This window comes from Jaculus jaculus, chromosome 10, assembly GCF_020740685.1.
Source record: "Jaculus jaculus isolate mJacJac1 chromosome 10, mJacJac1.mat.Y.cur, whole genome shotgun sequence".
Classification (NCBI taxonomy): domain Eukaryota; kingdom Metazoa; phylum Chordata; class Mammalia; order Rodentia; family Dipodidae; genus Jaculus; species Jaculus jaculus.
Window position 1 is genome coordinate 42,247,389 of NC_059111.1, and position 72,089 is coordinate 42,319,477.

At 40.1% G+C, this 72,089-nt stretch overlaps 1 protein-coding gene and 1 pseudogene across 2 annotated transcripts; one reads left to right on the plus strand and one right to left on the minus strand.

Moving 5' to 3' along the window:
- Positions 1-1,048: 1,048 nt before the first annotated feature.
- Positions 1,049-14,462, plus strand: LOC101611010 (annotated as a pseudogene).
- Positions 14,463-54,398: 39,936 nt separating this feature from the next.
- Klhl31 (kelch like family member 31) lies at positions 54,399-67,796 on the minus strand. 2 transcript variants are annotated; one of them, XM_045160600.1, is made up of 4 exons: positions 67,529-67,796; positions 61,101-62,299; positions 56,665-57,403; positions 54,399-54,546 (listed from the first exon to the last, which is right to left on the minus strand). In XM_045160600.1, the coding sequence occupies exons 2-3, from the start codon at positions 62,270-62,272 to the stop codon at positions 56,671-56,673; spliced, it is 1,905 nt and encodes a 634-aa protein (XP_045016535.1). In that variant the 5' UTR covers positions 62,273-62,299; positions 67,529-67,796; the 3' UTR covers positions 54,399-54,546; positions 56,665-56,670. The 2 variants fall into 2 exon arrangements, with proteins under 2 accessions (XP_045016535.1, XP_004660559.2); XM_004660502.2 differs by lacking the exon at positions 54,399-54,546 and having other exon boundaries at positions 55,305-57,403.
- Between the last annotated feature and the right edge of the window lie 4,293 nt (positions 67,797-72,089).

Sequence of the window (72,089 nt, forward strand, 5' to 3'; positions counted from 1 at the left end):
TCTGCAATTTCTTCCTTGAGTGTTTTAAAGTTCTCATTGTAGAGATTCTTCACTTCCTTGGTTAAGTTTATTCCAAGGTACTTTATTTATTTTGGGGCAGTTGTGAATGGGAGAGATGTCCTGATTGCATCCTCTGCATGTTTGTTGTTAAGTGTATAGGAAAGCTACTGATTTCTGTGTATTTATTTTGTATCCTGATACATTGCTAAAAGTGTTTATCGGCTCTAACAGTTTGCTGGTAGAGTTTTTAGGGTCTTTTATGTATAGAATCATATCATCTGCAAATAGTGATAATTTGATCTCTTCCTTTCCAATTTGCATCCCTGTTATGAGTGTCTCTTGCCTTATTGCTATATCTAACACTTCAATACTATATTAAATAAAAGTGGGAATAGTTGGACACCCTTGTGTTGTACCTGATTTAATGGAAAAGCTTCAAGTTTTTCACCATTTAGTACTATGTTGACTGTAGGTTTGTCATAAATAGCTCTTATTATGTTGAGATATGTTCCTTCTATTCCCAGTTTCTGTAATACTTTTATCATGAAAGGATGTTGGACTTTGTCGAATACCTTTTCTGCATCTCTTGAGATGATCGTGTGATTCTTGTCCTTCAGACCATTTATATGATGTGTAAAGGGGTATTTCTAATAATGGTAGGCAATATCCATTGAGTTTTTTTAGAAATTGTGTTTTATAAAAATATTTAATTTATTTATTTGAGAGAGATTAAAGGGGAGTGGAGAGAGAACTGGCACATCAAGGCCTCCAGCCACTGCAGACGAACTCCAGATGCATGTACAACCTTGCACATCTGGCTGAGGTAGGTACTGAGGAACTGAGCCTCAAACCAGGGTCTTGGGCTTTGCAGGCAACTGCTAAGCTATCTCTCCAACCCAAAATTGTATGTTTCATTTTTGGGATATTAATTGTGTATTGTCTATTAATTGCAAGAATCTTATTTGTCAATCCTCATTTAACTGTCAGTTTTCACATATTTGCTTATTAGTAGTACTATTATTTTAAAGGTTTTTTTTTCTAATGGAAGCCAGATTATGGCAGTGCCACTTCTGAATATGGAAAAGCAGTTGTTGCTTTAAAAAATGCCAAGCAGGGCTAGAGAGATCAATTATCAGTTAAGCACTTGCCTGTGAAGCCTAAGGACCCTGGTTCAAGGCTCTATTCCCCAGGACCCACATTAGGCAGATGCACAAGGGGTCACACATGTCTGGAGCTCATTTTCAGTGGCTGGAGGCCCTGGTGTGCCCACTCTCTCTCTCAAGTAAATAAAAATAAAAATATATTTAAAAAGATATTTGCCCATGAAAATAATAGTGCTTTTTCATGCTGCCAAAACTTATGAGCAAGCCAGCATGATATTGAAGAAATTACAGAAACTGCCCAAGGCTGTTCATCTGATTGAAAAAGCCAGCATAATGTACCTGGAGAATGGCACCCCTGATACAGATGCCATGGCCTTGGAGTGAGCCGGGAAGCTTATAGAAAATGTAAATCTAGAAAAGACAGTTGTATCAACAGACAGCTAGTGTGTTTGCCAATGAAGAACATGCAGCAGACAGTTGACCTGCTAGGGAAAGTCTCAAAATTGCAGGTGTGTGGATGCGGGTTTGATGAGGCTTTAGTTTCTATTCAGAAAGAAAAAAATTTTCAATTTCCGGTCAAGATGGTGTCCACCTAACTATGCTGCACCTCTGAGGGAAGCAAAGGCAAGATGTTGAGGGTTCATTAGGACTTCTAGGGGTGAGAAGACTCTAATAAACCTCCAGTGGGAGGGTGCAGAGGAGCAAAAGACAGGGAATCCACTCTCGGGTAGTCCACCAGTCACCCAATCCCCTCAGGTAGCCACCCTAACCACAGTCCAGGCCACAGGTTCCTCCTGCATTAACCCCATGCAAGGGGACCCAGGCCTGCATGTCCACTCTCGTGAACACCATCCCAGTCACCTCCACCTCTCACCCCCATGCATGGGCCCAGGCCAGCAGGCTAGCATTCCCCCAGGGTACTTCTGGGTGCAAATGCATTCCCATTGGTCACTGCCCCCATCCCCATGCATGGACCCAGATCAGCAGGCTAGCTTTCCCCAGGGGACCTCCACATGTGAACACAGTCCCACTTGCTGCCATCCCACACCTCCCTATGTGGACCCAGGTCAGCAGGCTATTGTTCCCCCCTTCCTCCCCCCCCACCACTAGGGACCTCCACACACCACTGCCCCTCCTTGCATGGATCCAGGCCAGAAGGCTGGGGTTCCCCCTTCCCTAGGCTTTCACATTACAAGGGACCTCCAATCCCACAGGGTAGATTACAAGTTCCTAAATTAAATGAGACTCCTATACTGTGATGGGCAGGTGTAAAAGACATAACATGAAAAATCAAATGCAAGGAAATCCAACAAGATTGCCCAATCCCATAATGGATGTCTCTAATCAAAACATAGAAGAGACATTAGGATCAGAACCCCAAAATAAAGACACAAGATATGCAACCCTAACCAAGCAAATATCAGAACTTGCAGAAAAGTAACAAAGGGCTGATTCATATTAATGCAGTCCTTGGTAGATTAGACCTAATAGATAAGAACCAGAAAGGGATACAAAGATGATCTGAAGGAGAGCTGAGGGTGGAGGGGGGAAGGACTTCAATAATCAGCTAGCTAAGCTCAATGAAGATATAAAGAAATGCAAGGAAGAATTCCAAGAAGCATTAAGAAAATCAGAAAATGACGTGAAAAAAGAACGCGATAGAGGAATGGAAACTATACATAAAAAAGTACTAGAAAATACAAACCAACTTGAACAAGCCCAGAACTCTACAGAAGCTCTCAAGTAGAGAGAGAGCCATGTGAAGGATAGAAACTCAGACCTGGAAGACAAAACAGAATACTTTGTGAGTCCAAACCTCTCAATACATTCAAAATTTTTGTGAATAGAACATGAGAGTACTGTGGTATACCCTTAAATGATCCAACATTCTGACCATGGGAATACAAGAAGGGGAAAAAATTCAGACCAAAGGCATGGAGAACTTACTCAACAAAATTATTGAAGAAAACTTTCCCACTCCCTCAAAAGAAAGTCCCATCAGGTTACAAGAAGCTAGAAGAACTACAAACAGACTGAATCAAAGGAGAAATTCTCTAAGACATATCATCATTAAGACTCTAAACATTGAAAACAAAGAGATAGTCCTAAAAGCAGCTAAGGAAAAATAACACATTACATATAACGGAAACCCCATCAGAATTACTTCAGACTTCTCAATGGAAACCCTGAAAGCCAGAAGGGCCTGGAAAGGGACATTGCAAAGTCTAAGAGCCTATGGCTTCCAACCCAAACTACTCTACCCAGAAAAAATATCCCTCATAATAGATGGTGAGAGAAAAACTTTCCATGATAAAACTCAGCTTTACAACTATGTGAATACAAAGACAAATCTGCAGACAGTACTTCAGGGAATTCTCCACACAGAAGAATTAAATAATCAACTTCAAGTGCCTACAAGAAGCAGATCACAATAACCAAATTCAGAGAAGATGCAAAAAAGCTACAAAGTCCAAGAAAACACCAAACCACATAAACCACAATGATATCACAGGGATTAAATCAAACCTTACAGCCATTACCCTAAATATCTTATTACAACTTATTACACCCAACAAGAGACATAAGCTAACAGGGTGGATCAGAAAATTAGACCCCTTGGTCTGCTGTCTTCAAGAAACCCACCTAACCACTAAAGACAAACATTCCTAAGGGTTAAAGAGTGGAAAATGATATTCCAAACAAATGGGAATAAGAAACAAGCAGACATAGCTATACTCATATCAGATAAAATAGAGTTCAAACCAAAAATAATCAAAAAAAACCCAAAGAAGGCCACTTTCTACTTATCAAGGGAATGATCCAACAAGAGGATATCACAATCATCAATCTTTATGCATCAAACACAGATGCACCACAATTCATGAAACAAAACCTACTTGACAACAAAACAAAAATAACCACCAACAGCATCATACTTGGGGACTTCAACACTCCATTATCAACAATACATAGATCATCCAAAGAGAAAATTAACAGGGAAGTGAGAGAGCTCAACAAAACCATAGATCAATTAGACCTAATGGACATCTACAGAACATTCTACCCCAAATCCACAGACTACATTTTCTTCTCAGCAGCCCATGGAACCTTCTCTAAAATAGATCATATACTGGGTCATAAGGCCTGCCTCCATATATTTAGGAAGATTGACATAATTTCCTGCATGATATCTGATCACAATGATGTATTGCTAGATATTAACAACAAAAGATGTGCCAGGAATCCCATCAGCTAATGGAAACTGAGCAACATACTTTTAAACAATAAATGGGCAGTAGATGAAATAAAAAATGAAATTGTGAAATTTCTAGAAATGAATGGATACAATGAAGGCAGTCTTGAGGGGAAAACTCATAGCACTAAATGCCTTCATAACAAACATAGAGATCCTAAATCAATAACCTAACCATTCACCTAAAGGAATTGGAAAAGCAAGAAGAATCCAAACAAAAAGCTCCAGACAGAAAGAAATAATTAACGTCAGAGCAGAAATTAATGAATTGGAAACTAAGAAAACAATTAAAAAATTGATGAAACAAAGAGCTGTTTTTTTGAAAAAATAAACAAGATTGATAAACTCCTTACCAATTTGATCAAGCACAAAAAAAGAGACATTTCTAATTAACAAAAGTAGAAATGAAAAAGGAGAGATCAAAACAGATACAAGTGAAATTGGGAGAACCATAAGGGCTTATTTCAAAACTTTGATTCATATGGTCTACCAAAATTAAATTAAGATGAGATAAACCATTTAAATAGACCTATAACAAGTACAGAGATCCAACTAAAAAAAAAGTTCAGGCCCAGATGGATTCATTGGTGAACTGTACCACACCTTGTAAGAACTAACACCACTGCTTCTCAAACTTTTCCATAAAATAGAAAAGGAAGGAATTCTACTAAATTCCTTCTATAAAGCCACCATCACCCTCATACCAAAACCAGACAAAGACAGAAAAGAAAATTACAGACAAATTTCTCTTGAACATAGATGCGAAAATTCTGAACAAAATATTGGCAATCAGAATACAAGTATATATCAAAAGGATTATTCACCCCAACCAAGTTGGCTTTATCCCAGAGATGCAGGGGTAGTTCAATACATGCAAATCGATAAATGTAATGCATCATATAAATGGCCAAAAGGACAAAAATCACATGATCATCTCATTAGATGCAGAAAAGGCATTTGAGAAAATCCAACATCCTTTCATGGTAAAAGTATTACAGAAACTGGGAATAGAAGGAACATATTTCAACATAATAGAAGCTATTTATGACAAATCTAAAGCCAACATAATACTAAATGGAAAAAAAAAAAAAACTTTAAGCTTTTCCAGTAAATTCAGGAACAAAACAATGGTATCCACTGTCCCCACTTTTATTTAATATAGTACTGAAAGTCTTAGATGTAGCAATAAGGCAAGAGACATTCCTAAAGGGGATACAAATTAGGAAGAGATCAAATTATCACTATTTGTAGATGATATGATTCTATACATAAAAGACTCTAAAACCTCTACCAGCAAACTGTTAGAGCTGATAAATACTTTCAGCAAGATAGCAGGATACAAAATAAATACACAGAAATCAGTAGCTTCCTATGTACTAACAACAAACATGCAGAGGATGAAGTCAGGGAATATTTCAAATTCACAATTGCCTCAGGAAAAAAAAATAATAAAGTATCTTGGAATAAAATTGACCAAGGAAGTGAAGGATCTCTACAAGGAGAACTTTAAAATACTCAAGCGAGAAATTGCAGAAGACATAAGGAAATGGAATGACATCCCATGTTCTTGGATTGGAATAATGAATAGTGTGAAAATGTCAATCTTACCAAAAGCAATCTATAAATTTAATTCAATCTCCATTAAAATTCCAATGGCATTCTTCACAGAAATAGAAAAGGCAATACTAAAATTCATTTGGAACCACAAAACACCTCAAATAGCCAAAATGATTTTGAGCAACAAAAATAAGGCTGGTGCTATCACCATACCCAATTTTAAGCTATATTACAAATCCATAGTAACAAAAACAGCATGGTATTGGCATAAAGACAGAAATGTAGATCAACAGAACAGAATAAAGGACCCAGTTGTAAGTATGGGTAGCTATAGCCACCTGGTATTTGACAAAATGCCAAAAATATTCACTGCAGAAAGGACAGCCTCTTTAACAAATGGTTCTGGGAAACCTCGTCATGTGTCTATAGAAGGATGAAAAGAGATGCTTCTCTCTCTCCATGCACAAGAATTAAGTCCAAATGGATTAAAGACCTTAATATCAGACCTGAAACTCTGAAATCATTAGAGTTTCCTCTAGGTAGGTAGGGAAAACCCTTCAACATATTGGCATAGGTGACTTTCTGAATATTACCTCAATTGCTCAGAAAATAAAATGCCTAATCAACCACTGGGATCTCATGAAATTACAAAGCTTTTGTACAGCAAAGGACACTGTGAATAGAGCAAAGAGACAACCTAAAGAATGAGAGAAAGTATTTGCCAGCTTCACATCTGACAGGAGATTAATATCCAGAATATACAAAGAACTCAAAAAACAGAACAATAAGAAATCAAGCAACCCAAATAAAAAATGGGCTATGGAACTACATAGAGAATTCCCACTAGAAGAAATACAGATGGCATATAAATATCTAAAAAAGTGTTCTACATCCTTAGTCATCAGGGAAATGCAAATATAAACGACCTCGAGATTCCATCTCTTTCCTGTCAGAATGGCTACCATTAAGAAAACAAATGACAATAAATGTTGCTGAGAATGCAGTCAAAGGGGAACACTTCTACAGTGTTGGTGTTAATGCAATCTGGTCCAGCCATTGTGGAAATCAGTGTGGAAGTTCCTGAGACAGCTAAAGATAGATTTGCCATATGATCCAGCTATAGCACTTCTAGGCATATATCTTAAGAACTCATCTCACTACCTTAGAGATACTTGCACAACCATGTTTATTGCCATTCTATTTACAATAGTTGGGAAATGGGACCAGCCTAGATGTCCCTCATCTGATGAATGAATAAAGAAGATGTGGTACATTTACACAAAGGAGTTCTACTCGGTGGTAAAGAAACATGAAGTTATGAAATTTGCAGAAAAATGGATGGATTTGGAAAGGATTATACTAACCCAGGCACCGAAAGCAAAACATGGCATGTTCTCTCTCATATGTGGATCCTAGCTACAAATGTATAGATTTGTGTATGATCTGAAACCAAAAATCAGTAGCAGAGGCCCATAATCTGGAAAAATCGCTATAAGGGAGGGAGAAGAGAGAAGGTCTTAAGGGGATGGTATTGTATATGTGTAAGTAGAAGAACAGATTGCAGGGAAGGAAAAGGCCTAAGTGAGGTCAGGGGAAGAGATCTCATAAAAGAAGTGGGTGGAGGGTCAATCCTAATTCAAGATATTCTGAATAAGCCATATGAAAATCTACTTTCTCAAATAATGGTACATTCAGAAGCTATAGATTGTTACTAGAAAATTTTCAGTGCCAGGGATGGTATACCTTCCAGTGAGTTATAAGCCAGGGAGTTCCCTGTTGCTTCCAAAACATTATAGACTATTGCCAAGGCCCTTGGTTTCCTGTGAGAAAGAGATGGTAAGACCCTATTGCTGAAGACTTCACATGCCAGAGTGGCAAAGTCACTGAGAAATCAAGCTGGTGCTGAACAGAAAACCTTCTCCCTATAGCCTTGTCAACTAAAAGTTGAAGTGTATGCAGCCTTATGGGAGACAGAAGTCATCAGCAGTGAAGACAGTGGACACTCGGCACCTCAAGTTTGGCCTGACAGATCAAATAACTGAATGAGTGCAATAGTGGCATGTCTGATCTTGGGGAAGTCAATTGCTCTTTCATTGGACTGAAGACCCTCTGTATGGGAAGGAATACCTGCCTGGTACTGAAAAACTACTCAAAAGCCTATGGGGAGGTCATGAGCCTTTGGGATATAAAGCCTCCTCTCGTCTGGATAAATGCACTTATTACTCTCACCAAATTGCCCTGAAAGCACTACACTTAGTGTTCATATTCATATATTGATGCTATTCTCACTTCCGATTAGAGAAGCTTCTCTTTCAGGTGTTGATGACCCAAAAGGCAACATACTGTTGAGAAGAAAGGACAGAGGAGCAGCACTGAAATATCTCGTACCCTCCAAGGCTCAGGGTCCGTTGTGGAAGAGATGGCATGGACAAAAATTGGCCTCAACATCCAAGATCTTGCAGTGCCTAGCAATACCTATACAAGACCCTCATAATAGAAGAAAAAGATGATGAAATCAAATTAAAAGAGAGAATATTGGAGAGACAGAGTGGATATGATGGAGAGCAGAGTTATGAAGGGAAAAGTGGGGAAATATCATGGTTTGTTGTCTGTATGTATAGAAGTTGCCAATAAAAAATATATATTTCTTGGGCTGGAGAGATGGCTTAGCAGTTAAGTGCTTGCCTGTGAAGACTAAGGACACCTGTTCAAGACTTGGTTCCCCAGGACCCATGTTAGCCAAATGCACAAGGGACTGCACGTGTCTGGAGTTTGTTTGCAGTGGCTGGAGGCCCTGGAGCACCCATTCTCTCTCTCTCTCTGCCTCTTTCTCTGTCTGTTGCTCTCAAATAAATAATAATAAACAAAAAACATTTTAAAAAATTTGAAGGGAAATATATATTTCTTTTAAAAACCCTCTTCTCTACAAAACTGTATAATATGGAAGAAATGGATGAATTCCTGGACACATACCACCTACCAAAGCTAAACGGAGAGCAGATTAATCTCCTAAAGAAACATACAACACCCATGAAGATTGAAAATGCAATCAAAAACCTCCCCAAAAAGAAGAGTCCAGGACCAGATGGTTTCTCAGCTGAATTCTATCAAACCTTCATGGAAGAACTGAAACCAATTTTTCTCAAACTGTGCCACACAATCATAAAACAAGGAAAGACTCTCCCCCCCCCCCAACTCCTTCTATGAAGCTTGTGCCATCCTAATACCAAAACCAGGCAGACATGCCACAAGAAAATAAAACTATAGGCCTATTTCCCTGATAAACTTAGACACACAGATCCTGAACAAAATCCTTGCAAACTGAATTCAACAACACATCAAAAGCATTATCTACCTTGAACATGTAATTTCATCCCAGGAATGCAGGGGTAGTTCATCATATGGAAATATGTCAATGTAATACAACACATAAACAAGGCTAAACACAAAAACCACATGATCATTTTGATAGATGCAGAAAAGGCCTTTGACAAAATACAACATCACTTCAAGATCAAAAACTTGGAGAGAGCTGGGTGTGGTGGTGCATGCCTTTAATTCTAGTGCTTGGGTAGCAGAGGGTGGAAGATCACCATGAGATCGAGGCCACCCTGAGACTACATAGTGAAATCCAGGTCAGCCTGGACTAGAATGAAACCCTACCTTGAAAAACCAAAATAATAATAATAAATAAATTGGAGAGTATAGGTATGGACAGTTTATATCTCAACATAATAAAGGCTATGTCTAAAGTGCCTAAAGCACAAATAATACTTACTGGGAAGAAACTGAAGGAATTCCCATTGAGATCAGGAACAAGACAGGGGTGTACACTCTCACCTCTTCTCTTCAACAAAGTTCTAGAAGTCCTAGCTCTAGCAATAAGACAGGTGATAGAAATAAAAGGGATACAAATTGGAAAGGAAGAAATTAAGTTAGCCCTATTTGCAGATAACATGATTCTATACATAAGAGACTCAAGATTCTCCATTTCAAAACTCTTGGAGGTGATAACCTCCTTCAGCAAAGTAGCAGGATACAAAATCAATGTACAAAAATAAGTACCCTTTCTATATTCAAAAGATAAAGATACAGAGAAAGAAATAAGTAACATTGTAAAACATAGCAATAAAATAAAATAACTTGGAATAACATTAACCAAGGATGTGAAAGACCTATACAATGAAAGCATAAACAGACTCAAAAAGAAATTGAGGACTAGAGAAAATGGAAAGAACTCCCATGCTCCTGGGTAGGCAGCATTAACACCGTGAAAATGGCAATCTTACCAAAAGCAATAAACAGATTTAATGAAATACCAGTAAAAATCCCAACATTGCTCTTCACAAAGATAGAAGAAAAATGACCTCAAAATTCATATGGAATGGCAGAAGGCCTTGGATATCCAAGCATATCCTCAGGAAAAAAAAAAAAAAACACTTCTGGAGGCATCACCATAACTGATCTAAAGCTATATTACAAAACCATAATAATAAAAACAGCACGTTACAGGCATAAAAACAGGATTATAGACCAACAGAACAGAATTGAGGACCCAAACTTTGGGTCAAAACACTAGAGCTAATTGATATTTGACATAGGCCCTAACAATGTAGGCTGGATAAAAGTCACCATTTTCAACAAATGGTGCTGGACAAACTGGATAACCATATGCAGGAAAATGAAACTCGATCCACACATTTTGCCATGCACAAAAATCAAGTCCAAATGGATCAAAGACCACAATATAACACCAGAAACTTGCTACTACTGAAAGAAAACATAGGAGGAAATTTCCATGATATAGAAATGGGAAAATCTTCCTGAATAAAACCCCAATAGCTCAGGAACTTAAACAATCACTCAACTATTGGGATCTCATGAAGCTGAAAGTTTCTTTACAAACATACAATAAGCAAAGCCAATAGATTACCCACAGAACGGGAGAAAATCTTTTCTGGATATATAACTGACAGAAGCTAATTTCTAACAGTCTACCAAATCTCAAAAATGTAAACAATAATAGACCAAACAACCCACTCACAAAATGGGGCAAAGAACTGTACAGGCAGTTTTCAGAGGAAGAAATACAAATGGCAAACACACACTTAAGTAAATGTTCATCATCCCTAATCATTAGTGAAATGCAAATTAAAACAACTATGAGATTCCACCTTATCCCACTAATGATAGCAAACATTAAAAAATCAAATGAAAAAAAATGCTGATGAAGCTGTGGAGTAATAGGAACCCTCATTCACTGTTGGTGGGAATGTGAGATGGTACAACCACTATGGAAAACAATATGGAGACTCCTAAAAAGGTTAACTATAGAGTTACCAGCAGACCTAGTTATTCCCTTACTGGGCATTTACCCTAAAAGCTCCATGCCTCAGCTCAGACAGATTTGCTCAACCATGTTCATAGCTTCTAAATTCATAATAGCTAAGAGGTGGTATCAACCCAGATGTCCATCATTAGACAAATGAACAACCAAGATGTGGTATATCTACATGGTGGAATTCTACACAGCAGTAAGGAAAAATGACACAATGAAAATTAAAAAACAAATGATTGAACCTGGAACATCATTCTCAGTGAACTCACCCAATCACAGAAAGATGATTGTCGCATGGTCTCACTCATCTGTGGCTCTTACCCTGAATCAGCCCAAGATGCTGACATGCCTTAATAAGCATATCAAGGGCTGGATAACAGGGAGGGTGAAGTGGGAGAGGAGGGCAAGGGTGGAAGTAGGGAGACATAAAACTGGACCCAAATGGCAATGGTACCATAAAATTCTACATCCTAAAAGGCAGACTAAATGGTTGAACCTTCATTAGGTCCTTAGAGGGAACACCTGAATCACAGGGGCCTGGAGAGGGTAAGATAAAGACTAACATTAATTTTCTCCTGTTCTTCTCCCTCTCCCCCCCTCCCTCTCTCTCTCTTTTTCCTCTCCCTTCTCTTCTCTTTATCTCCTTTATATTACCTGTCTTTTTATTCCCTCTTTTCTTTGGTGCTGGCCTCTAGCTCAGCATGTATAACAGCATGTGTTTAACATCCACAATGAGCTGTTGATCATAGAGACCTACAAGGTTTCCCAAAAGTAGACAGATTTCTGTCAGAGTCCTTGATGACCCACCAAAGGTTAGTGGTAAGACCATACTGCTGAAGACATCATATGTCTTTGGTACAGAACATGGAGTAACCTGGCTGAAATCTGGAAGAGAGTCAGTCCTCAGGCAGTTAGCTCATCTAGTGCCAGAAGGTGCTACATGAATGACTTGGGGAAACTGACCAACATCTGTCCAATCAACTCATGGTCTAAGCTACTCAGCAGTAAACAACCTGATGTGATGCTCACACAAGTGCAATAGTGGCACACAGCCAAGTTGGATAACCAACTGCTCTTTATTTGGCTAACTGATCCACTCAGTGGAACAGAACCCATAGCTGGAGCTGGGGAACAAGTCAGAACCATATCCAAAAAAACAAACCCACTCTCTATTATCAAGCTCCCACCAATCGTGGGCTACAAGAGGGCCTACACCTATTAAAGTCTCTCTAAAAGAACCATGGTTATCCTGTCTATCTGGTGCTTCTCTTTTTCAGATGGATACAGATCCTGACAAGAGAATAAGCCCATCACACTTCAGCAGAGCCCCAGCTGAAACCAAGAGTAATTGGGGAAATGAGCAAGAGTGCTGCTTTCTCATTGAAATAAGTACAAGGGTGAAAGAGATAGACACAGAGAACACTCAAGTTCTAGTAAACCAGATATCCAGAGACACAGAGGCCTCCATAATCTCATCACTGATGTGAACCCAACATGGCCCAGAGAATTTGCAGAAGAGGGGGCAGGAAGATTGTTAGAGCCACAAATTGGGTCATTATGCACAGAGACACTGCTTCTTACCCATAACTGATGGCTAACTCCACAATAGATGACCCACATTCCCTAACAAGGAGGGTCCCTGTGGAGGGGGGAGGACAGGAAGGAGGCTAACAATGGTACCAACATGACTATATACACACTGTGTACATAACTAATAAAAAAGATTTGCATGAAAAGGTTGGTGGCTGACTGTGTGAAGAAAGTGAAAGAAGAAAGACCTCTCTTTCCCAGATATTGTCTTCCATTGAGCTGCTCCAACATTCTGTGCTGAAAATCAACCGGAGCGCCTCTGAGCCATCCCTGCATCAGGCAGCACACACTGAAGACATCAATGCTTGCACACTGACCACATCCCCTAGGCTGCCGGTCTTCTAGCTGATGTGATTCCTGTGCTCAGACCACTGGCAGAGGAAAGCATCAGCAGGCACCACTTTTCTGTTCTCTTTGGGGTTAGAATGTATGTTTTCAGAGAGCTGCTGCTAAGGACCTTCTAGACTACTCACGGGGCCTTAACTTCATGTTGCCTTCTTTTCTACCCCTTCTGGTCCTGGAGAAAGAAGCCATCCACTAATGCTAGCCTGGTCTGCTCCAGAGCCTAGCCTACTCCAGATGCTTATAAGTTGGGCCCCAGTTGAGTATTTTTAGGGCAAGAAAAAGGCCTTGGAGGGAAGTAAAGATAGCTGGCCATCCAGCCCTGATATAAGGACCCATGGAAGTGAGCTTCTCTGAGGTGTACTGATTGCAGGAGGGACTGCTCCTCAGAGATGGTGGTGCTGTGCCAGTTTTGCACACAATGCACCAAACAGCCCAGGACTGCCGAGATCCCAGTCACCTGGAGGAGCCTGCTTTGGTACTATGGAACTTGACTTTGGGGGCACTGCCTCTGAAGTGTCCAGTGTGGTATGGTTTTCCAAGTGAGGTGTTTCACCCTCCTGGAATACCCCCCCCCCCCCAAATGCTGAATTTGTCTTCCGGGAGCTGCCCCTATGGGGCGAGCCACAGGGACAGCCCTGTCTTTAGTCACATCATTGTGTCTATAAGAAAGCCAGAAATACAGGTTTTCTTAATGATTTTGGGTTTTAATTTTGTTTTTATTGCGTCTAACAAGATACAGTTATCTGATGGTTCCTCAATTATGTTTTTTAATAAAATAAATTAAATTAAAAAAAAAGATTTGCATGCAAAAACACTGGAATAAAGAATAAGGATTTCATATTTGATCCTTTTACTGAATAAACAACTTAAAACTTGAAAAAAAAGAAAAAGAAAAATATTCATAAGGAAATTGAGAATTACCCAACATTTTCTAAGAAAACAACTGCTCAAGTCCTATTTCATCTGCACAGAAATGACTACTTGGCTGCAGAGAGATGTGTCAGAGAGAGTTAAGCATACAGCATAAAGGGTTTAATGGCAATGAAGACTGCACTGCAGTAGAGCAGCTCCTCAAGACCAAGACCAGGTGTTGGAGGTCTGCAACTCGCCCCTCATCAAGTACATGGACAATGATTATGTTAAGCTGGGCCTTAGCTTGGTGGTCCCAGGAAGGGGGTTCAAGAAGAAATCACTGGCAACACCCCAGGCTAAGTCCAATGGCACCACCCCCACAACAGTGGCTGAGGAGGAGAAAGATTAGTACTCAGGAGGCTAGTGCTTTGCTTACAGAAGACGTGAGAAGAATCCTGACACACTGTCTTACAGAATTGAAGGTTGTTTTTGGATATCTCTGCTTCATTGAGATTATGTGTTGAATGTTAATAAAGACTGAATTTTAGTTGCCATTTCCCCCTAATCAGCCATCATAGTACTACATGTAAAGGAGTTTTTTCTTCCCATCTTAAGAGAAGAAATTATTGGAAAATCTTTAATAGACGATTTCAAAATTGGTAAGCCAAAATCCAGAAAAATTATATTCCAAACAAAAGGCAATGTTATGGTTTTTGTCTATCTTGAGTTCTTGTAATTTATTATTAGTTTTCTTTGTATTTTATTCAACATTACCACTACATGTGACATTGATAAAAGTACTAGTTTTAAAAATTTTCTTAGCATTGAAAATATTAGACGGGGACTTCTGGTTAAGATGGCGGCGTAGGTACCATGCTAAAGCAGTCTGGGGGGAAAAAGACCAAAAAACCTCAGCAAAATACACACTTTTACTAAAAAGTGAGGTGTATAGGAAACTGAAGTGGCAGCAGAGAAGTAGGAGAGATCCAGAGCATACACAGCCCGCACAGGCCGGCAAAAGCAGCCCCGGCAGCTCTGCCAAACGCTGTGGCAGCGGAGTGCACCAGAAAGCCACCAGACTTGGCTCCAGCTGCAGGAAAAGCCAGGTGCGGGAGCTTCCCCTCACACCACGCTCTCCGCAACTCAGGAAGCTTGAAGGGAGAGGGGCAGTGAGCAGTGGAGGAGCAGACCGCGAGGTAGAAGAACACGTGGAGCAGCAAGAGAACCAGAGCAGCTGCGGCTCCCTCCCCTCCCCCACCGCCTGAGCCCAGCTCCAGCGAACAGAGCAGCGTCCCAGGACCCGGACACGCCAACTTGAGCCGACAGCGGAACGCAAGCAGGAGCAGAGTTCGGCAGCAACATCGGCAGCTCTGGAACTGGTACCAGCAGCCCCAGCATCAGCAGCAGACCCAAGAGCGTCAGCAGCGGCGGACCCAGGAGCAGCAACAACAGCAGACCCAGAAGCAGCAGCAGTTCCAGCAGCGGGGGTGCTGATCTGCAGGGCCACAGTTGCCAGGCTTGGTTTGCCCCACAGGAAAACCCAGTGCCCAGCTCCAGAAATCAGAACAGCAGCCCGACGACCTAGGCAGCAATTTGACTGAGACCAAAATCATCCAAGGTAATTGGGTTTGCACCAGGGAAGGGTCTCACTTGGTCACAAGCTGACTGGGATCCCTCAACAGACCAGAAATCTTAACCTCTTTGTTGATAGAGGATCTGGTTGCTATAATAACTACTCTGGCATACATACTTGGGGCTGTTTTTGACTGAATGGGTACAGTGTTTAGTTAACTTTTAGAATCTACCGGTATTTTATTCCACTCAGCCTACTTGAATACTCCCATAGCAGGGAAACTCAACCCCTAGGAGCACCTTAGTAGATACTCTCAGAGACTTAAGAGCCACATTTGACACCTTAAGCTCCTACCCTGAAAATATATAAATCAAATCAATTGATACAGCTAAGAATACCCAGCTAGCTAGAAAATCCAAGCATTAACTTAATCCAAGATGCAAAAATATATACATTATAACACAAGAAACACTAAAAAGCAAGAAGATATAAATCCACCTAAAAATATTAATGCATCAGAAATGACCTCCAGTGAGAATGAGTTAGAGGAAATGCCTGAAAAAGATTTCAAAAGAATGATTGTAAATATGTTCAAAGAAGTCAGAGAACAAATCAAAGGAGTCAAAGAGGAACTTAAAGAGGAAATCAAAGGAATCAAAGAAGATGCAGGACACCAATTTCATGAAATAAAGAAGGCAATACAAGACATAAATAAAGAAATAGAAATAATAGAGAAAAAGCAGTCAGAATTCCTAGCAATGAAGAACACAGTTAATGAAATAAAAAACTGTAGAAAATCTCACCAGTAGAATGGATGAAGGAGAGGACAGAATATCTAAGCTAGAAGACCAGGTGGCAGATCTACTACAGGCCAACAAAGAGAAAGACAAACTTATAGAAAAGTATGGGTGGGAATTTCAAGATATTCGGGACACTATGAAAAGATCAAATATTAGAATTCAGGGCATAGTAGAAGGAGAAGAATTCCAATCCAAAAGCATAGTAGGCGTCTTCAACAAAATCATAGAAGAAAATTTTCCCCAAATTGGGAAAGAGGTGCCAATACAGATAGAGGAAGACTTTAGGACCCCAGCCAGACAAAACCTGGAAAGAACTTCTCCTCGCCATATTATAATCAAACTTCCAAACACACACATCAAAGAAAAAATATTGAAAGCAGTTAGAGAGAAAAATCAAGTTACCTACAAAAGTAAGCCCATCAGGATTACAGCAGATTATTCAACACAAACTTTTAAAGCCAGAAGGGCTTGGGGTGATATATTCCAAGTTCTGAAAGATAACAACTGTCAACCAAGGTCACTTTATCCTGCAAAGTTATCCATTCAAATAGACGGAGAAATAAGGATATTCCATGACAAAAGCAGGTTAAAGGAGTATTTGAAGACAAAACCTGCTCTACAGAAAATACTTGATAGAATCCTCCATGCTGAAGAAAAGGAAAAGCACTCATATAAGGAACCTAGAAAAAACAAGCAATACTGAAATACTAATTAACAGAAGAAAGCACAGGTAGAACCAGAACCACAAAAAAAAAAAAAAAAAAAAAAGGCAAACATAAATACACACCTTTCAATAACATCTCTTAATATCAATGGCCGCAATGCCCCAACGAAAAGACATAGATTCGCAGACTGGGTTAAAAAGCAGGATCCTACAATTTGTTGTCTCTAAGAAACTCACCTTTCTACAAAGGATAGACATTACCTTAGGGTGAAAGGCTGGAAGATGGTGTTTCAAGCAAATGGGCCTAGAAAACAAGCAGGGGTTGCTATCCTAATATTGGACAGGGTAGACTTTACTCCAACATTAGTCAAGAAAGATAAGGAAGGTCACTTTATATTGATTAAGGGCACACTCCAACAGGAGGACATTACAATCCTAAACATATATGCACCTAACATGGGGGCTCCCAAATTCGTCAAACAAACACTATTAGAACTAGAGGTCACAGATAACACCAAACACAGGGGTGGTCGGTGACTTTAACACCCCACTCTCATCAATTGACAGTTCATCCAGGGAAAGAATAAACAGAGAGGCATCTGGACTAAATGAGGTCATAGAAGGAATGGACTTAACAGATATATGCAGGACATTTCATCCAAAGGCTGCAGAATATACATTCTTTTCAGCAGCATATGGAACATCCTCTAAAATAGACCATATATTAGGACACAAAGCAAATCTTAACAAATTCAAGAAAATTGAAATAATTCCTTGCATTCTATCTGACCACAATGGAATGAAACTACAAATCAGTAGCAAGAAAGGCTTTAGAGCATACACAAAATCATGGAAACTAAACAATACACTACTAAATGATGAATGGGTCAATGAAGAAATCAAAAAGGAAATAAAAAACTTTATAGAGTCAAATGATAATGAGAACACAACATACCAAAATCTCTGGGACACAATGAAGGCAGTTCTAAGAGGTAAATTTATAGCCTTAAGTGCCTATATTAAGAAATTAGAAGGGTTGCAAGTAAATGACCTAATGCTTCACCTTAAAGCCTTGGAAAAAGAAGAACAAGGCAAACCAAAAAGTAGTAGACGGGAAGAAATAATAAAGATTAGGGCAGAAATTAATGAAATAGAAACAAAAAGAACAATCCAAAGAATTAATGAAACAAAGAGTTGGTTCTTTGAAAGGATAAACAAGATTGATAAACCCTTAGCAAATCTGACCAAAAGAAAGAGAGAAGAGACACAAATTAATAAAATCAGAGATGAACAAGGTAACATCACAACAGATTCCAGAGAAATTCAAAAAATCTTAGGGACATACTATAAAAGCATATAGTCCACAAAGTATGAAAATCTGAAAGAAATGGATGATTTCCTTGATCTATATGACCTACCTAAATTAAATCAAAATGAAATTAATCACTTAAATAGACCTATAACAAACATGGAGATCCGAACAGTTATCAGTAATCTCCCAACTAAAAAATCTCAGGGCCAGATGGATTCACTGCTGAATTTTACCAGACTTTTAAGGAAGAGCTAACCATTGCTTCTTAAGCTTTTCCAGGAAATAGAAAAAGAAGGAATTCTACCAAACTCCTTCTATGAGGCCAGGATCACCCTGATACCAAAACCAGGCAAAGATAGAACAAAAAAACAAAGAAAAGAAAATTACAGATCAATCTCCCTCATGAACATAGATGCAAAAATTCTCAACAAAATATTGGCAAACAGAATACAAGAATATATCAAAAATATCATTCACCCTGACCAAGTAGGCTTTATCCCAGAGATGCAGGGATGGTTCAACATACGCAAATCCATAAATGTAATACATAACATAAATGGGTTGAAGGACAAAAATCACATGATCATCTCATTAGATGCAGAGAAAGCATTTGACAAAATCCAACATCCCTTCATGATAAAAGCCCTACAGAGACTGGGAATAGAAGGAACATATCTCAATATAATAAAGGCTATTTATGACAAGCCTACAGCCAACATATTACTAAATGGGGAAAAACTGGAAGCTTTTCCACTAAAATCAGGAACAAGACAAGGGTGTCCACTGTCCCCACTACTATTTAATATAGTTTTGGAAGTCTTAGCCATAGCAATAAGGTAAGAGACACACATAAAAGGGATACAAATTGGAAAGGAAGAGATCAAGTTATCATTATTTGCAGATGACATGATTCTATACATAAAGAACCCTAAAGACACTACTAGCAAACTGTTACAGCTGAACAAAACGTACAGCAATGTAGCATGATACAAAATAAATACACAGAAATCAGTAGCCTTCATATATGCTAACAACAAAAACACAGAGGATGAAATCAGAGAATCACTCCCGTTCATATTTGCATCAAGAAAAATAAAGTACCTTGGAATAAACCTAACCAAGGAAGTAAAGAATCTCTACAATGAGAACTTTAAAACACTCAAGCGAGAAATTGCAGAAGACACTAGAATGTGGAGAAACATCCCTTGTTCCTTGATTGGAAGAATCAATATTGTGAAAATGGCAATCTTACCTAAAGCAATCTACACATTTAATGCAATCCCTATCAAAATTCCAAAGGCTTTCTGCATGGAAATAGAAAAAACAATCCAAAAATTCATTTGGAATCACAAAAAATCTCGAATATCTAAAATAATACTGAGCAACAAAAATGAGGCTGGTGGTATCACCATATCTGATTTTAACCTATACTACAGAGCCATAGTAACAAAAACAGCATGGTACTGGCACAAAAACAGACATGTAGATCAGTGGAACAGAATAGAGGACCCAGATGTAAGCCCAAGTAGCTATAGCCACCTGATATTCAATAAAAATGCCAAAAATACTCAGTGGAGAAGAGACAACCTCTTCAGCAAATGGTGTTTTGAAAACTGGATATATATCTGGAGAAGGATGAAAATAGATTCTTCTCTCTCGCCATGCACAAGATTTAAGTCCAAATGGATTAAAGACCTTAACATCAGACCTGAAACTCTGAAACTGCTAGAGGAAAACGTAGGGGAAACCCTTCAACATATTTGTCTTGGCAAAGACTTTCTGAATACAACCCCAATTGCTCAGGCAATAAAACCACAGATTAATCACTGGGACCTCATGAAATTACAAAGATTTTGCACTGCAAAGGACACACTGTTAAAAAGCAAAGAGCCAACCTACAGAATGGGACAAAATCTTCGCCAGCTACATATCTGATAGAGGATTAATATCTAGGATATACAAAGAACTCAAAAAGTTAAATAATAAGGAATCAAACAAGCCAATCAAAAAATGGGCTATGGAGCTAAATAGAGAGTTCTCAAAGGAAGAAATACGAATGGCATATAAGCATCTAAAAAAATGTTGTATGTCACTAGTCATCAGGGAAATGCAGATTAAAACTACATTGAGATTCCATCTCACTCCTGTGAGATTGGCCACCATCATGAAAACAAATGATCATAAATGTTGGCGGGGATGTGGAAAAAAAGGAACCCTTTTACACTGCTGGTGGGAATGCAATCTGGTCCAGCCATTGTGGAAAACAGTGTGAAGGTTCCTAAAACAGCTAAACATTGATCTACCATATGACCCAGCTATAGCACTCCTAGGCATATATCCAAAGGACTCATCTCATTTCCTTAGAAGTACATGCTCAACCATGTTTATTGCTGCTCAATTTATAATAGCTGGGAAATGGAACCAGCCTACATGTCCCTCAACAGATGAGTGGATAATGAAGATGTGGCACATTTATACAATGTTCTACTCAGCGGTAAAGAAAAATGAAGTTATGAAATTTGCAGAAAAATGGATGGACCTGGAAAGTATTATACTAAGTGAGGTAACCCAGGCCCAGAAAGCCAAGTGCCACATGTTCTCTCTCAAACGTGGATTCTAGCTACAGATGATTGGGCTTCTGTGTGAGAATGAAAATACTTAGTAGCAGAGGCCAGTAAGGTAAAAAGGAGACATAAAGGGAAGAGAAAGGAAGGGAGGAGGATACTTAATAGGTTGATATTGTATATATGTAATTACAATGATTGTAATGGGTAGGTAATATGATGGAGAATGGAATTTCAAATGGGAAAGTGTGGGGGTGGGGAGGGAGGGAATTACCATGGGATATATTTTATAATCATGGAAAATGTTAATAAAAATTTTTTAAAAAAAGAAAATATTAGACACATTTAAATTACTAAATCTTCTCAGAGACAAGATAAGCTGTTTTGACCTTTAATGCTTGATTTAGCCAACAAAATGCTTTTGTTTAAGCCTTTATATGTGACTACACAGAGTGTGGAGGAGCATATTAAAATGACTCTGTAAATGTCTTCTCTATACTGTTGGTATTCCATCTTAAAAAGCAAAAATAAAACAGTATGACTGTCTCCAAAACTGCTTGAGTCTTAACCAGATGGGAGCTAGTTCACCTGCATTTGAGAAACAAGATAGTGCTTCCATCCATCTAGTCATATGCATTTCTTACCTCCAAAGTAATTCGAGTCATTTAGAGTTGCAACCACCTGCTTATAACTTCACATGAGAAGGACCTTATAGCACAAAAAAACTGAGAGGAAGAGTTGGTTTTTGAAGACATGCATTTAAAACACTGGGTTCCTACTCTTTCAGTACTTCACAGCTACTTCCTAAAATGTTAGTTTGGAACATTCCTTTTTCTTCTGTGAAGGAGAACCTGCGAAGCAGCAGCCATGTGTGCCCCACAGGTGGTGCTGGCCAGAGTGTTTTCCTGGCATTGTGCCCTGCTGGGATTTATGTCCATGCCTCATGTGAATATATCTGTTTAGTATTGCCAGATTTCCTGAAAACACCAGGGTAAGCATGGTTGTGATACTGCTCCCAGTTTTAAGGGAGAGCTTACACAGAGTAGCACCCTTTGCCTGGAGTGCTCAAGCAGATGGGTATCATCATACAGCCTTTATAATAGATCTGATGCAAAACACTAATACATGTTCTGTTTGCCCTTAAGTGACCATCATAGTTGTGTAGGTTCTTTAGGTAGCCAGCTCGTTTTCTTTTATTATATTGAGACCAAGAATAATCTGAATCAAGCTCTATTTAGGCATTTTTATTTAACGAGAAATTATGTAACAAACATTCTATCATTGTTGTATAAACCCTTTAGACACAGCCAGAAACTTCTGGGGTCTTGTATTAGTGCCTATTTGAGCTAATTAGAAATCTGAAACAGATTTGGCAACTCAAAAACTTTGTTAGATTGTTTATAGACCTTGTCACTCATAGCCTTGGCTGAGGTGAAGGTAGTTTTACAGACTGTACCACAAAGAAGTAACGGTACATTCTGAGAGCAGAGCAGCTCAGGTTTAACTGACATGCAGGGCTGTAGACAACTGCAAACCCCATCCCCAGCACATTTTAAGAGCAAATGTGCAGGACTCATGACAAGTTCTCTGATGTCAGGGTTGTATGTGCATCTAGTAAGGAACATTTATTCTACACATATACTTTTTATTTTTGTCTGTTTCTTCTTCTGCTTTTGTCCAGATGTAGAAAACTTTTGTGTTTACAGGAAGAAAACTTGTTTTTCAGAACTCTTGCATCCTCACTACCAAAGTGAAAGTGTGCATGGATAAACTTTAGTTATCTAGTACTAGTTTGTATCGAGTAAATGAAGTCATTCTACAAAACATGTAATAGAGTGAATGTATTTGTACATATTCAGATTTGTGTATGGAATGTGCTTTATCCTACTTTTTCAGCTGTCTGATAACTATAACCTTAAATATGTTATTATGGAAAGGTAGATGGTTGTTTCTAAAGGAAGATAATTATGAAAGTAAAGGAAACTATATGAATGTAAAAAAATCATTTAATGTATTTAAAGAATCTTTTTAAATTTGAACCTTCTAAGAATAATTTAGGCTTTTTAATATACTTCCTAAATATTTATATGGAGGCATATTTTGTACCTTTTCTGGTATATAACTAAACCATGTAAGTTAAGTTTTTGTTCTAATTATATAATTGTTTTAGTTTGTTCATATCTGGATGAGAAAATAAGATGTCATCCATATAATGTATTAAAATAGCTTTTGGATACTTATCCCTAATACTTTGTAAAGGCTAATTGACATGATACTGGCAGAGTGTAACACTATTTAACATATCTTGAGGCAGAACTTTTCATTGATATCTTTTTGTGGGTTGTTGATTATTAAGAGGAGGTATAGTAAAGGCAAACTATTCATAGTCTTTAGGTTGTAATGGAATGGTGAATAAACATTGAGATCTATCTATCAAGGCCCATTCATTAGGTATCATATTAGGCTGAGGTAACCCTAATTGTAATGACCCCATGAGTTGGATCACTTTATTGACCTTTAGTTGGAGAATCTGCTTCTCTTTTCCAGATGGGAGTTGTAGCTGAGGAGATAAATGACCCAGTGCACTCCACCCCAGCCCCAGCTGAAACCACAGAGGAATTGGAAAAATGAGCAAGAGTGCTGCTTTCTTAGTGAATCTGATATCAGCACAAGGGTAAAGAAGATAGACACTGAGGACATTCAACACCTACCAAACCAGAGCTCCAGAAGTTCCTAAGTGCCCATCACTGAAGTAGAATTAAAATGTTCCCAGCATGGCTTGGGGAATTTTGCAGAAGAGGGGGTGGAAAGATTGTTAGAGCCACAAGTTGGGACATTTTGCACAGAGATCGACTCTCCCCCCCCACCAACATAATACATAACCCACAATCCCCATGGGATTGACCTGCATGCCCAATGAGGAAGGCCTCTGCAGAAAAAGGTCAATGAGAAGCAGGGCGTCGTGGCACATGCCTTTAATCCCAGCACTCAGGAGGCAGAGGACCTCTGTGAGTTCGAGGCTACCCTGAGAATACAGAGTGATTACAGGTCAGCCTAGACTAGAGTGAAACCCTACCTGGGAAAACCAAAAGGAAAAAAAGAAAAAAAGAAAAAAGAAAAGGGGCAAGGAGGAGGGAAAGGATGGTACCAACATGTGTTGTTTACATACTGGATATGTCCATATCTAATAAAAAACAAAGGCCTCTAAAAAAGTTCCAAACTCGTTTTTAGTGGATAATATTTTCTCTGTCTCTAATTCATTTTCATGCCCATCTAGAGATTTTTTTTTGTCTCCCTAATTATCTTTATGCATCTTTTGAGAATTTTTAGTTCAGACTATCGAGGCTCTCATGCCATGGTTTTGGTCTAAACACCAAACCTTTAAAGGAATTGTATATCATCTCTGATGAGCATGCCAGAGAGCCTGCATACTTTCAAATTAAGATAAGCCCTTCATGATAGATGAAACCAATAACAATGTTTATGGATTAAAGTAAAAAGTTCATTAAAGTTAGATGTTTCACTTTCACTCTTGTGCTATGGCAGGGCTCCTGCATCTAGCCATACAAGATCAGGTGTTACACTCCTAGGGCTCATGACCTCCCCTGCCATAGGCTTTTGATTAAGTTTTCAGTACCAGGCATGTATTCCTTCCCATGGAGCATGCCTCTAGTCCAAGTAGACAGTGGTTGGTTTTACCCATAACGGACATGCCACTGTTGCACCTGGATGGCCAAACTTAAGGCTTGCAGTGTCCATTGTTTTCACCACTGATGACTTCCATCTCCCATAGGACTGCATTCACTGAAGCTTTTTCCAGCTTTCCATCAGCTGGTCTACAGGGGAGAGGTTTCCAACTCACCTCCAGTTTGATGTCTCAGTGACCTTGTAGCCCAGGCATGTGGAGTCTTCATCAATAGGGTATTACTACCTATGTTTGGTGGGAAACCAAAAGCCTTGGTATTGTAGGTGCTGAGCTTCTCTTAAACTTGTCAGGTTCAGAAATAGAGGACTGAGTAGGCAACTTTCTTAGACAAAGGAGGTTTTATGGTATGTCACTGGCAGAGTGGTATGGTTCAGGGTGACAAGGATAGGAACTCTGGATCCAGGAAACAATGGGGGGGGGAATGCTAGGCTTAACAGCAACAAGAATGTGGTGTGGTTCACATAGGATGAGAGGGGGATAAAAATGTACAACCAAAATGTAGTCAGAGCAAGGGGTAGAGTTAGAAGAAAACTCTAAAAACCCCAGCAAAGGACAGGAGTAGAGCAGAAGACAGAGGGAAAGAAAATAGAAGAGAAAAAAATAAACAGAAGAAGGTGTGAGCAAGAGATCTGAAGCCAGGAAAAGCAGAGAAGAGAATGAGCATATGAACCACAAGGCTTATAAATCTTTTTGGGCTGGGTGAAACTAGGGGACATGGGATATGAGAAGAAGCCTGAAGTCACTAGGCTGGCTAGACCTCTGACCTGACTTCCTGCTGAACTCTTTTGAGGAAGTAAGACTTTTGAAGTCTCAATTGCTATAGCAAGAATTAGTTTCTAAGCCTCAGGGCTAGTATGGCTAGGTGGGAGGGGAGACAGAGGAATGGGCAGGGACTTCTGAGACTCTAACAAAACTGTTCCTTCATACTACTCCAAATTCCTCCCATAAATCACTTCCAAAAACTTTACTCATCTGAGTATATAGTAATGGCTTCACAACTTGGTACAACTCTTCTGTATTTGTCACCTTTGCATTATTATGATAAGACCACCTAAGGCAACTGTGGTAGTTTGATTCAGGTGTCCCCCATAAACTTAGGTGTTCTGAATGTTAGGTTCCCAGCTGATGGAGATCTGGGGATTAATACCTCCTGGAGAAAGTGTATTATTGGAGGTTGGCTTATTGGTGTTATAGTTAGTTTCCCCATGCCAGTGTTTAGCACACTCTTCTGTTACTATTGTCCACCTTATGTTGGTCAGGGGCTGATGTCCACCCTCTGCTCATGCTGTCATTTCCCCTTCCCATTGTGGAGCTTCCCCTTGAGCCTGTAAGCCAAAATAAACCTCTTTTCCCCACAAGCTGCTCTTGGTCAGGTGATTTCTACCAGCAATGTGAACCTGACTGCAACAACAACTAACTTATAAAGAAATATATTTACTTTGGCTCATGATTTTTGAAGTTTCTGTCCAACATCATTATTTTGGACCTGTTGTAACTGTGGCACATCATAGTGGAAGTACATGGTAGAAGGCAAAAAAAAAAAACACAAAACACTTATGTTAAAAAAGCAGAAAGAGAGCAGAACACTTGTCAGAGACCATGACCTGGCTGCCCTGGGACAAAAAGAAAAGCAGCCCTTGTGCGGCTCCTCCCCTGAGAACAAACGACTGCTCTGAGAAATGTTACAAGATGTTACAATCCGAGAGAAGCCACAGGCTGTTCCAGAAGATTACGGCCAGGTGGCCTTATCTCCTCCTTTCCTTGTGCCCCCCCCCCTGCTTGATCCCCCTGCTTGCTGGTTGATTATAAAAGAGCTAAAAAATCCAACATTAAACGAGACCTTGACAAAACCTCTGCTTGGTCTCCTTCTTCTTTTCCGCCCGTTCTTTACAGGTTGCAGCCCTCCTCGACCACCCCGCATAATATTGGTCCCGCAGGTCGGGGGCAAGTGGCGCCCAATCGTGGGGCTCGAGGCATGGGTCTCCAACCGGACGACTAACAGCGCTGGAGATCTCCTCGGGACGCCGAGGGACAGTTTGGTGTGCCCGCCGTTTCGTCGCTCGCGATTCAGCCACGGCTCAGTGTAAGTCAGGATCCTTATTTTTCATTCTCATCCGATTTTCAGAATGGGCCAAAAACTTAGTAAAGAGGCTCTTTTTCTTAATGATTTAAAGAGCTCACTCAGGGAAAGAGGAATTAGAGTTAAGAAAAAGGACCTTGTTAATTTTTTTTGTTTTCATTGACAAAGTATGTCCCTGGTTCATTATTTCTGGTCCTGATATTCATCCTGAAAAATTGCAAAAGGTTGGTAAAGACCTAAATCACCATATTCTAGAGGAGGGACCTGATTCCATTCCCGCAACAATTTTCTCCTACTGGGGACTCATAAGAGACATAGTGGAAGAAGCGCATTCAGATTCAGATAAACAACAACTCCTTTCTGTGGCTGAATACTGCCTCTGCCCTCTCTCGCGCGGCGTTTTTTTAGTTTCACTTTCTTCTCCTCCTGAGAAATCCCCTTGCCCATCAGTCATTATCGATATAAATTCTAACTCCAATAACTCTGGTGCTCCCCGAACAATAAAAAAGTTATATCCGCCCTTACTCGAGCCTATTCCCCCTGAAACTGCTTCTCGGTGTACACCCCTCATTAACCCAGTTTTTCAAAGAACTGCGATCCCGAGCCACTTGATCCGGGTGATGCTGCTTCCCTTGAGGAGCAGGCTGCTAAGTACCACAATCCCGATTGGCCTCCCGCTGCATCGGCCCCTCCTTTCAGACCGCCCCCTTACCCCTCCCAGCTTCGTGCAACCACTCTGCTACCTCCAGGGCTCCACCCCTCTACCCTGACTGGCACCAAAGAACGTCTCACTAAACAGATAGCTGAGTTACGGGATGTGCTTAAGCTTCAAAAAGAGTTTGCTCAATTATCTACAGATTTAAGTTCTTTACAAGCTTCAATTAAGGAGACCATATTTAAATCCCCAAGTTTAACCGTGACAAAGACCACTAAAAAAACTCCCGCCCTGCAGTGTTCCCTGGCTTTTCTGGTGCTTATGCGCTCCACCACCACGCTCCAAAGCTCCACCGCCATGCCCCAAATTTCTTCTTCAGATGCCCCATTAGAAGACCATGATTCCCCTCCGGCCTCGGATAATGAGGATGAAACCTCAGAGGCAGAGGAAGGGCCCAAGGAACTCTTAGTGCCCTCTGTTAGAATTCCCGCCGCTGCTCCAGGTGCCCAACCCCCAGAGACTCACTATCGCCCCCTGCACTTTAAAAAGGTTAAAGAATTCCACTCTGCGGTACAGGCTTATGGCCCAACATCCCCCCTTTACTCTCTCCCTTCTCGAGGACCTCTGGGGGGAGGTCATTTAACCCCAGGAGAGTGGACCCGAGTTGTTCAGTCAGTTCTAACCCGAGGACAATTTTTGTCATGGAAGGCGGACTTTATGGATAGATGTCAATAAATTGCTTCAGTTAATCTAAGGGACCCCAACTCACCCACAGCAACTGGGACCCTTGATAAACTAACGGGTCAAGGCAGGTATGCCACTGAGGCTTGCCAACGGGGCTTTCCCCCTGGCCTCCTGGTGCAAACCGCTAATGCGGCTCTTGCTGCCTGGCGTATGATCCCTACACGGGGCTCGGTTACCTCCCCCTTGTCAAAAATCACCCAAGGTACCCAAGAAAATTATACTGATTTTGTGGCCAGACTCACTGAAGCAGCAGAACGTATTCTCGGCCCAGGAGGTGCCGAATCTAAATTCCTAAAACAATTAGCTTATGAAAATGCAAACTCAGCTTGCAGGTCAGTCCTGCATGGCAAAGTTAGAACAGCCTCTCTTGAGGACATGATTCAACTTTACAAAGATGTTGATACCTTCACCCACAAAATTTCCCAAGCTGTCAATCTTGCGATTGGGGCCACTATTCAGCAACCCTTTTCCAACAAAGCCTGCTTTAAATGCGGCCAAATTGGGCATTTTTCCAGACAATGCCCCAATAATTCTAACAAGACAGCCGTAACCCCCTTGCAGTCCGCAGGGCCACAAACACGCCCCCTCCAACCTGCTACTCCTTGCCCTCGTTGTAAAAAGGACAAACACTGGGCCAATACCTGCCATTCTAAGACAGATATCTCAGGAAACCCCCTACCTCCTCTCCAGGGAAATGGGCTGAGGGGCCAGCCCCAGGCCCCTCAACCCATCCGTTTCCTGCCGGCCTCGGGGAACAGTCAGCAGCCCACTCCCCTGTATTCGACTCCTCAGTCCCCTCACCCCTCTCAACTCCACCCACCTCCCACCTCTATCGAGCCACAGCAGGAAGCGCAGGATTGGACTTGTGTGCCTCCACCAATACAATATTAACAACCGAGGATGGAATCCAAGTCCTCCCTACAGGAGCCTTTGGACCCCCCGCCTCCTGATATGTTCTTTTTAATCTTAGGGAGGGCATCCTCCACTCTTAAGGGACTTACTATTCACCCTTCTGTCATGGACAATGATTATACAGGGAAAATAAAAATCCTGGCCAATGCCACCCTGGGACCTTTAGTTATATCCAGGGGCCAAAGAGTGGCACAAGCCCTCCCCCTACCCTTACAGACCAGTGGCCCTGCCCTTCATGGGCCTCGTGGAAACACCAACCCAGACTCCTCTGATATCTACTGGGTCCAGGCTATCACCCGTGACTGGCCCACCCTTCGCCTCCAACTAGGTAAAAAATGGTTTCTAGGCATCATTGATACAGGAGCTGATGCCACTGTAATTTCAAAAGATCATTGGCCCTCAGCTTGGCCTCTTCAGTCCTCTGTCACCCACTTACAAGGAATTGGTCAATCTCAAAACACTTTACAGAGCTCTAAATTTCTAACATGGGAAGATCACGAAGGAAACTCAGGGACAGTCAAACCGTTTGTGGTTGATGGCTTGCCTATAAATTTGTGGGGGCGTGATATACTAGACCAGATGAAGGTCATTATTTACAGCCCAAATAAGACAATCACTCATCAAATGCTATCTCAGGGCTTTATACCAGGGACAGGACTAGGAAAAAATAATCAAGGCATTACGCAGCCTATTATTCAGCAACAAAGACCTACTCACTCAGGCTTAGGGTATCACCATTTTTCTTAAGGGCCATTGCACCTCCTGCACAGCAGGCATATAAAATCACTTGGAAGAATGACTCTCCTGTTTGGGTAGATCAATGGCCCCCTCCTCAGTCAAGTTGGCTGCGGCTACACAGTTAGTGCAGGAACAGTTAGCCGCTGGTCATATCAAGCCATCTACTTCCCCATGGAATACTCCCATTTTGTTATACAAAAAAAAGACAGGAAAATGGAGACTACTCCAGGATCTCAGAGAAATTAATAAAACTATGGTCCCCATGGGGGCTCTACAGCCAGGCTTGCCCTCCCCTGTGGCTATTCCTAAAGGGTACCAAAAAATAGTCATTGATCTCAAGGATTGCTTTTTCTACATTCCCCTACACCCAGAAGACTGTAAATGCTTTGCCTTCAGCCTTCCTGTTACTAACTTTGTTGGACCTATGCCTAGATTTCAATGGAGGGTCCTACCTCAAGGCATGGCTAATAGCCCTACGCACTGTCAAAAATATGTTGCCCAAACCATTGATCCATTTCGCCTCTTTTGGCCTTCTCTCTAAATTATTCATTATATGGATGATATTTTACTAGCAGGACCTGATGCCTCCCAACTTCATGCTGTTTCACAACAGCTTATAAAAGCTTTACAACAGAGAGGCCTCCAAATTTCTCCCGATAAGGTTCAGATAAATTACCCCCATTTGTTTTTAGGCTTTGAATTATTTCCACATAAGATTGTCTCTCAAAAGATACAACTAAGAAGAGACTCCTTTCATATCTTAAATGACTTCCAGCGACTCCTAGGGGAGATCAACTGGCTACGCCCCTATTTACATCTAACCACTGGCAAATTAAGACCTCTGTTTGATCTCCTTAAAGGAGAAACTGATCCTTCCTCCCCTCGACATTTTACCCTAGAAGCCATTAATGCCTTGGGTCTGGTGGAGGAAGCTATCTCTGTCCAGTTCATTACCTATTTTTCCCCTGACAAGCCTTTACATTTCATAATCCTCCCTACCCCCTTTTCTCCTTCTGCACTCTTCTGGCAAGGCAACCCCCTTTTATGGGTTCATTTACCCGCCACCCCTCCCAAGGTCCTCCCTACCTATACATCCTTAGTAGCACAACTGATTTGCTTGGGGAGGGAACAATCTTGAAAACTATTTGGAAAGGATTCAGAAGTCATAACAACCCCATACAATACATCCCAAGTATCCTGGTTACTTCAGAATGATGATCAATGGGCAATAAGTTGTGTGTCCTTCCAGGGAAGGATGGATAATCATTACCCACCAGATAAATTAATCCAATTTCTACATAAAACACCTATTATTTTTCCAAATATTACCAAACATCTTCCAATTCTGGGTGCTGATCTGGTCTTTACTGATGGTTCTTCCAATGGCAGGGCCTCTTATTCTATTAATGGTAAAATAACTCCACTGATTACACCATATTCCTCAGCTCAATTAGTCGAGTTACAAGCCATTATTGAAGTTTTTAGGGTCTTACCACATTTGCCTTTTAATCTGTACACTGACAGCTCATATCTAGCTTACTCTGTTCCCCTCTTAGAAACAGCCCCCTATATTAAGCCTCAACCAACACCGCCCCCCTGTTTTCCACTCTTCAGTCTCTCATTCATAACCGTGTCCACCCCTTTTTTATAGGACACATAAGGGCCCACACTTGGTTGCCAGGACCCCTGACTCAAGGTAATAGACAGGTGGACCAAGCTACACAACTTATAGGTCTCATGCAGAATCCTGACCTTAAGTCACCGGACCCCCTACAACAAGCACAGGCCGCCCATAATTTACACCATCTCAATTCTCAGACACTTAGGCAAAAATTCCACATCACTAGGGAACAAGCCAGACAAATAGTCCGTCAATGCAAAGGATGTTTAACCTTCTTACCTGAGGCACATTTGGGTGTAAATCCCCACGGGCTTATTCCTGGGGAACTATGGCAAATGGATGTTACCCACATGCCAGCCTTTGGCAAACTAAAGTTTATCCATGTCACCATTGATACATATAGTGGATTTATCTTTGCTTCCCTCCAATCTGGAGAGGCCCCAAAAAATGTTATTAGGCTTCCGGTTAAGATGGCGGCGTAGGTACCACGCCAAAGCAGCTTAGGGGGGAAAAAGACCAAAAAAACTCAGCAAAATACACACTTTTACTAAAAAGTGAGGTGTATAGGAAATTGAGGCGGCAGCGGAGAAGTAGAAGAGTTATAGAGCATCCAGAGCCTGCACAGGCGGGAACAGCGGCTCCGGGGCAGCTTGGCCAACCGCCACAGCCGCGGCGCGGCAGAAAGCCGCCGGACTCTCGGCTCGAGCCGCAGGACAAGCAAGGTGCGGGATTTTCCCCTCACACCGCGCTCTCCGCAACTCGGGAAATGTGAGGGGAGAGCGGCAGCGAGCAACGGAGGGAGGAGCAGACCGCGAGGTAGAAGCACACGTGGAACAGCGAGACAACCAGAGCAGCTGCGGCTCCCTCCCCTCCCCCACCGCCTGAACCCAGCTCCAGCAAACACAGCAGCGGCCCGGGACCGGCCACGCCAACTTGGGCTGACAGCAGGACCCAAGCAGGAGCAGAGTTCGGCAAAAACTTCAGCGGCTCCAGCACCGATACCAGCGGCCCCAGCAGCAGCGGACCCAGGAGCGGCAGCGGCGGCAGATCCCGCAGCAGCGGCTTCGGGGGGAGCAGCGGCGGTGGACACGGCAGCGGCAGCTTTAGCAGCGGTGGTGGCTCCGGTGGTGGCAGCTACAACAGCAGCAGAGGCAGCAGCAACGGCTCAGTTGGCCCCGTAGGAAAAGCAAGTGCCCAGCTCCAGAAATCAGAACAGCAGACCGACGACCCAGGCAGCAACTTGACTGAGACCACAATCACCCAAGGTAACTGGGATTGCACCAGGGAAGGGACTCACTTGGTCACAAGCTGACTTGGATACCTCAACAGACCAGAAATCTAAACCTCTTTGTTGATAGAGGATCTGGTCATTATAATAACTACTCTTGCATACATACTCGGGGCTGTTTTTGATGGAATGTGTACAGTGTTTAGTTAAATTTTAGAATCTACCAGTATTTTATTCCACTCAGCCTGCTTGAATACTCCTATAGCAGGGAAACTCAACCCCTAAGAACATCTTTGTAGATACTCTGAGAGTCTTAAGAGCCACACCTAATACCTTAAGGTCCTACCCTGAAAATATATTACATCAAACCAATTGATACAGCTAAGAATACACAGCTAGCTAGAAAATCCAAGCATTAACTTAATCCAAGATGCAAAAATATATACATTTTAACACAAGAAACACTAAAAAGCAAGACGATATAAATCCACCTAAAAGTATTAATGCATCAGAAATGTCCTCCAGTGAGAAAGAGTTAGAGGAAATGCCTGAGAAAGAGTTCAAAAGAATAATTATAAATATGTTCAAAGAGGTCAAAGAACACATGAAAACAATCAAAGAAGAAATCAAAGAGGAAATCAAAGAGGAAATCAAAGGAATCAAAGAAGAGGCAGGACACCAATTTAATGAAATAAAGAAGGCAATACAAGACATAAATAGGAAAATAGAAATAATAAAGAAAAACCAGTCAGAATTACTAGCAATGAAGAACACAGTTAATGAAATAAAAAACTCTGTAGAAAATCTCACCAGTAGGATGGATGAGGGACAGGACAGAATATCTAAGCTAGAAGATCAGGTGGCAGACCTAATGCAGTCCAACAAAGAGAAAGACAAACTTATAGAAAAGTATGAGTGGGAATTTCAAGATATTTGGGACACTATGAAAAGATCCAATATAAGAATTCAGGGCATAGTAGAAGGAGAAGAACTCCACTCCAGAGGCATAGTAGGCATCTTCAACAAAATCATAGAGGAAAATTTACCCCAAATTGGGAAAGAGGTGCCAATACAGATACAGGAAGCCTTTAGAACCCCAGCCAGACAAAACCCAGAAAGAACCTCTCCTCGCCACATTATACTCAAACTTCCAAACACACAAACCAAAGAAAAAATATTGAAAGCAGTTAAAGAGAAAAATCAAGTTACCTACAAAAGCAAGCCCATCAGGATTACAGCAGATTATTCAACACAAACTTTTAAAGCCAGAAGGGCTTGGAGTGATATATTCCAAGTTCTGAAAGATAACAACTGTCAACCAAGGTTACTTTATCCTGCAAAGTTATCCATTCAAATAGATGGAGAAATAAAGACATTCCATGACAAAAGCAGGTTAAAGGAGTATTTGAAGACAAAACCAGCTCTACAGAAAATACTTGATAGAATCCTCCATGCTGAACAAAAGGAAAAGCACACATATAAGGAACCTAGAAAAAACCAGCTATACTCAAATACCAGTTAACAGAAGAGAGCACAGGTAGAACAAGTAACACACACACACACACACAAATGGCAAACATAAATACACACCTTTCAATAATATCTCTTAATATCAACGGTCTCAATGCCCCAACGAAAAGACATAGATTTGCAGACTGGGTTAAAAAGCAGGATCCTACAATTTCTTGTCTCCAAGAAACTCACCTTTCTACAAAGGATAGACATTATCTTAGGGTGAAAGGTTGGAAGACGGTGTTTCAAGCAAATGGGCCTAGAAAACAAGCAGGGGTTGCTATCCTAATATCGACAGGGTAGACTTTAGTCCCACGTTAGTCAAGAAAGATAAGGAAGGTCACTTTATATTGATTAAGGGCACACTCCAACAGGAGGACATTACAATCCTAAACATATATGCACCTAACATGGGGGCTCCCAAATTCGTCAAACAAACACTATTAGAACTAAGGTCACAGATAACACCAAACACAGTGGTGGTGGGTGACTTTAACACCCCACTCTCATCAATTGACAGTTCATCCAGGGAAAGAATAAACAGAGAGGCATCTGGACTAAATGAGGTCATAGAAGGAATGGACCTAATAGATATATACAGGACATTTCATCCAAAGGCTGCAGAATATACATTCTTTTCAGCAGCACATGGAACATTCTCTAAAATAGACCATATATTAGGACACAAAGCAAATCTTAACAAATTCAAGAAAATTGAAATAATTCCTTGCATTCTATCTGACCACAATGGAATTAAACTACAAATCAGTAGCAAGAAAGGCTTTAGAGCATACACAAAATCATGGAAACTAAACAATACACTACTAAATGATGAATGGGTCAATGAAGAAATCAAAAAGGAAATCAAAAAATTTATAGAGTCAAATGATAATGAGAACACAACATACCAAAATCTCTGGGACACAATGAAGGCAGTTCTAAGAGGTAAATTTATAGCCTTAAGTGCCTATATTAACAAATTAGAAAGGTCGCAAGTAAACGACCTAATGCTTTGCCTTAAAGCCTTGGAAAAAGAAGAACAAGGCAAACCAAAAAGTAGTAGACGGGAAGAAATAATAAAGATTAGGGCAGAAATTAATGAAATAGAAACAAAAAGAACAATCCAAAGAATTAATGAAACAAAGAGTTGGTTCTTTGAAAGGATAAACAAGATTGATAAACCCTTAGCAAATCTGACCAAAAGAAAGAGAGAAGAGACACAAATTAATAAAATCAGAGATGAACAAGGTAACATCACAACAGATTCCAGAGAAATTCAAAAAATTATAGGGACATACTATAAAAGCATATACTCCACAAAGTATGAAAATCTGAAAGAAATGGATGATTTCCTTGATCTATATGACCTACCTAAATTAAATCAAAATGAGATTAATCACTTAAATAGACCTATAACAAACATGGAGATCCGAGCAGTTATCAAGAATCTCCCAACTAAAAAAAGCCCAGGCCCGGATGGATTCACTGCTGAATTTTACCAGACTTTTAAGGAAGAGCTAACACCATTGCTTCTCAAGCTTTTCCAGGAAATAGAAAAAGAAGGAATTCTACCAAACTCCTTCTATGAGGCCAGCATCACCCTGATACGAAAACCAGGCAAAGATAGAACAAAAAAAGAAAATTACAGACCAATCTCTCTCATGAACATAGATGCAAAAATTCTCAACAAAATATTGGCAAACAGAATACAAGAGTATCTCAAAAAGATCATTCACCTGGACCAAGTAGGCTTTATCCCAGAGATGCAGGGATGGTTCAACATACGCAAATCTATAAATGTAATACATTACATAAATGGGTTGAAGGACAAAAATCACATGATCATCTCATTAGATGCAGAGAAAGCATTTGACAAAATCCAACATCCCTTCATGATAAAAGTCCTACAGAGACTGGGAATAGAAGGAACATATCTCAATATAATAAAGGCTATTTATGACAAGCCTACAGCCAACATATTACTAAATGGGGAAAAACTGGAAGCTTTTCCACTAAAATCAGGAATAAGACAAGGGTGTCCACTGTCTCCACTTCTATTTAATATAGTTTTGGAAGTCTTAGCCATAGCAATAAGGCAAGAGACACACATAAAAGGGATACAAATTGGAAAGGAAAAAATCAAGTTATCATTATTTGCAGATGACATGATTCTATACATAAAGGACCCTAAAGACTCTACTAGCAAGCTGTTAGAGCTGATCACAACCTACAGCAATGTAGCAGGATACAAAATAAATACACAGAAATCAGTAGCCTTCGTATATGCTAACAACAAACACACAGAGGATGAAATCAGAGAATCACTCCCATTCACAATTGCATCAAAAAAAAATAAAATACCTTGGAATAAACCTAACCAAGGAAGTAAAGAATCTCTACAATGAGAACTTTAAAACACTCAAGCGAGAAATTGCAGAAGACACTAGAAAGTGGAGAAACATCCCTTGTTCCTGGCTTGGAAGAATCAATATCGTGAAAATGGCAATCTTACCAAAAGCAATCTACACATTTAATGCAATCCCTATCAAAATTCCAAAGGCTTTCTTCATGGAAATACAAAAAACAATCCAAAAATTCATTTGGAATCACAAAAAACCTCGAATATCTAAAATAATACTGAGCAACAAAAAAGAGGCTGGTGGTATCACCATACCTGATTTTAACCTATACTACAGAGCCATAGTAACAAAAACAGCATGGTACTGGCACAAAAACAGACATGTAGATCAGTGGAACAGAATAGAGGACCCAGATGTAAGCCCAAGTAGCTATAGCCACCTGATATTCGATAAAAATGCCAAAAATACTCATTGGAGAAGAGACAGCCTCTTCAGCAAATGGTGTTTTGAAAACTGGATAAATATCTGCAGAAGGATGAAAATAGATTCTTCTCTCTCGCCATGCACAAGAATTAAGTCCAAATGGATTAAAGACCTTAACATCAGACCGGAAACTTTGAAACTGCTAGAGGAAAAAGTAGGGGAAACCCTTCAACATATTTGTCTTGGCAAAGACTTTCTGAATACAACCCCAATTGCTCAGGCAATAAAACCACAGATTAACCACTGGGACCTAATGAAATTACAAAGATTTTGCACCGCAAAGGACACAGTGAAAAAAGCAAAGAGGCAACCTACAGAATGGGAAAAAATCTTCGCCAGCTATATATCTGATAGAGGATTAATATCTAGGATATACAAAGAACTCAAAAAGTTAACTAATAAGGAATCAAACAAGCCAATCAAAAAATGGGCTAAGGAGCTAAATAGAGAGTTCTCAAAGGAAGAAATACGAATGGCATATAAGCACCTAAAAAAATGTTCTACGTCACTAGTCATCAGGGAAATGCAGATTAAAACTACATTGAGATTCCATCTCACTCCTGTCAGATTGGCCACCATCATGAAAACAAATGATCATAAATGTTGGCGGGGATGTGGAAAAAAAGGAACCCTTCTGCACTGCTGGTGGGAATGCAATGTGGTCCAGCCATTGTGGAAAACAGTGTGGAGGTTCCTAAAGCAGCTAGAGATTGATCTACCATATGACCCAGATATAGCACTCCTAGGCATATTTCCAAAGGACTCATCTCATTTCCTTAGAAGTACATGCTCAACCATGTTTATTGCTGCTCAATTTATAATAGCTGGGAAATGGAACCAGCCTAGATGTCCCTCAACAGATGAGTGGATAATGAAGATGTGGTACATTTATACAATGGAGTTCTACTCAGCGGTAAAGAAAAATGAAGTTATGAAATTTGCAGAAAAATGGATGAACCTGGAAAGTATTATACTAAGTCAGGTAACCCAGGCCCAGAAAGCCAAGTGCCACATGTTCTCTCTCATATGGGGATCCTAGCTACAGATGACTGGGCTTCTGCGTGAGAATGAAAATACTTAGTAGCAGAGGCCAGTAAGTTGAAAAGGAGACATAAAGGGTGGAGAAAGGAAGGGAGGAGGATACTTAATAGGTTGATATTGTATATATGTAATTATAATGTTTGTAATGGGGAGGTAATATGATTGAGAATGGAATTTCAAACGGGAAAGTGTGGGGGTGGGGAGGGAGGGAATTACCATGGGATATATTTTATAATCATGGAAAATGTTAATAAAAATTAAAAAAAAATGTTATTAATCATGTTCTCACTTGTCTAACGGTCCTCCCTCAACCTAAAACAATAAAGACAGATAATGGGCCCAGGTACACAAGTAACACATTTAAACAATTTTGCTCACAGCTCGGCATCAGACACATCACAGGTATTCCCTATAATCCACAAGGACAAGGAATTGTTGAAAGAGCTCATCAGACTCTCAAAAATACCATTACCAAACTACAGTCGAGTGGGGGAATACTATACCCACTTACAGGAAACTATAAAAATCTGCTTAATCATGCACTATTTGTAATAAATTTTCTTACAGTAGATCAAAAAGGAAGATCTGCTGCAGACCGTCTGTGGCACCCCTCCACTATTGATAACTATGCACAAGCCCTTTGGAAGGACCCCCTGACACTCAAATGGCAGGGACCCGACCCTGTGCTTATTTGGGGCAAAGGACATGCATGTGTCTATGACACACAACTAACAATGCCAGGTGGCTACCTCAAAGACTCATAAAGCTATATAACCCACCCAGGGAAAAACCCTGAGAAGTCCCTTAATTGTGCTCTGTTACAGGAAAGTCAAAACTATGGTGACTACTGAGGTACTGGTTCTGCTATTGATAACCTTACATCCATTGACTAATGCCACAAAGACAACATATCAGGTATTCAACTACACGTGGCAAATAATAAACCAAGCCAATGACACTGTTAACACCACCTCCCAGGTAAGTCACCAAATTCCCTGGCCCCCTCTCGAAGTAGACCTACGTGCTCTTGCCCTAGGAGCCAACCCACAGTGGGGCACCCCCGACCATTTTTGGCCACAAAGCAAGCCTATAAATACTGGAAATCAATACCTCCCCCAGTATGAGAGTGGCAACATGGTTGATAGAACCCTTCTCACCACGGCCCCAATTTATGTCTGCCCCGGACCCTCCCATAGGCCAAGAACATCAAATTATTGCGGTTATAATAAAGATTATTTTTATGCCTCCTGGGGATGTGAGACTACTGGAGACAGGTACTGGCATCCCTCCTCTTCATGGGACTATATTACAGTGAAAAGAAAAAGCCCAACAGAAGAAAAAGACTTACCCATGACCTCCCTTGGGGGATAGGGAGGACTTATAGTACTTCCCCAGGAAAAATGTAACAATTGGTGCAACCCCATCCTGATATCTTTTACAGAAAAAGGAAAAAAGGTACAATGGGAAAATAACAGAGGCTTTGAGTGGGGTCTTAGGTTATATGTCTCAGGGACAGACCTCGGCCTTACTTTTAAAATTAAACTTCTTAAAACACCCCCTCAGTTCCCTAAGGTTGCAATAGGACCAAATCCCATTCTTCATCAACCCCCTCCCAATCAAACAAAGAAAAAAATCCCTCCTTCTCCCCCAACCCCACAAGCTGTCATCAGCATCACCCTGATCCAACCTACCTTACCACTAGGGTCGCCTTCATTGGCAGACCTTATTCTGACCATGGTTAATGCCTCTATAGAGGCCATACATCAGACCAATGTATCTGAATTTCAGGAATGCTGGGTATGTTATTCACCCCGACCCCCTTTTTATGAAGGGATAGCCTTATATGCAGAACTAACTGTGACCAATGACACCATGGCTTTACGGTGGCAACGGCAAGATGGGGTTGGCCTCACGGTCGCCGAGGTATCTGGGTGCGGGATGTGCCTCCTGGGTCCGTCCATGCTTCCCCCTATAGAGCTTCAAACAACCTGCAATCTCACTCATGTTGTTAACTCTAACTTTCTCTATATTGTTGCCCCTGCTGGCACTTACTTTGCATGCTCTACTGGTCTCACTCCTTACGTTGTAATTTCCACCTTCTTAGCTCACAAAGATTATTGTGTCCTTGTACAACTCTTCCCCAAGCTAACAATACATTCCAAAGATGAGTTCCTCCATTTTGGGGAGGGAGGAACATCTCTGTCACGTGCCAAACGGGAGCCTATCACTGCCATCACTCTTGCTGTTATTCTGGGGATGGGTGCCGCCGGAGCAGGCACAGGCATCGCCTCATTAGTCACCTCCCAACAACAATTTAATCAACTCTCTTTGGCAGTAGATAAGGACTTACAGGAATTACAAAAGGGTCTTCAAGACTTAAAGGACTCTATGGTATCTTTGTCTGAAGTAGTCCTCCAAAACAGACGTAGGCTAGACCCAGTCCTTCTCCAAAAGGGGGGGGGGGACTCTGTGCTGCACTTAAGGAAGAATGTTGTTTTTATGCGGACAAAACTGGCCTAGTTCAAAATAGTATTGACAAGGTTCGTTCCTGTTTGGAGGAACAAAAGCGTAACCGAGAAAAGCAGGAGTCATGGTACCAAAACTGGTTCTCCACTTCTCCTCTGTTTTCCACATTACTCCCCTCTATTTTTGGTCCCTTCATAGGACTCCTCCTTCTTCTTTTCTTTGGACCTTGGGCATTTAAATGACTAACTTATTTTGTCAAAGAACAGGTTGATTCTGCCACCAGAAATTCAGTGTCTGTCCTTTACCACAGATTGCAGCTACAAGAAGAAGAGGGCCAAACAGATGAGACACCCCTCGGCTCTCCTTCAGCCTGACTTGATTTTTCTCCCTTGGCTAACAACAGGTCATGGTTTCAATTCCCTAAATGGCTGTGAGGCTCCCAATGACGGGATTATTATGGTACCAAGCCCAGGGGCACACCGCTAAGCTATAGCCACAGCCAGAGATGAGAATATTGTAGGCCCATTCCCTGGAGGCCATCCACATAGCCTAAGACAGGCGGATCACCTTCCATGAGCTGTGATCGCGGCCAAGGATGGGATTATTGTGGATCCTCTTAGCCAATCTGAAAGCTAATGATTAACACCAAGGCTGTGATAGTTTGGACTTGCTTGTGTGTGACTTTCATCCCAGTAAACTCCTTTGCAAATATACCAGTGTCTGAGTATCATTGACCTTCGCCGGCAGAATCCTCTCAACCAATCATCTTTGACAGTGCTTGCGACACTTAGTCCATTCTTATTAGCATACAATTTATTATTTATTAATATATGTTTTTAGTTTTGAGTAAGCCTCCTTTGTCTCTTATCTTCCCATCTCTCTGCTTCCTTTCCTGCTTTCACCTTCTGACCCTAGTATTTTCCCTTTGACTTTCATATTACTTAAGATTTGCTACCTTTCCTTCCTTCTTTCTTGAGGCCTCCCCGCAACCCCACCACATTGAGCTCCTTTTTAGTTTCCTAGCATCTATACATTGCCAGTCTTACAATAACACACACATGTAAAGGCTATAAGATAAGGTCCACATGAGAGAGAACATATGGTGTTTTTCTTTCTCTATCTGGGCTACCTCACATAATATAATACTTTACAATTTCATCTATTTTCCAGTAAATTTCATAATTTCAGTTTTCTTCATGGTCAGATAGAATTTTATTATATATTTGTACCACATTCTCATTATCCATGCCTCAAATGATGAGCATAGAGACTGATTCCCTTTCCTTGTTATTGTGAAAAACATGTAGCGTATTTCATTTCTTTTGTCCTCTGAAGTTCATCCAAAAGGCCAAGCATTAGAAGAACCTACTGTTTGGCTCTAACCAGAACACCTAAGTTGATTCAATTTCCTTGCTGTTGAGAAGCACACAAACACTGATGAACAAGAATCTGTAGTTGGGTGTATGCCCAGAAGCACAGATGGGTAATGGGGCAGTTCTCTATTTTTAGCTTCCTAAGAAACCTCCACACTGATTTCCCTATCAGCTGTACCAGTTTATACTCCCACCAAGCATTAATAAAGATTCCTTGTTTCCCACACCCTCACCATCATTTGTTGTTGTTTATTCTCTTGATGAAATCCATTTGGACAGGGGTGAAATAGAATCTCAAAGTAGTTTTAATTTGTATTTTCCTGATGGCAAATTTTTTGATTGGCTATTTGTTTTGCTGATATTTAGGTGTTTTGCCTGTTTGTTTCTCAAGGTAGGGTCTCACTCTGGCCCAGGCTGACCTGGGATTCACTATGTCATCTCAGGGTGGCCTCAAACTCACGATGATCCTCCTTACTCTGCCTCCTGAGTGCTGGAATTCAATGTGTGAGCCACCATGACCAGGAAAACAACTTTTTGACTAGCATAGCCTCCCCTTTTAGCCAAAGTATAGTGAGTGGAAGCTTCTTCCCTCTAGGATCTACGGCTTTCCAAGCCACTGGCTTCTGACTTGGTTCTTAGTATCCAGTATGAATTCATTCCTACTAAACTGGCCTCACATGCAGTCAAAAAGCAGTTGATTACCCTCAAATCCTGTGTGCCATTATTGCACAGATATGTACATCTTACCCAGTTGGTTGATTTGGTAGTTTGCAGAATCCACTGTGTATTCACATTGTTGGTGACCTTTAACCTCTAGTGAATACATCTGGGCCTGGATTTTTGTTGGGAGTCTTTTAATTACCCCTTTAATCTCAGTAGATTTTATAGCTCTATTCATGTTCTCTTCTGTATTCAGTTTTCATAGGTCATATGAATCAAGAAATTCACCTATTTCTTCCAGATTTTTCAATTTTGTGGGATATGTTCTAATGATTCTCCTAGTTTCATTGGTATCTGCTACAACATCTCTGTTTTCATCTCTAATATTGTTGATTTGAATTTTGTCTCTTTTTCTTTCATTTGATTTGGCTAGGGGTTTATTAATGTTGTTTAATTGTTCAACCAGAACTTTAATCATTTTAAAAATATTTTCTTCATTTCCAATTCATTGATTTTTGCCCCGATCTTCATTACTTCTATTTGGTATTTTGAGTTTGGATTGTTCTTGTTTTTTTCTAAAGCCTTCAAATGGATTATTATTTATTTGAGTTATTTCTATTTTTGTAACATAAGCATTTAGGGCTTTAGACATTTAGGGCTCTAAATTTTCCTCTTAGGTCTGCCTTCATTATGTCCCATAAGTTTTGGCATATTTTACTGCCACTGTCACTTAGTTCTAGGAATATTTTTATTTTATTCTTGATTTCTTCAATGACCTACTCATTGTTCAATAGTATGTTTTTCAATCTTTGGGAATTTGTGTATTTTGTTGTTTCTCTTATTGATTTCTAGCTTTATAACCTTGTGGTCAGATATGAGAAGATATATCATTTTTCCTGAATCTGTGGAGACTTACTTAATGTTCTACTGTGTAATCAATTTTATAGAAGGCTCCATGAACTGCTCAGAAAAATATGTATTTTGTTGAGTTTGGAGGGAATGTTCTATAGATGTCTGTTAAGTCCATTTGATCTATGGTGTTGTTTAACTCCATTGTTTTCTGCCTAGATAGTCTGTCTATTGATAACAGTGGGATATTAAAGTCACCACTATTTGTGTTGGGATTTATTTCCAATTTAGTGCCTAGTAGATTTCACTTTACAGGGCTGAAGGGATGGCTTAGCAGTTAAGACATTTTTCTGAAAAGCCAAAGGACCCAGGTTCGATTCCTCAGGACCCAAGTTAGCCAGATGCACAAGGGGGCGTATGCGTCTGGAGTTTGTTTGCAGTGGCTGGAGGCCCTGGTGTTCCCATTCTCCCACTCTCTCTTCCTCTTTCTCTGTCAAATAAATAAATAAAAATATTTTTTAATTATGAAATTTGGTGCACCTGTGTTGGTGCATATATGTTTATGATTATAGTATCTTCTTGTTGGGTTGATCTCAAGTATAACGTATCCTTCTTTAACTCTTTGATTACTTTTGGCTTAAACTCTTTTTTGTCAGATGGTTAGTATAGTTACACCTGCTTGTTTTCTATTTCAATTTGCTTAGAATATATTTTTCCATCCTTTCATCCTAAAAATAAAACCTATCTTTAATGGTAAGATGGTTTCTTGAAGACAGCAAATAGATAAATCCATTTTTTTTTAATCCAGCCTGTTGTCCTGTATATTTTGATTAGAGTTGAATCCACTGATGTTTGAAATTATAATTGAGAGGTGGGACTTAATACCTATCAAGTTAAGACCTTGTGGAGTTTAGTGCCATGATTTTCATTTGCTTTCATGTATTTTCTAATTCTATTAATTGTTTTTCCTTCCTGTAGCCTCTTAAGTATGTCTATTCTTCTCTTCAGTGCAAAATATTCCATTTAATGTTCTCTGTTGATCTGGCTTAGTGCTCATATTCTCATAAACATTCTGTTATTATGGAAAACTTTTCTTTATTCTTCTCTTATGAGAGATATTTTTGCTGGGTATAGTAGTTTGGGTTGGCAGCCCTGGTCTTTCAAAATTTGAAATACTCCATTCTAAGCCCTTCTGGCTTTTGGAGTTTCAATGGAAAAATTGGATGTAATTTTGATGGGTTTTCCTTTGTAAGTTACAAGCTGTTTTCTCTTCCAGTTGTTAGCACACTCTGTTTTCTGTGTTTAGTGTTTTTGTTTGTTTGCTTTGAGGCAAGCCCAACAAACTAGCTTTTTTATGTGAAAGTGAGATGGGGGGGGGGGTGGAGGGATAGAATTGGCATGCCAGGACCTCCAAGCCACTGCAATCTAACTTCAGACATGTGCGTCCCCTTGTGTACATGTGCAACATTGCACACTTGTGTCACTGTGCATCTGGCTTACATGAGACCTGGAGAGTCAAACATGAGTCCTTTAGTTTTGCAGGCAAGTGCCTTAACTGCTAAGACTTTTATCCAGCCCTGGTGTTCTAACTATAATGTGATGTAGAGAATTTCTTCTTTGGTCTTGTACCTGGATGCCTCTCTTTTACTTGTGCCTCTCTTTTGTAAGATTCAGAAAATTTTCTTCTATAATTGTATTGAAGACATTCTCCATACCCTTAGTCTAAAGTTCTTCCCTCTTCTCGTATGTCCATTATTTGAATGTTTGGCCTTTTTAAGGTATGCCACAAGTTCTATTGGTTAGTACTTAAAAAAAAGGTTATTGATTTTGGCCTCCTAAATCTATTTCCTCTGTCTCGTCCTTAAGCTCTGATAGTCTGTTCTCAACATGATATATTTTGTTGGTAAGGTTTTCTTGGAAGTCATTTAAATGAACTATTTTGTTCTTGTTTCCCATTAGGTTTTTCTTCATCATTTCAATCTCTTCATTGAATTCCATATTTATATCTTGGTTCATTCCTGCTTTTGATCATGTCCTTATTGATACATTTCATTGTCCATTGAATTCTTTATATTTTCTTTCATTTTCTTTTAATTTTGATTAATGTACATCCATTTCATTCAGCCATCTATTGGAGTTCTTTTTGATTCACATTTTTTTTTTTTTTTTACCATCTATTGAGTTCTTTTTGTTGATTTCACCCATTTCATTCAGTGGTCTATTGAGTTCTTCTTGATTCTTTTCTATTAATTTACCTGTTTATTCTTATGCCAACATCACACTGATTTCAACTCTGTGGCTCTATAACACAACTTGAAATCAGGCATGTATTATCTCCCACTGTATTTTGTTTTGCTCAGGCTTTAAAGTATTTGTACCTCCAAGTGAATTTTAAGATATGTTTTTCTACTTCTGTAAAGAATGTCATTAGAATTTCAATGGCAATTGCATTGAGTCTGTAAATTGCTTTTTGTAACAGCTTAATTCTTCTAATCAATGAGCACAAAAGACCTTAAAAGACCTTTCCATCTTCTACTGTCTTTTGCACATTTCTTGAGTTTCTCAAAGTTTTCATTATAGAGGTTCCTTATTTCCTTCATTAAGTTTATTCCTGTTTTTTATTTTATTTTTTTTTTTTTTTGAGGCAGTTGTGAATGAAGTTGCTTCCTTGACTTTTTCTTTGGCTTATTTGTTATTGGTACATATTTTTATATGTTGACTTTGTATGAATGTTGATATTTTTGTATGTTGATTTTGATTTTCTTCCATTATTAATCTATCGAGTTGCTTTTGTTTCTGTTCCAGTTTATTCAGCTACTTGTTCATGACATCATTAAGTTTAATATGTTTATTGGAATTGCAGTTTTGAAACTTTCCTCTTAATAGTTTACATTGAAGACTTCTGGTATGGGACTAGGAATTACTAGTGTGGATATTTGCCTTGTTTTCTTGTATTGCTTTGTGTTGGGGTTTGCCCATCTAGAGATAGTCCTTTTTGTCTTGTTGAGAATGAAGTATCAGCAGCTCTTGTGGAGCCTGTGTTGAGTGGCCTGGTCAGTCTTGTTCTAGGTGGCCATGGGCTGACAGTCTATCCTTAGGTCTGGGCTGTGCACACTTGAATCTGAGTAGGCTCCTCTTTGTATGTGCAATTTCCCTGTGAGTCTGGGCTGAGAATTGTGACCACTTTGGGTGACCCTACTCAGGGCAGCACAAGTGGGCAGTCTGTGGAGAGAGGACAGCAGCAAATTGGCCTGATCTCCAATTCAAGCAGGCATGGGCTGAGGTAGTACCTGCAAGAGTGAATGGATCTGAGCTAGATTTTAACTTTAAGAACTCAGGAATAATCAATAGCAATAGCTTAATATGATATAGATTTTTGGTAAAGCAAGCTTTTCCTGGTTCAAAACACACACTGCTGGATAGCGAGATTCAGTACCTATGATAATTATTTTTAAATTATTTTATTTATTAGTTATTTATTTGAGAGAAAGAGAGAAGCTGATAGAAAGAGGGAGAGAGAAGAAGAGAGAATGTACAGGCCAGGGTCTCTAGCCACTGCAAAGAAACATGGGTACTGGGGGACTGAACCTGGATCCTTTGGCCTTGCCAGCAAGTGCTTTAACTGCTAAGCCATCTGTCCAGCCCAACACTAACTCTTTACAGTTATAGCCCTGTCACCTTCAGCATGTGGCTCCCAAAGGCAAAAGTCCACCAAGTCTTCAGAAGAATCTTTAAAAAGCCTCTGAAAGTAAATTCTGGCCTTCCTGAAAAGGCTTCCCTTTTGTAAAACATGTTTGTTTTTATTTATGAGAGACAGTGTATGGAGGGGTGTATGGGTGTGCCAAGGTCTCTTGACACTGTAAATAAATTTCATGCAGCAGTTTGTACATCTGGGTTTACATAGATTCTGTGGGAACTGAACCCAGGATGGCAGGCTTTGCAGGCAAGCAGCTCTAAGTGCTGGGTTATCTCCTCAGCTCTATCTTTTATTTCTTTACAAAATATATCCCTCTCCTTCAGACTTCAGTTCAAAGCTTCACTGTCTATCACTCTTCCATGAATAACCTATCTAAAGTATCTTTACCCATGATGGAAAGGGCAGGGCCATCAATGGAGACAGGTTTATTGTTTTTAAGGCTGTCAGGGTTTGAGTGTAAGCATCTACTTCCAGGAGTTTCTGTTTCCTGTCCTTAAGGCAGAAATGGCCTCGAGGTTTTTATGGGTAGTCTGCATCCTCTTAGGCTCCTCCACATCCTGGGAACATGTCCATCTGTGAGAAATATTTAAAGCAATTACCTGTAAATTGGCTTAGCTTTCTTTTAGGGCAAAGTGATGGAATCAGAATAGATATTAGTCCCAGAATGCAAGTATGTTGTAACCTGATGCATTATGTCAAGTAATGTGTTGTGTGTGTGCCAATATATCGATATGTGTATGGCTATATATATGTGTGTCTATATTCATTAGATATATTATGTATAGATAGATAGATAAGATACACACACACAAGCATTGAGTAAACACACTAGTTAAACACTGAGACTAGTCCTAACATGGTTTTGAATATTTGACAATTACAGAGAGAAAGCACACAGTTAAAAGACCACTGAGAAAAGAGATATCAAGCTTGTGAGGTTTCTTAAAAAAGAAATAAATAGTAAAGGTTTGGTTGTACACTTCCAAGCAATTTAGTTTTATGCTTCTAGCCATCTTGGAAATTCCTGGTTATCATAGCTTATGTATTCTATTGTACTCACCTTCAGTGATTTCATGGCAAAGGGAAGTGCCTTGCATTCAGTAGATACCCAATAAATATTGCTAATCAAATAAAGGAATATTGGAATAGGAAGCAGCAAGCAGTTAGGCATGATGGCATATATCTCTTTCCAAATGAATGACCTTATTCTATACACCACACATTTTTCTGGACATTGCATATGTAGCAGCAAATCAGGTAAACCATGTATTTACTCGAAGGAGCATATTCTACAAGGGATGTCAGAACATAAGCAAACCAACAAGATAATATGCAGAGATGGTAAGCTACCATGTGGTAATGTGAACCTGGTGAGCTAGTACCAGGGAGGAGAGTTTCTCTGACAAGAGCTGGAGAAAGTTATACCAATGGCCAGAAACATAGTACTGATTGGTCTTGGAAGAAGTACAAAACACCCACATCTACCCTCTGTTTGTGCTTTCTATAGATGAATACAACATATAGACCAAAAGGCCTATGATGCAGACCCTGGATCAGAGCCAGTGTGATCATTAGTATGATGCTTGGAAGTAAAGAATGACCTACAGGGCTGAAGAGATGGCTTAGCAGTTAAGCGCTTGCTTGTGAAGCCTAAGGACCCCAGTTCAAGGCTCGATTCTCCAGGACCTACGTTAGCCAGATGCACAAGGGGCGCACACGTCTGGAGTTCGTTTGCAGTGGCTGGAAACCCTGGCGCACCCATTCTCACTCTCTCTCTCTCTGCCTCTTTCTCTCTCTGTCACTCTCAAATAAATAAATAAAAATGAACAAAAAGAATTAAAAAAAAAAAAGAATGACCTACAAATGTAGTCATCCATGAGAGCAAGTACTGAGGTGAATCTATTTGTCCACAGGACTTAGGAAAAACAGAACTTAGCAATAAGTTAAGTGCTTGGTAATTCAATTGCTCTTTGTAGAGTTGGCTCTGCTCATCTAATTGAATGAAAGAGCCCCCTCCTGAAGATTCTGGTTCCTAACTGCCCCTAAGGAAACTACCTGGCTCATGAAGGTATTCCAGGACCATGTTTGGTGTGTGGCTATGTCCAACGAATATCTGCTAAACAATAACAAAAGAAATTCTTTGTGCATACACAATTTCTTCTGCTACCCACATACAGAATGCAGTAAAACACCTCTCAATTTGAGCTGCACTAACTGAGAAGGTTAGGAGTAAATAAGATGACTTAGGGAGAGATTATAGCCATTTTAGTTTCCTTCTTGCTCCTTCAGAATCCTCTTAACAGTAACTAACAGTCAACTTATATGTATCCTCCTTTAGATTCTCTCTATGTATGTATTCTCTTCTCCTCCAAACCTTCAGGTATTGGGAACTTCCCCATATAACTGGATTTAGGGAAATTAAGTACCCAACAGCTGCTTATAGCTTGGGCCTCCCTTCCTAGTCAGCTGCTTGGGCACTTCCTTCTATGTCCTGCAGGGCTCCCTTTATGGCAGGAATTTTGCCACCAGCACCTTTGTACCAGCCCTCAACACTTCAGATCAACTCAGCATCTAAGGCTCCTTCCTTCCTCCTCCCCACTTCTTTCTCTTAAAACTACAGCACCACGCCATTCGGGCAGATTAATTAGGGCCTCTTTCAGAACCCCCAAACACCCCACATATCCTAGAAGACCTTAGATGTAATTAATATCACTAAATGTGTTGTGAACTGGAAAGATAAACTAATGTATGAATTGGAGAAAGAGTATAAGCCTGAAGGGAAAATTGGAGTTAAGCAAGCTCAGAGACCCTGGCTGGCATACTCAGAACCAGGAATTTGTCTCCAGCTGGCTTCTATTTGCAGATAGTCTAGTCCCCTAACATGGATTTGGGGCTCAAATATATATATTTAAAAGCATTACTGCTACTTAAAATTTTCTAGATGTGATAAAGATGGCCTCAACAAAATGGTATTATTTACATACTCAAATCAAAGGCTGAACATCTTATGTTCACTACATCTCATTTGCTCATTTGGAAAGGTGAGGTATGAGAGCGAGGCCACGGGAATTTTTCATATAAAGAGTAATTTCACTGCAAATGATGATGTTCTTGAGACTGGGCCTGCTTGGCTGCAATCAGGGCCTAAATGGGACTTGGAGTTACACTTGACCTATAACTTTGAAATAATCAAGGCTGAGACCAAAGTTAAGAGTTTTGTCTGAGTTTTACATCAACTCAGTCTTACTAGTCTTCGAGCATTGCAACATGCTTCATTTCCCATTTCTTTTTGCTGTTCTTGTTTGGTTTAAGTGAATAATAATGCCCACTATGTAGAGAAAAAGCAAACACCCAATCATCCAATTAACTGTTTCATTATTTATTAGGTTCTTGTTAAATGCATCTTTATTAACAGTAATGAGGTTACAAAATAACACTACATGTATTTTTGTTTGTTCTCCCTTATATAGTACCAGAATGTTTTAAGAAAACAAATTTTCTGCCAAAATTTGCCAGATAAATAATAAAAAAAAAAAACCAGGAGTATCCAAGATAAGTATTTTATATCAAATTTCCTGAAAGGGTATGGTAAATGGTGTGCTTTAGGGTAGATGGCTAATATTTTACAGTATTCAGTTCTAGTAATTATCTCTGGAGGATTGATATTTTTTGTGACATGAAGGGAAACACTGTAATTAATGCCTTTAATTGTTGTCTGTGCTAGAAAACTTTCATCAGGACAGGGATTGGTATCTAGCTCATTTGGAGATTACATAAATTCATTTGGTTATAACATGAGCTAACTTAGTAGCCTAATTGAGTTTTGAAGATACTTGGCCATGATAATGAGAAAAAAAGATCTAATGCATTGCTGCAGTCAGGTTCTCATTGCTGGCAGAAATCACCCGATCAAGAGCAGCATTTGGACAAAAGGGGGTTAATTTGGGCTTACAGACTTGAGGGGAAGCTTTATGATAGCAGAGGAAAATGATGGCATGAGCAGAGGGTGGACATCACCCCCAACATAAAGTGGACAATAGCAACAGGAGAGTATGCCAAAAACTGGCAAGGAGACACTGGCTATAACACCCATAAGCCCACCCCCAAAAAATACACTGCCTCCAGGAGGCATTAATTCTCAAATCTCCATCAGCTGGAAACCTAGCTAACATCGAAGCTTATGCCCCCACCTGAATCAAATCACCACATTCCGACCCTGGTCCCCATAAACTAATAACCATACATGATAGAAAATATAATGCATTCAATCCAACTTTCAAAGTCCTCACATTTTTTATCAATCCTACTGATGTTCAAACATCTCCATAATCCAAAATCTTTTAACTGAGCCATAATACCAAAAAGCCCCCCTAAAACCATAATGGCACAAAATAAACATTCCACACTGCAAAAGATGGCAATGGGTATAGCAAAGAAATATTCAGCTAATACAAGATTTAAAATAATCAGGGCAAACATCAAACTCTAGCTTCAAGTCCAAAAACTCTAGCCAGGGACAAATCTCCAAGTCCAATAATTCTAACCAGCAACAAGTCTCTGATGTTCCAATTCCACCCCTCCAGCTAGGCTACCTACAGTCCTGTAAACCTTCATCCAGAACCGGCAGCTTTCATCTTTTGATCCTGGCATCTCTACTGGGTCTCCACTGCAACATACTCATACTCATGGCTCCATCAGGTCTCCATGCAGGCATTCAGCAAACCTGCTTCACACCTCCCATGGCCATTTCCAAAACACAAGACCTCATTGCAAATTCAATGACCCTCTCTTTCCTGCACTGCTTATACTCCACAATACCAGGTAGGGTGCCAATTTGTTAATCCAGGGAGGAATAAAGCAGACTTTGAGGAACAGGCCACGCCCTGAGCATTCAGGCCCCTTCAAAAGACTGCATTCTTTGTGCTGTCTCAATGAAGTTCAGCTGGCCAAATTTCAATGGCTGTAATCTCTCATACAGTTGCAGCTGAACAGGCAGCAGTTTTAGCTCAAAGGTTTCTTTCTGTGCCATATCCCACTGCTCACACCAGTCCACTTCTACACACTGCAACCCTGCACAAGTTCTCAGGACACAGGTATAATAACAGCAAGCCTCTCATACAAACTGCTTCTAGCCCAGTCCAGGCAAAGCACTATCTCACACTTGTAAGCCAAACCTCATAGTCCATAATTCTTACTACATTCAGCTCTTTTAACTCTGACCAGAACAGTCCATTAGGCTGTACTTACACAGCACTGCAAGGTGTCTCTTATGCCAAGGTTTCAAATCCTTCCACATTCCTCTTGAAAATTAGCTCCAAAATGCCAAAGCCACACAGTCAGGTATCTAGCAGCAAAGCCACTCTTGGTACCAACATTACTGACCTGACCAAGAGCAGTGTGTAGGAAAAAAGGTTGGTTTTGGTTTATAGACTTGAGGGAAGCTCCATGATAGCAAGGGAAAATGATGGCATGAGCAGAGGGTGGACATCACCCCTCTGGCCAACACACGGTAGACAATAGCAACAGGAGAGTGTACCAAATACTGGCTATAATACCAATAAGCCCACCCCAAACAACACACTGCCTCCAGGAGGTGTTAATTCCCAAATCTCCATCAGGTGGGAACCTAGCATTTAAAACACCTAAACTTATGGGACATACCTGAATCAAACCACCACATGCATATTTTCAGGTAAGTTATAATTTGCATACATGCTTATAAAACTCATTTAGTATAATTGTTGGTTTATCTTGAATCCTAGATATATTCAGTATGCACTTCCTTATTACCTCAGCTCTACCTCCTCAATCATAACAGTCCACCACTATTCAATCACTCTAGAGAACTAATTATTAATCTGTACCACTGCTGATCTTCTATTTGTAGCCATTATTTCAACAGAGGAAGAGCCTAACTAAAACAGTAAAAGCTGCATTAAGGTCCTGGAGTCTTTCTTATCAGATCTCTGGCTAATGTAGACAAGAGGAGCATGAATTTTATTACTTTGGCTGCTGAGTAACTCTATAAAGTTGAACTGTCACATTTGCTTAATCACAAAATTCAGGCATTATTTAAAAAAATCTGTTTCTTCCAGAAAAATACAGGAAGTATAGCTGGATCCTAAGACTTGGGAGTATAATAGAACATACGAAAGCACAAATCACAGTGAAATGCAGTAATATTTTCACTTGGGACGTGTGGAGAAATGGCTGTTTTCCTAGGAACAGCTGCATGGAGCAATTAATGAATCTGACTCATAGAGATTACTTAGATTCTGCTACATTTGTCTTTCAGTTAATAATGTGGAATGTGTAGGGACCCAAAAACTTTCAGCAACTCTAATGTACCATACCCTCTATCAACTGCAGGCCCCCAGCCCCAGGAACCCTGATGAGCCCAGATATACTCTCAGTCTTTAGATAAGCAATATAGAAAATAAATTAAATGGTAATTTCAAACCAGTTCTAACTGGTCTCCAATTCTATCTCTAGAAAGTCATGGCTGAGTTTTTGTACATCCTGTCTTATCAAGCTCAGGCAGATGAACAATCCTCTAATTTCAATTATTGCTCCTCATTTTTCAATTATAAAACGTTCTAGTTTTGCTTTTACTACATTTGGAGATGTTGGTTCTCCACGTTACAAAATACCTCTAAGGTCTCAATAGGAGAAACATCTATTAGTGTGCATAAGGGAATTATATCTATTTGCTCATTTATAATCTGTAATCTACAATGAAGCACCTTTTTCTCTCAAAATAACAATCTAGCATAATCTTTTTATTTGTACAGGTGTGTTTTTATAAGAACATAAAGATGCCACAGTCACCCTCACATAAGCTTTGCAAATTTGGCCCAAAATGGTAGGTTAAAAATGAAGAGTTTATCTCACTGGTGGCACTGCAAGAGCAAAAGGCTACATATAAATTGTATCCTTGATAAATTACAAGCTCCACGATTTATCCTATTCCATACACTATTTTCTTACAGAGCTTTAGTTTTCAGCATGGGTAGACATGCAGTAAAAGTAGCAGGTGCATTTGGATTTTTTTTAACTTAAAATTATTTATTTATTTGCAAGCAGAGAGAGACAGGGAGATGGAAAGAATGGGTGTTCCAGGGCTTCTATTCAATGCAAATGAACTCCAGATGCATGCTCCACATTGTGCATTTGGTGTTACACAGCTACTGGGTATTTGGGAAGAGAACCAGGGTTGTTAGGCTTTGAAGGCTAGCACCTTAACCACTGAGCTTTCTCTCTAGCCCTCATTTAGATTCCTTTTTTTTTTTTTTTTTTTTTTTTGAGGTAGGGTCTCACTCTAGCCCAGGCTGACCTGGAATTCACTATGTAATCTCAGGGTGGCTTCAAACTCACAGCAATCCACCTACCTCTGCCTCCTGAGTGCTGGGATTAAAGGTGTGCGCCACCACGCCCCGCTTCCTCTTTGTTCTTGATGAACCTGCTTACTCTCTGTGGGACAAGCAATCTTAGTGCATTATACTAATAGTGTCTTATTCTTAATTTGCAGTGTTTATAGTTTGTACTTCAGTGGTACCATTAAGTATTCTAGAGTAGAACTTTTCACAAGGGGTAATGATGTAAAATTATTTCACAAAGTGTTAGTGTTTTATATCACTCTTCACAGTTGGGATGAAATATTGTTGTCTCAGTATCCTAGGGGACTAATATCAAGAAATACCCCATCTTCGAGCAGGATACCAGTATTTCTGGACGTACAAGTCCCATATATAAAATGGCATATAGCCCACTGAATCCTCCTGTAAAATTCAAATTACCTCTAGATTACATACAATACCTAATAGAACTGCTGTGTTGTTTGGTTTGGGGAATGACAAAGAAATAACAGTCTATATATACTGAGTTCATATGCAATATGTTTCAAATATTTTCAGTTTAAGGGTGGTTCAATCTAGAGATGTGAGACCCAAAGATAAAGAGGGATGACTCTATTTTATACAGAAGTATAATATTATATACAACAGCAATAATCTATCTACACAAGGTAGAAGAGGATGAGATTAATGAAAACAAGATGTACCATTCCATATACCTAATTTAACTTTAAATTGCTTCTTAAAAAAATCTACATTATCCATAATTGATGTCACTTTCTTTCCAAAACAACAAAACAAATACACTATCAAAGAATAAATTCTAAGAAAGGGAAAAATATATATCATTTACTACTATCATTCATTTTCTCCCAAATTTTGCAAAAATGTTACAAATGGTAACAAGTGCATGTAGTTAGATCTGCAGAACAATTTGGAGTCCAGGACAGTAGCAAAGTAAATCAGAATGGGCATATAGTAGTAGTTTAATATTTCTATGTGAAATAAATCTCTGCTAGGTCTTTAATTGGGAAATCAATAAAATGGGGAACAATGGCATACATCAACAGGAGGGACTATTCATTCATCCAATTACTGCCAAATCCAAAAACTCCAAATCTTTCCTTCATTCTCAAGATACAAAGAATGGGGCACATAAAATTATTGTTATCAGCTGTATAACCCTTGGGCCAAGTTAAAGTTAATAATTCTTAAGGACACGGTGTTATTTGGTGATATTCCTAGGGTTTACATTAGAGGTACTGCAGGTTTTGATCATGTCGGGATTAGGGTAAAGGCAAGGCTCTCAGAGCTGAGACTGGTGGGACTGGTCTGTGATCTCAGCTACTTCAACAGCAAGGCAGTACAATAGGAGGTTCAAGGTGAGCCAGGGCTACAGTGAGTTCAAGGGTTTCCATGGTGAAAGCCTGTCTCAAAATGAAAAATAATAAAACAATAAAAGGAAGGGTAGACATGTAGCTCCATGGTAGCATGCACAGGCCCTCTTATCCAACAACAATAAATAACAAGTAAAACTCCAGTTTTATCTTTAGGATAAAGCTTAGGAGAAATGACAAAATGATTTAAATGTGTACATTAGATGATCAATAGCAATTACCTCTGGTGGAGTAGGATTTCAGGAAAGATAATGTATTGGGGCCTGAGCAGTGAAGGTGAGGGGACTCAGCACTAACCCAGACTGTCAGTTTGTCAGCCCTTGGCAGGAATCTGTTTCTTTCTACTCAGCTCTCATCTCCCTGAAAGTTTTATGGTTTTGTCGTGAGAATTAAGATAGACTATTTCCGTTTAAAAATAAAACCAATGAATGTTTTCAACGTTCTAAACCAAACCAGAAAACAAACCTTTCGGCAGGTATTGCTTAATCACATAAGCTTCCTGTGCACTAACATGCAGAAGAAAACTCACAAATGCGGGTTCTGCACATTTTTAGCAGAGATGCCACGTAGGAAGAGTGCCTACAACAAATTCCGTTTGCCACCCAGTGGCCGCAGAAATAAATTGCTTCTTTTGTGGGCTACAGCCTTATTTAAAAGGGCGGGGGGAGCGGTAGATTATGCCCGTCCAAGAATGTAAAGCTTCCAAGATAGGTGCCTAGGTAAGTTTTAAAGCTCAATCATTATAGTAAACGTTACATATTTTCCTTGTAGCTGACTCAAAATTTAACCGCGTGGTTCTCTGAATAAAAGACACGCTCTCCCTGCGTCTCTGCCTCTACCTGGGTTCAGATGCTGACCGGAACGGAGGAGACGGAGCTGGCCCGGGACTCCCGAGTCACGCTGTTGGGCATGGCGAGGGTGCAGCAGGACACGCCCACGGTGGCCTCGGGCAGCTCGTCGTCCTCCGTCCACTCGTTGAGCTCTGGGCTGAAGCACTGGATGCACTTCTTGTATTTCTTCTCGCCCTCGTTCCAGCCGCCCACCAGGTAGGCGCGGCCGTGCAGCGCCGAGGCGCCCGCCGTGCTCACGCCCACCGGCAGCGGCGCCGCGTAGCTCCACTGGCGCGCGGCCGGGTTGTAGACCTCCACGGCCAGCACATCCACGCGCTCCCCGCGCGGCCCCAGCTGGCCACCCCCCATCACGTACACCCGGCCGCCCAGCGCCATGGCGCAGTGCCAGCCCCGGGGCGTGCTCAGGCCGGGCAGCTCCTGCCACGAGTCGCTGGCCGGGTCGTAGGCGCACACGGAGCGCGAGTAGGCGCCGCCCACGTAGCCGCCAGTCACCACCACGCGGCCGTCGGCCACCGCGCTGGCGTGGCAGCAGCGCGCCTGCGCGAGCGGCGCCTTGGGCTGCCAGAGGTTAGCTGCCGGTGCGTAGCACTCCTGCGAGGCCAGGCTGCCTTCCGCGTTGCGGCCGCCCACCGCGTACAGCAGCCCGTTGAACGCGCTCAGGCTGAAGTGCGTGCGCTTCTGGCTCATGCTGCCCAGGTGGATCCAGCTGTTGAAGCGCGGGTCGTATCTGCAAAGGACAGAAGAGTGTGACCACTTTGCCTTGCTCTGCAAACCAGCTTGTGGGAATCCTGGCTGATGGTTTGCTCTCAGCAAATACAAACGTGTGAGGTCAGGCATTGTGGCCCAACCCCCTCGTCCGTTTATAAGACCTTTCCTTTAGCTATTTGTAGAAGAGCACCTCATAGATAGAAGGATCGCTGTGAGTTCAAGACCAGCCTGGGACTAACAGAGTGAGTAGTTCCAGGTCAGCCTGGGCTAGAGGAAGACCTTACCTCAAAAACAAAACAAACAAACCAAAAACCTGTCTCAAAGAAGGTGGAACACACAGACCTCCTCACATGCACACATATAGACAAATAAATTTGGGGGAGGGAAGATCCCTTAAGTAGATGTGTTGTACGTAGGGGTGGAACATTCTGCCTGTCTTCAAACACCAACGACCTCCGGTTCCTTCTTGCTGCTTAATTAAGATGAGCTTGCCTGATTGACTTTCCCCATTTCTTAGAAAGCCCTCTTTGGCACGCTGGCACATTGCAGCAGGTAACCCATGCATCTAGGCTTCCCTCATCTGTTAGAGAAGTCCAATGGCTTGCTTTTGTTTGTACACCATTATTGGTGGGTAAAGGTTTTAGTTTATAAAGATTTGTTTTATTAATGCTATAGTATTTTCAGGAATGAAAGCAAAACTGAAAAAGCTGATGATCACAAGGAAAAGTAAGCAGTCCTAGTAACCTAGTAACTGGATCATTTCTTAGTAGTTCAGAAGTACCACAAATACAAAATTCACTGCTTAAGTTTCATGTTCATCTTTGTCCAATTCTACTTCCAAACAGAATCTTCTGTGTAGCTAGAACATTAGGAGCTGAAGATGTGACTCAGTGGTACGATGAGTGCTTTACATATATGAGGCAGTGGGTTCAATGCCCAGCACTGCAAAGGAAAACATTAAAAATCAATCATTTGGATACTTTTAAGTGATGTAGATACTCATATGATATAATAATTTTAAAAATTTTCATGAAATACTGTACAAATCTTTGATCTTGCATTAGTTACACTTGACTTTGAACTACTGTCATATAAACACAATTTTGTCAACATTTCATATCTATCTATCTATCTATCTATCTATATGCTTAATTTTTGTCATAAACATATGAAAGTAATATGGCCTTTTAAATTCAATTTTAGAAGGATTTGGTATGTTTTTATTCCTTCCATATGTGTCAAAATTATATTTTCTTTAAAAAAAATTTTTTGTTTGTTTATTTGAGAGCGACAGAGAGGAGGCAGAGAGAGAAAGAGAGAGAGAGAGAGAGAGAGAGAGAAAGAGAGAATGGAGGCACCAGAGCTTCCAGCCTCTGTAAACGAACTCCAGATGTGTGCGCCCCCTTGTGCATCTGGCTAACGTGGGTCCTGGGGAATTGAGCCTTGAACCAGAGTCCTTAGGCTTCACAGGCAAGCGCTTGACCACTAGGCCATCTCTCCAGCCCAAAATTATATTTTCTGCTATCCATTCTTCAAATATTTAGTTTGCTGCCACATTTTTAATGATCTCATTCTGTTTGCCAGTTATGAATCTCACAATTGCAAATAGTAGGAACTGGCAATAAATTTTGCATTATTTTATTGTTTCTTAAAACAGTGTTGAAAGCTAAATTTGTATCCAGTTTCTTTCAAAAGTCAGTGCATTGTGATTAGTAATCAGCAAGAATGCGGAAATGTGAGCTGCTGCCTATTGGAGAGATGACTTCTCTGGGTATCCAGTTTAGTTTATCATACATAAAATTAAAATAACCATGTCTATACTTACAGCCTTATTTGAAAAATATAGGGTGCATATAGCAAGTGAAGAGTGAAGAAGACAACCTATAGAATGGTGACAAAATCTTTGCTAAGTGTATGTCAGAGATCACTATCTAGAATATATAAATAACTGAAAAATATTAAACACAAAAACACCAATCAATAATTGGGTTAATGAACCAAATAGACAGTTCTCAAAAGAAGAAATACAAATAACCAATAAACATTTGAAGAAGTCAGTATCATTAGCCATCGGGGAAATGCAAATTAAAATTGCTTTGAGATTCCATCTCACCCAATTCAGAATGGCTATCATAAAGAAAAGAAATGACAGCAAATACTCGTATATGGGCAAAGAGGAACCCTGGTACACTTTTGGTGAGAGTGTAAAGTGGTATAGCAACTGTGGATATCAGTGTGGAAATTCCTCAAAAACTGAAAGTAGAACTACCATACTATCTAACTATTCCACTCATGGATATATACAAGAAGGATTATTTTTGTTGTTGTTGTTTTGAGATAAGGTCTCATTCTAGCCCAAGCTGACCTGGAACTCACTCTGTAGTCCCAGGCTGGCTTTGTACTCCCAGCAATCCTCCTACCTTTGCCTCCCAAGTGCTGAAATTAAAGGCATGTACCACCACACCTGACTTTCAGAAGGATTCTTATATCAGCATTCCACAAAAATACTTGCACACTCATGTTTATTATTCCACTGTTCACAATAGGTAGGAACTGGAATCAACTTAAGTACCCATCAACAGATAAATGGATAAAGAAAATGTGGTACATATCTCAATGGAATTTTGTCAGCCATTAAAAAAATGAACTCATTACACTTTCAGGGTTGTGGATAGAAGTGGAAATTATATTAAACAAAATAAGCCAAACTCTGGGCTGGGGAGACAGCTTTGAGGTTAAAGTGCTTGGCTGCAAAGACTTACAACCTGAGTTTGATTCCCCAGTATCCATGTAAAGCCAAATACACAAAGTGGTGCATATATCTGGAGTCTTTTTACAGTGTTTGCAGGTCCTGCTGTGCCCTTTCTTTCTCTCTCTCTCCCTCCTTACCAATAAATAAAAATATTTTTAAAAATAAGTCAGGGCTGGAGAGATGGCTTAGTGGCTAAGGCACTTGCCAGATCCCACTTAAGCCAAGCACACAGAGGTGAGGCAAGTGCAAGGTTGCACATACCCACTAGGAGGCACAAGCATCTGGAGTTCAATTGCAATGGCTGAGGCCCTGGTGTGCCAACTCTCTCTCTCTCCTCTCTCTCTCTCTCTCTCTCTCTCTCTCTCTCCTCTCTCTCTCTCTCTCTCTCTCTCTCTCTCTCTCTCTCTCTGTGTGTGTGTGTGTGTGTCTTGCTCACTCTAAACCATAAAAATAAAATAAAATGAATGTTTTCTTTCATATGGTTGGTGTGTGTGTGTGTGTGTGTGTGTGTGTGTGTGTGTGTGTAGTAGAAAAAGGAAACGAAAGAGGAGGAAAAGATCTTAAGGTAGTGAGGGGATAATGGAATTCCTGTGACATGAAAGCCAAGGAAGGACTGTTTCAGGACACCCAAGGGAACCACAAAGGGGGAGGAAGGGGAAGGGGAGGAAAGTAGAAGAAGGTAGTGAATAAGAACAAAGTATACTGACATGTATGTGTGAAACTGCAATTATAAAACCATTCACTATGCTAACTTAAAAAATTAAAAAGAAGAAAAAGAAAAATCAAGAATGAGTAACATACATATAGGCAGGCACTTTATATAAAATATGGTACATATCTAAAGTGGCACCATCATCATTATTACTGGTACAATGAACTAAGCTAATAGGCATGATTACTCTACTTTTACATCAAGTTTCCCATATTTTGAACCATTTCAGTTTAGCAATAAAATGTCAGGTACCTGCAGAAATTGCTGACTGCATGCTTGGCTTGATTTCTTGCATCATTCTGGTCTTCACCACCGGCTACATAAAGAAATCCATCCATCACAGCCACACACTGATTAAAACTCTTGGCTGGCATTTCTGTGAGCTTGCTCCATCCATTTTCAGGATCTCTATACAAAATGTCTCTACTAAGAGACTTCTCAGTCAGGCCTGGGCGTCCCCCAACAGTGATAAGAACTCGGCAGCCCCCTCGGATTCTTGTCCGCCTGGACTGTAGTGTGTTTTGATGATATGGCAGTAAGTGGTAGTTCATAGCATCCACAAGAAGTTTGTGACAACCAGCATCTTGCATCATTCTTGGTACAGATTGAACATAACTGACCAAGTCTTGTGCAGAGATGGTACCAAAACGAATATTGCTCAAAAGATCTGCAGCATATTTTACCCTCTTTGGGTCAAATTCTAGCCATTTCATTGCAATCTGGAATGCTACTATCTCAGAAGGCAATTGTAAGTCATCATCTATAAGAAATTCATTAATTTGCTCAAATGTAAGTTTCATAAATTGATCTGATTCTGCAAATTCAATGAAGTTATCCCGGATAAATTTCTGGGCTGTTGATTTTGCATTTTTCAAGGAGTATGTTTCAGCAATGTTAACAACATACATGCAGTTCTCAACACTAATCTCTTGAATGAGAAAATCACTGCATATCTTTACAAGAGTGTGGATCTGAAGATAAACAGCAGCAGAAATGATGCTTCCTATTGTGTATAAAGACAAGGTCAGCTTTCCTGTATAGGCATATGCAATCACTGTGGCTAGGCCTAAAGGTGCAATTTCATTAAGCTCCACCCTCTTAGTTAATGAATCTTTTTTTAAGATGTTGTAAAAATACTCACTGCATGAAGCCATCACTGACTTATGAACATCAAAGGACTTGGTTTTGGTACCAATGACTAAGTCACATAAAAAGTTCTCTTGTCGCATCTTACTTAAACCTTGTAAGAGATTGGGGCCATAAGAAACATCTGTTAGTTCAGAAGAAATGCAGCTGAGACCATCACCTCCCTCCAGGAGCCCATTCAAGGTATTCAGTTTGTTTAAGGGGCTATCTTCTACAATTAGGGTCATCTCGTTGATATCTACTTTGTTCTTTCTCACAGTCTTCTTTTTAGGTGCCATGTTGGCAAACACACAGTCAAGAGCTTGCTAAAAGAAAAAAGAAAGAAAGGCATGGTTTTATTTTAATTGTGCTTTGGATTTCAAGCTACTATACTGACAAACTGTTTTATAAGACAATATTTTATAATGGCATAAAGTAGATTGATCATCAAAACTACATTTAAAGACATGAAGCTATATGGATATCTTATTAACATTATTTCAAGCATCAAACACTGAAGATGATTGCAGAACATTTTATACTACTAAATTAAATATCTCATAAGGTGTATTGCCAAATGATTATTGTATAGCAGAAATGGTGTATGTGTCTGTGATCCCACCCTATGTCAGTGGGAAAATCCACAAGCTCACAGGCCAGCAAAAATAGCACACATGCAAGCGCAAAACAACAGAAGAGACTGACTCCAAAAGAAGGTGGAAGGAGAGAATGAACACCCCAAAGTTGTGCTCAGACTGCCATATGCATGGCATAGGCTGGCATGGGCATGCATACACATCATCAACTGCATCCATACAACCAAACTCAGACATAGGAACCTGTACATACATCATACGTGCGCATACAAACATGCATACACACATGTATGAACAGGTAACCCTCAGCTCCCTGAATAAAAAGAAGCTCCAGAAGAGGACAGCATAAGACCTAGTCCTTTTCATATTTGTATGGATTACTTGTTTCCTCTAAGTTCTACTGCATATAGTCCATTTCTCCAGGGCCACACAGTATCCAAGAAAATCAGGTAATGGGAAAATTTATTCTACCTCATAAATAGGCAGAATTTTATTCTGCTTTTATAAGGACAGGCTCATGTTGGCCTTAAACTCTTAATTCTCATTTCTCAGCTTTCTAAATGCTGAGACCACCATGTGGGACAGTAGTTAACTCCCAGATTGTTTTGCAAGTGTCTTCTTTAACTCAAAGACAGAGAATGGGCATGCTAAAGCCTCTTAGTCTTATAAATGAACTCAAGACACATGTGTCACTTTGTGTGTCTGGCTTTACCTGGGTACTGGGGAATCTAACTCAGGCCATCAGGCTTTGCAAGCAAGCATCTTTAATCAATGAGTCATCTCCCCACCCCTAGAGTAGGATTTTTAAGAGCCCACAAAGTCACACTACAGTAACCAATTTCTTTAGCTCTCTATAGAGAAGGTGGAGAAGAGAAACAGTCAAGTGACTATTTAAGAGACTATTGACATCAGCTGGCAGATAACTTCCTAGTGGTAGTATATTCTTGAATTTAAATTCAGTCTTATAGAGCTGCTCTATATTCTTTTTTTCTGTTTTTGGAGGTAAAGTCTCATTCTAGCTCAGACTGACCTGGAATTCAATATGTACTCTCAGGGTGGCCTCGAGCTCATGGCAGTCCTCCTACCTCTGCCTCCCAAGTGCTAGGGTTAAATGTGTGCGCCACCACACTTGGCTCGAGCTGCTCTATATTATGTTTCTGGGGCTATTCCTCACAGGTGAGGCCATCTGTCCACCTGACCATGTGTTCTCAATGCATATCCAGCAGAGCAGTCTGAGGATCAGACCCTGTGTTGTGATCAAGGCTGCAGTGGTGTTCACTGGCTTCTATATTTCAATGAATGCTCTTCTTGTGGCCGCACTTCTCTATTTCCACAAAGCCATTGCTTTCCTCAATTGTTCTTGGGATGAGGGGACTAAAGATTGAACCAGAGATATTTCACATGCTAGGCAAGTGCTCTCCCAACTAAGCTGCATCCTCAGCCCCTGCTTTTCTAAACTGGACTCTTACCCTATTGTAGAGAAGGCTACTTCTGGATCTATGGACCATCAGAGCCCAGAGGCTCTATTCAGAAGCCCTTCATCAAACTCTTCAGACACCTCACACTGGAAGCCTTTCAGGAGGTTCCAGATGCAAGGCATCTGACATTGGGGATATATACCCACTGACCCTCATCTTGCCACCTAAACCATAAGCATTTTTCCATAAACATCTTTATGAGCAAGTAGCCTTAAAGGAAAGTAGTTATAAGTGGGTAGAGTATACATAAAAGGAAAGTGGAACAATTTGATTCATTTTGACTTACTCATTTTTGATCATCAAGGAAGTGAAAACTGAGTTCTTGTACTTGTTCTACTCTATTTGACAGGCTTGAGGCAAAACATCCAACCTCAAGAATTTTAGTTTAACCATCTGTCAGTTGGGAAGATATGACCCTTTTGATTCTGAATTTTGTTTTGTTTTGTTTTTCAAGGTAAGGTGTCACTTTAGTTCAGGATGACCTGAATTCACTATGTAATGTCAGGGTGGCCTCAAATTCATAGCAATGCTCCTATATCAGCCTCCCCAAATGCTGGGACTAAAGGTGTATGCCACCACACCCAGGCTGATTCTGAATTTTATAGCGAAAAATACATAGCTGGCTTTTGCTGCCAAAACTTGCATGATATGGTCTTGCATTACTTGTTTCCCCTCAATATAGCCTTCCATAATCCTAGAATCAATTTTTGATAAGTCTTTCCTGACTGAGCCAAGCACTGTTAACTGCTGAACCATCTCTCCAGCTCTTGAAGGTGAAATTTAGTTGGACACCTGGCATTTTATCTGATAACCTTGTTCTTAGTTGCTATCAGGTGCACCCATGAGTCCTGAGTCCTGTGGAGTGTTCTGAAATACATTGTACATATATCTTTAGGTTATTTTTCTGTAGAGTGGCTCAGAGCTTTTTGCATGAGGTGCCCCCAAAACGTATATAGAAATAGCTTAGCCCTTAAGGCACTTGCATACAAAACCTAAGGACCCAGGTTTAATTCCTGAATACCCACGTAAGCCAGCTGCACAAAGTGGCACATGCATCTGAAGTTTGTTTGCAGTGGCTAGCAGACCTAGAGCACCCATTCTCTCCCCCGCCTTCAAATAAATAAATGTAAGTAAAGTAAAGATTGGAGATAATGACTTATCTGGAGTTTTTTTGCAGCGGCTAGAGGCCCTAGAGAACCCATTTTCTCACTCTCTCAAATAAATAAATATAAATAAAATGAAGTAGATTGGAGATAATGACTTATCAAATAAAATCCAAAAAAGTACCCCCACAATGCATGACCTACAGTCCCCATAGGGATAACTGGCATCCATAATGAGGAGGGTCCTTGCAGAGGGGGGAGGACAGGGATGGAACCAACATGTGCTCTTTATACACTGCGTATGTACGTAACTAATAAAGAAAAAATTGGTATAAAAAAGAAAATAGGGCTCCTTATATATATCACCAACCAAAATTATTGGATGGAGAGCATGTGAAATAATTCTAAAACATCTTATTGCACCCTAAAATAAGGTTCGCAAGTATTACTGTGTACATACTTAAGGACAAAAGGAACAGAATGCAGAGGCACTTACTCTGTAGATTTGGGAAACATTTTGACATTAAAACCAACAACACACTGAGGAAAATATAGGTCTATAACTCATGTTGATGTAAACAAATACACTAATATGTTATAGTTTTGGTTAAAAGCAAGATGCTTATACAGACTGAGGCTGCATACTTATTAATGGTAAAAGTATTTTTATAGTAGAGAGCTTCAGACTTTAATTTGGTCAAAGAAGCAAAACTAATATCATCATAATGGCATAAACTTAAATTATGTAACTCCAACCATGGTTTGGAGGAGAATAGGAAAGTTTCCAGGAGAGAAAGGAAGAAGGGGAAGAGGAGGAGAAGTATGGAAGTAAACATTACTTTAGTGCTATTATAGCCAAGGATGTATACTACAAATATGATTTTTATAAAATTGAAATCTCTGCTTTTCAAAAGTGTTATTGATTTACAAGCTAAGGAAAAACTAAAAATCTGTCCTACTTTAAAGAGACTGTTTACTAATACAACATGAAATGGTAATTGTATATTATGAGGAGGGTGTAAAGGACAATGTGAAGAAAATTGGCAGAACTTGGATGAGGTCTATAGACTACAGTGTTACCAGATGATTGTATTCCAAGTTTATCTCCTCATCGTGATGTGTATAATGAATAATTCAGTATTACCTTGTTTAAAAATTTGTTTACTTATATGGAGGGATAAGCTAACATGACAGTGTACCTTCAAGTTAGTCCAGAAAAGTAAATGTCTTGTATTATGTAAATTCCTAAATAATTTTTCAAAGAAAATATTTTTTTATCAAAAAAATCCAAAGAAGTATATAATCCAATATACACCCAGAACCCTGGGATAATTATAATTATAATGTTGCCAAGAGGTGGATATATACTATACACTTATCTACAAGTAGGCAAGCTCATGTGCACATATTGACATTAAATTTTTTATGTTCCAAAGCCAACTTCTGGTAAAAGCTTCTAGAACTGGCTATAGAAAAAAAAAAAGAGTTGTCATTTTTATATTTAAGAACAGTCTTCTTGTTACCAGCACCTTTACATACTGGGAGAGATGCTACATTGGCAAGCTAAGGAGCCACGTGTGCTTAAGTGTCACTGTCACTCTCATGCCAGAAGGATCTGGAATCATGCCAAGGGTGGGAATCAGCTGTGCTGCTCCCTGTCCCTGTCACATTCCAGCGGTTGCATCTGTCAGGACTTGTCAGCTCTACCTCCCAGAATAGAAACAGGTCTGGCTGCTGATACTTACCATTTTAAGTCTAACCAAAGAGAGTTTTCCAATTTGCCCTTTCATCTCCAAAATATTTTTGTAAATATGAAACATATACCACAGTAGGGACATGTGCATGCTTAAAACAAAAGATCTGGTTTTGTTGTTTATGTCAAATAACAAATGTTGGGTATTTGCAGGAATATTTTTATTTTGTTAATAAGTTATATTTTGGAGAGTCAAGGAGTTTTCTGAATTTTGTGCTACCAATTTAGTTAAAACTGGTTAAATTATATCCCAACTGTTGACATATCAAATGTTTGGGATATTAAAAATAACTAAAGACAGAATTCTAAATTTTGTGAAAAAAAAACAATTTTTTGCTTCCTCTTCCCTATAAAAAAATCATAAGCTTTAGAGACTTAAAATTGTCATTAAAATTACAGATAATTTTGCTTTTGTAGGGTATTGCTCATGTATTTCTGTTACTTTGTCAGTTTTTTTTTTTTAATCTATTATGTTTCTCAAATTTGAAGAAAATGTTTCTTTCTCCCAACTTCAGATTAGTGACCTAAGCTGTCTGACTCAGCTGGAGTCTTCCTTCAGGAGAATAGCTCTAGTATACAATCACAGAAAGCACCATCATCTCCCACCCCACACAACCATACATACCCCAGGATCCAGAAGATATGGGATGGTGAGTGTGGACCAAGTTCCTCTCCTGTCTCTGTGAAGTGGTAGCTGGACTAGTGATGATGAAGTTTAAACAGCAGACTCCTCTTGGGTTGTGATCAGTGGAGAAGGAGAAGGAAAATCCAGCGCGGAGCCACCTGACAAATGCTAGTAACAGCAATTTTTAGAATAACCCTTTGATGTCCACCGGAGGAATATAGTTGAGCTTACCCTCTGGCCAGGAGCAGCAGTGGGAGCCCTTCTCTTGTCTTTGGCTTTCAACTTTGAGTGATCCAGAGAAGAGGGCTGTACTCTGATTGGTGGAGAGGGCTTGGGTTTCTTGACCTGGCCAGCTTGTTATTTGTTTACAATTCAAAGACTCAGCTAACTTGGATGTGTGAAAAGAAAATTAGCTAGGAGAATATCTAACTGTACTTGCTAGAAACAGGAATTTAAGATTAACAAGAAGGGAGGTCGTGGGCAAATTAATAACTAGGAAGATAAATAGCCTAGTCACCTCAGGTTCTCTGAGAAGACTGGTTATAAATAGATTGTTCTCCACTAGAGGAACAGATACTTAACCAAGATGTGGATGTTTTGAAGCACTTCAGTTTGGCACTACTATTTCATAATTTAATGAAGCAAGGTTTGTGACAAATCCTCTATCAGACATTGACCTATAGGGAGGCCTAAGATAAACACACATTGCCATACATGTGTTTTGGGGATTATCTACTTTTGCAACATTTCACATGAAAAAAAATAATTCAGCCGGGCATGGTGGCACAAATCTTTAATCCCAGCACTTGGAAGGTGGACGTAGTAGGATCCCTGTGAATTCAAGGTCATCCTGAGACTACATAGTGAATGTCAGGTCAGTCTGGACTAGAGATAGATCCTACTTCAAAAAACAACAACAAAGTAATAATAATAATAATTCAAAAGATTGTCATTGAACACAAACTTTTTTCCCTGGTGCTGTTTGTGACATTTAGAATTTTTTTTAATATTTTATTTTTAAATTTATTTATTTATTTGACAAAGAGGAAGAGGAAGAGAGAGAGAGAGAGAGAGAGAGAGAGAATGGTCACACGAGGGCCTCCAACTACTGCAAACAAACTCCAGGCACATGCACCACCTTGTGTATCTGGCTAATGTGGGTCCTGGGGAATAGAACCTGCATCCTTTGGCTTTGTAGGCAAGCCTCTTAACCACTAAGTGATCCCTACAGCCTCATTTTAGATTTTTATTAGCATACAAACAACTAGGTTTCATTAGGGCACTTGTCAAATGTTTGTTTGTGTTGCTTCTCTTTCTTTTTCTCCCGTATCCACCTTTCCCCTTACTCTCCCTGAGTAGCATCCTTTTTGCCTTCATGTCACATGTGTCCTTTTGCCCTGCCCCCATTTCCAAACACCTTGTGTCCCCACTTTTTGTTCTTCTCTCCTGTTCTCCTATCTAGTTTCATAGTTTATACTTACTTTCACAGTCCCATGAATTCTCCCTTACAGAGTGGGCCTCAAATCCAATCAGAAAGCAGTTGGTTATCCCATAACAGTCATACCACTATTTGTAGACACATCTTGCCTAGCAGGTTTGTTGAACACAGCGTTCACAGCTTGGTAAAACTGTTGTTGACTTTTCTTTCTCAGCATCCTACATAGCACCTTCTGACACCCTAGCCAGCTAGCAGGAAGGCTAGCCAGCAAGGAGGAAGCTTTCAGATAAAAATTCTAGCTTGATTTCTCTATGCCCTGCAACCACGTTAGGAGGGTTTTTTAAAAAAATTTATTATTGCTCTAATATTTTGCTTGTTATAGATCTTGTTTAATTACTTATTTTATCTTGGTTTAACTTTGGTAGGTCATATTTATCTAGACGTTCATTCATTAGATTTTCCAATTTGGTACAATATAGGTTTTAAGGTATGCCTTTATGATTTTCTGGATTTCACTGATATCTGTGATAGTGTCTCCGCTGTAAATCTGAGGTGTTTTTTGTAAGGTTTGGGAGTGACCAAGACCACAGTGACCACTCTGAGGCAAAGATGGAAACTTTTATTCAGGAAAAATACAAGCTGCCAGGACTGACTCTCAAGAGTAGAGCACAGCCAACTTTGAGATTACAGATAGTGGGCTATCTAGAGATCTTCAGTTGGAGGAAGGTGAGGAAGGTAAAAGAACTCCATTGTTCTTTACATTAGCCATTTCAAATAGCTAGGGTGTGAGACCAGAACAGTGACAAGGTGACCTGAGAGATAAGAGGGCAGGAAACCTAGACCTGGGACATTGTTAAGCAAAGATGGGATGATGGCTGGGTGGTTCCTTGAGGAATGTGGATGACCCACTTCCTTATGTCTCTGTCACCATCCTGCTGTGACTCCATATTGTCCTGACCTAACAATATGTTCCTCTATTGGACTGATATTCTGGGCATCCAGCTCTATCTCTGGACTTCTGCTGAGGGTTGAATACTGTGAGCAACAATAGTCACTATCCAGGAATAAAATAGTCACTATCCAGGAGTAAACTTGTTATTGTAAGTAAAGTGTACAAGAAAAGTGAAAGAGAACATCAGACTTGATTTCTACAGACAGACTGTTTATTAGGAGATACAGTGAAGGACAGCCACATTCCCATAGGATGAAGGCTGAACTACTGAGTCGGGATGGGGTTCAAATTTATGAGGAGATCCTAAGACAAAGAGACAAAATCAGGTACAGGTCCAAGGGAAGTAGATAAGGAATTGAAATTATTTGTGTCCTTACTCAAAATGAGCTTTCTTTCTTTCTTTTTTTTTCAGAATTGTCAAGGGAAGACTGGATGTCTCCATTCTTTATGGCCTTCTAATCTTAAGGTTAATTATTACTCTTTAGTTCCCTCTAGTTTTCAGGGAAAGATATTAACCCTTCAGTTATAACAGTTAACTAGGCAACAATCACCCCCTATGTACTGATTGTTTTAAGAGTAAAGGGGTACTGGGCTGGAGAGATGGCTTAGTAGTTAAGGCATATTTGCCTGCAAAGCCCAAGGACCTCAGTTCAATTCCTCAGGACCCATTTAAGGCAGACACAGAAGCAGGCACATGTGTCTGGAATTCGTTTGTAGTGGCTAGAGGCCCTGGAGCTCCCGCTCTCTCTCTCTCTTGCTCTCTCAAAAATAAATAAATAAATAAAAGTAAAAGACTAATAAAAGAGTAAAAAGGTACTGATAGTACTATTTGTACTATCATATTAGTTATTGGTAGTGTGAGAGGAAACTAAAAACCACAGTAGAATTAGTGATTAAAATTTAAAAATTTTAAGTTCATAGATAGGAAGTAGAGGAGGAAAACAGATAGACAGAGGAACTGTAGAATCAAAAAAGCAAACCGGGTTGTGATAGTTTAAATGTGTTGATACAAAAGATACATCTCTCACCTCAAAAGAGGATAATAGATAGTTTCCTGGAGACAATATGAATGACCGTGGTCCAGGAACACAGATTTAGGTCATCCCAAATTTCATGTTCCAATGAGTTAATACTTTCATGAAGGTTTTATAGTTACAGAAGAAAAGGAAGTCATAAATCAAGGAACTTTTCAAATGTATTAGCTGGCATCAGGTAGGCAAGCTATAGCAAAGTGGGGAAATCTCCACCATAGGCCTCAGATGCTATCTGATGACATTCTTAGCCCTTAAGTTGGTGGAAGCTGGGGTTTGTTCTTCCATTCCAAAAAGGATTACACCTGCTCAACTGATAATCACCAGGATATTAGTTCAGACATAAAGGTGACAATGAATGGCTATTAGGGGGCTAAACGTAGCCCAAGGTAATTTGACTCTGATTTGCAACATTCCATCTCTGTGACCACAGGCGTTTTATCAGTCCAGTCAGCCTTGCCAGAAGTAGATACAGCAAATACAGCTGTTTTCTGGGAATTTTAGTTCACAAATGTTATGTCTCCCAATAGACTCAGGTGTTTTCATTAGAACTTGGATTTCCAGACACCTGGCTGGAATAATAGCTGTCCCATGACATCCAGGAGTTTTCTAATTCTTCTTTCTTTATAGCCACACTTTCTTTGAACCTTTGAACTCTATCCATAACAACTCTAGATTTGTTTGTATAAAAGCAGAATTCTTCATTTAAAAATAAACATAGACCACCTTTGTCTGCTGTAAGCAGATTCATACCTGATTGGTTTTGCATGGCCATATGGGCCAGGAAATTTAGCTATTTTTGTAGATTCCCCAATAACTTGGCTATTTTGTTTTTCTGTTATTTAGCAGACAGGGTATTATCAATGCTTGCAGAGGTTCCTATTTCTCCAACTTCAGTTCCTATTCCTGTTGCAATGCCCTTGCCAACTAGTATCCTGTGCTTTAACTGGTATGGGAAGTGGTTGGTCTATAGGCACAATATCTGCTAGAGGGGTTATATATGCCAGAGTGCAGAGTCCATCCCATTTAGCTGACAAACAGGAATAAGCATTTGTTCCACATACAAAGTATAAACCTACCCCAAATAGTCTTGGCTTGTACCAAGGCCTGGTTTGTTGAGAGGGGTCTATATTTTTAACA

Bases quoted from the DNA above. Each gene is read 5' to 3' on its own strand.
- Klhl31 (XM_045160600.1), bottom strand. From the start codon at position 62,272: ATGGCACCTAAAAAGAAGACTGTGAGAAAGAACAAAGTAGATATCAAC. The intron at 57,404-61,100 runs GTACCTGACATT...TGTCCTTTGCAG, and splicing joins GCAGTCAGCAATTTCTGCAG to ATACGACCCGCGCTTCAACA.